General features: G+C 32.3%; 2 protein-coding genes across 3 annotated transcripts; one reads left to right on the top strand and one right to left on the bottom strand.

Moving 5' to 3' along the window:
- Window positions 1–21,912: 21,912 nt before the first annotated feature.
- Window positions 21,913–38,228, top strand: LOC132722041 (LHFPL tetraspan subfamily member 3 protein-like). Of its 2 annotated transcripts, none has more exons than XM_060706438.1 (3): window positions 21,913–22,451; window positions 34,523–34,762; window positions 36,664–38,228. In XM_060706438.1, the coding sequence occupies exons 1-3, from the start codon at window positions 22,040–22,042 to the stop codon at window positions 36,819–36,821; spliced, it is 810 nt and encodes a 269-aa protein (XP_060562421.1). In that variant the 5' UTR covers window positions 21,913–22,039; the 3' UTR covers window positions 36,822–38,228. The 2 variants fall into 2 exon arrangements, with proteins under 2 accessions (XP_060562421.1, XP_060562422.1); XM_060706439.1 differs by lacking the exon at window positions 21,913–22,451 and adding an exon at window positions 33,027–33,578.
- A 5,639-nt stretch (window positions 38,229–43,867) lies between these two features.
- Window positions 43,868–64,681, bottom strand: LOC132722040 (ERC protein 2-like). The gene is made up of 15 exons (XM_060706437.1): window positions 63,297–64,681; window positions 60,455–60,835; window positions 59,680–59,778; window positions 58,389–58,532; window positions 57,393–57,560; window positions 56,377–56,544; window positions 55,289–55,434; window positions 51,914–52,037; window positions 50,624–50,764; window positions 49,226–49,416; window positions 48,218–48,353; window positions 47,273–47,404; window positions 46,295–46,455; window positions 45,592–45,739; window positions 43,868–44,698 (listed from the first exon to the last, which is right to left on the bottom strand). The coding sequence occupies exons 1-15, from the start codon at window positions 64,284–64,286 to the stop codon at window positions 44,399–44,401; spliced, it is 3,429 nt and encodes a 1,142-aa protein (XP_060562420.1). The 5' UTR covers window positions 64,287–64,681; the 3' UTR covers window positions 43,868–44,398.
- Between the last annotated feature and the right edge of the window lie 7,408 nt (window positions 64,682–72,089).

Below are 72,089 nucleotides of genomic sequence, written 5' to 3'. Positions count from 1 at the left end.
ATTTTATTAAAAAGAAATGTTTATCTTTTAAGAAAATAATAATATGTACGAAATGATACGACGCAGTTGAAAATAAAATATGATACGACGCAGTTGTAATTTTTGGCAATCTTTTCAACATGGATAATTTCGGCAATATATGTCTTTATTACATGCTTTTCGGTGGTTCATAGAAATATATCAGTGATATAAAACTGGTAATTTCACTGTTTGAAACAGTGAAATTACCACTTTGATAATTTCACTGTTTTGAATTTAAGCCCCTTACGTTGTTTCAGTGAAATACCAGCGTGCACAGTACTGGGTACCAACTTAATGACGTGACGTCGTAAATGACGTCACGTTGTATTATTATTTGGCGCGCTTTTCATTCAGTATAAGGTTAAATGTCTTTTTAAAACGTTTCTTTGCATATAATAAAAAGAAAATTTGTTTAGTTTAGTGTAAGATTGAAATATATTTCACCTTGTGAACACCAAAAGTTCATATTTCACTCGTGGCTGCGCCACTCGTGAAATATACCTTTTGGTGCTCACTCGGTGAAATATATTCCGATCTTACACTGAACTAAACAAATATCCTCTATATCTTACTGGATAATCACTTGTGCTAGATAAAGAAACTAAGATCATTCGCAGTTTATAGCAATGTTCTGATGCTTTTGATTATTTAGAAAACATTGTGTCATGTCCAATTTACACTGCAGAAGCTACTTTTCAGTAACACATAAATATGAACATGTTAATTTATTTATCATAATACATGTATATGAAATAATTTCTTTTATTTTCTTGTATGTTCAATATTATATGTTTTGGCAAAATATAGAAGTCTATGAATTTGAATCACAAAATTCATTTTGTCTAGCTACGCTCTTAGTAAACTGTGGGTCTGCATGTTCTAGGTGATGACTGCTTGTTTTGGTTTTATTTCAAACTTTCACTGTACACTTTAGTTTTACTGGGGGTAAGGACCTCAGGTGCGCCTTTGTGCATTATTTCAGGCAAAATGTTACACCTGCAGAGAACCATTAGCTTACGAAAGAATCAGAAGTCCCTAGTGGTTTTCAAATTCACAGCAGTTAAGTGCAAGTGATTTAAAGTCAGTAAACATAAACAGCTCGGCCAGTCTGATTTTTTTCCAACAAATTTGTTAACCATGGTCTTAAATGTCAGCCGTACAAGAATAAACATCTGGCATGAAGTTTTAAGATTACAACTACATGTATTTAATTAATTATAAAGAGAATAACATTTAAATTTCTTGTTAAAATGACATATTTTCTTACTCTTTAAGATCACTTTTTATTTTGATATTTCGTTTTAAAAAAGGATGTGTCAGTGTTGAGAATACTAGTAGCAGAGAATTTTTCAATGTAAACATGGGGTAATCTTCTTTGAAGACATTTTCTGAAGAAAAAAAAAGTTTTATGTGTCAGGCAATTCATTATCAAATAAAAATCACACTTTACTATAAAGGTATGGTAAGAACATTCTCTTTACTCTGTGGAAAATTCAGTGAGATAATCTGACCTTAGTTTTCTCATCCCGGCTTTAATCTAATATAGGAACACGTCTTCAATACTATTGAAACATCATGTCGTACATATATCTGTATCAAATTTACCGGTGCAAAGCGTAAAATACCTTTGCAAAACGGACACCTAGCTACTTTACACACTATTTTTTGTTTTATCTTTGTAACCCGAATTTGAAAATTTAAAGTGTTTTAATGAAGAAGAATGACACTATAGTGCGTATCAAGGAAAAACATTCCATAGACCTGTTCTCGTCGTCGATAAAGAAATGCAATACGACAAAATCAGCGGTAAAGTTCCACGGCGCTGAACATAAAAAAGATTGAACGAAACTTATACACTACTTGTAAAAATATATCGTAGCTTAACCATTTATAATATAATTTTAAAAATTTATTGTTCAGAATAAATGACCATTTTTCCTGATCATGTATTAACCCATTACCTCATAAGCATTTTGTGAAAAATGGCTGTTTTCATTGAAAGGTCTCCCGTTACAAGTTCAAATTGCTATAAAAACTGCTTCAATACTAATCAACCTTGGCACAAATGTTGACTGGACCATTGCCTTTGTAACAACATGCTCAGACTTAAATTTCCTGTTACCATGGCAACGAGGGGACATCTCAAAATTGCCAAAGATCACTATACTATTTTGTGTTGATTTTTTCCATCAAAATTGATTTCAAAGTGCTGCAACTTCTCAATGGATTAAGATAGCGTCAAAAGCTTTATAGCGTTGGTTACACGTTACCTTATGATCGATCTGGGGTCATTTTTAGCCTCTCACAAGTCCAAAATTTTCCTGGCGATGAGGGGGACTGCCGCTAAAAGAGGGGGGTGGGATCGAAAGTGCGTTGTTTAGCGTATATAAGAGGTAAAGGGTTAAAAGAGGATCAAATACCGATTTAAGTTTCAAATTATAAAGCTCATCTGTTCTCATCGATTATTAAGAAAATTAATACAATAAAATCGGCACGTAAAAGACATAAGTAATGACGGAATTGTCGCAAATTGTTGTAAATTATACAAAAGAAGCCATGCAATTTGCGCATATGAAAAATTTAACCACCCACATTAGTTTCGAACTCATGGGAACAAGTTTATAGGCATGCTAAGGCAGCACTTAAACACGTATGTTGTCATATGGGTGTGCGATCACGTGTTTCAATGTATTTGATACACCTTTTTCGGAATTTGTAGATGCTTATGTCAGGTGCTAAAAATGCGACCGAAAAATGAAGCCTTAATAGAATTTTCCATTTTCGTGGGACCAATCTCGACTTAAGTTGTATAGGTCACTCGTGCGCATTCATAATGATCAAAAATTCGCAAACCTGACATGTTGTTGGACTTTAATTACTAGCATACTTGAACCAATATGCAGCCTGCAATGAAAATACAACTGCGTCGTATCATATTTTATTTTCAACTGCGTCGTATCATTTCGTATAAATTATTGTTTTCTTAAATAATAAACATTTCTTTTTAATGAAATCTTAGTACATGGTGCAAAATTATATTTTGAAGTTGATGGTGAATTTTGAAATGAATATATAATAAATTTTTAAGGAAAAAACGATAGATAAAGCAATATGAACTGCGTCGTATCCACAAAACTTCATAACAATTCTGCTCCGCTTCGAGTTGCAAGTTCGCTATAACTTCTGTTATACAAAATAGTTGTGCAAGCAACATATACCGAACGAAGCGGAAAATAGTGGAGCGTGTTAATACATATATTTGGTTTTCAGTCATTTCCAACAAAAAGAGTTATAAACAAAAATATACCTTTTTCGTTCCAAGATGGCGGCGTTTGTTTACATTTTGTAGGATACGACGCAGTTTTGATTCCCAGCCCTGTTGTCAGGAAAACGAAATTTTGCACCTGCATTAACATCACTATATCGACGGCGTTTCTGTCTGTTTTCAGACAGTATCAGTCACTGACTTGCACTTTTCATATGTGTACATTTTCCGTGTGCAAGAAAGGAAAAAAGAAATAATACAAAACAATACAGATAACTCAGCATTTACAGGAACGTTTTGTCTTCTATGCTTATTTCCCTTTGTCTCCTTCCTCTTCTATTTTTTTTATCATCAAATTCTCTGATGTTACTATGATTAAAGAGAGTTATTCGATACATGTAGTATTTTTTTTGGTCGACACTTAAATGAAAATCTATTAAGGTGTTAATATACGATTCTACATGCGTATTTGTACAACATAATAGATTTTATGCCCACATAAAATAATTTATGTCATTGTTCTGTCCCTATACTCATTACTGTACAGAATATTACGGGTCAGGTTTTTAGCCGTTACGGGTCAGGTTTTAGCCAAGTACGTCTTAGCCAATCGATATCAAGACTTAAATCATGTTATGTTAATTAACCAATGATTACATTAGATCTATCACAAAGAAATAATTTTGGCGAGGAATGATTCTCGCCTTTCTGTTTACTAAAATTTATCTATTTTTGAAGTCATAAGCTTTATTGTCCCCCGCCTTTTCGAAGAAAAAAGGGGGATATAGAAATAGGCTCCGTCCGTCCGTCCGTCCGTCCGTCTGTCCGTCCGTCACACTTTCGTGTCCGGTCCATAACTTTGTCATTTATGAAAGGAATTTGAAATAACTTGGCACAAATGTTTATTATAATAAGACAATGTGTCATGCGCAACAACCAGACCCCTACCTACAGGGTCAAGGTCACACTTGCTCATTCAAGGTCAAAATTGCCTATTTGAGGGTATATGTCGTGTCCGGTCCATAACTTTCTTATCTATGAAGGGATTTTGTAAATACTTGCCATAATTGTTCACAATAATCAGACGATGTGTCATGCGCAAAAACCAGTCACCTACCTTCAAGGTCAAGGTCACACTTGGAGGTCAAATATTAACATAGTCTGTTACAGGGTATATTTCGTGTCCGGTCCATAACTTTCTTATCTATGAAGGGATTTTGTAAATACTTGCCATAATTGTTCACAATTATCAGACGATGTGTCATGCGGAAAAAGCAGTCACCTACCTTCAAGGTCAAGGTCACACTTGGAGGTCAAATATTAACATATTCTGTTACAGGGTATATTTCGTGTCCGGTCCATAACTTTCTTATCTATGAAGGGTTTTTGTAAATACTTGCCATAATTGTTCATAATAATCAGACGATGTGTCATGCGCAAAAACCAGTTGCCTACCTTCAACGTCAAGGTCACACTTGGAGGTCAAATATTAACATAGTCTGTTACAGGGTATATTTCGTGTCCGGTCCATAACTTTGTCATTTATTATCAAAGGAATTTGAGATAACTTGGCACAAATGTTTGTTATAATAAGACGATGTGTCATGCGCAACAACCAGACCCGTACCTTCAGGGTCAAGGTCGTACTTGTTCATTCAAGGTCAACATTGTCTATTTGAGGGTATATGTCGTGTCCAGTCCATAACTTTCTTATCTATGAAGGACTTTTGTAAATACTTGCCATAATTGTTAACAATAATCAGATGATGTGTCATGCGCAAAAACCGGTCACCTACCTCCAAGGTCAAGGTCACACTTGGAGGTCAAATACTTACATAGTCTGTTACAGGGTATATTTTGTGTCAGGTCTATAATTTTTCATAGATCAAAGGATTGTGAAAATACTTCGCACAAATAGTCACTATAATAAGAGGATGTGTCATACGCAACACCTGCATCCCTACCTCCAAGGTCAAGGTCACACTTAGAGGTCAAAAATTAACATAGTCTGTTATAGGGTATATTTTGTGTTTAATCTAGAACTTCTTCATAGTTCAAGGGATTTTGAAATAACTTGGCACAAAAAGTCACAATAATAAGACGTTATGTCATGCACAACACCTGCTCCCCTACCTCCAAGGTCAAGTTCACACTTAGAGGTCAAAGCTTAACATGATAGATTTTTAAATTCCGTGTTTCATTTTATTTTTTTAACAAATTTATTGTTACATTTGCAGATCTAGCATTGATCATAATTTTGGACTGAATGTCCTGAGGTCCATACCTCAATCTTTTGAAATAGCACAATTTTATGCTTCATATAAAACTCCCGGGGCGGGGGACGTTGGTAACTCTGTTACAAATTCTTGTTTAAAGTGAACTAATTACGTATTACTATGAACAGTTATCTTATTAATCTGCTGGGAGCGAATTTTAGGGACGGTGTCCCCCGTTTCATATTCAATTTCGTGACGAAAATGGCAATTCATTTCACGGCAACACGGGCAGGATATCGTAACAGGATACAATTTATTATCAAATGAACATTTCTACATTCGTTATTAAATTTCACCTCATTTGAGACTCGGGAATTTAGACAGAACGATTGTAATCTACGATATGGATTTAATTTTCACAGACATATTTTTGTAGAAATGCAACTTTTTTGGGAGCTTTGAAAGTTTGAGACATCATCAGTCGGGAAACAGTTGTGCCGGCCTTTGGACACTGTTGGAACTAATGACATTTACAAATCAGAATTTATCCACAAAACGTTGCTCGTCATATTACAGATTTCGTAGATACCATACTATTTACGAGTCCTGAAAGTTACCATTGTTCAACAGTTCAAGTTTTGTACAGATGCCAAAACAAACATAAACGATCATACTTATGGCGAATAAATGGTTCATGGTTGACATGTCTAAACAACATTTACCTGTTTACACCAGATGGATGCCACCTGTTTACTCTGATCAGCTACGTCTCCTCAATGAGATAAGAACAGCAGCTTGGTCGCCGCCCCGAAGCATTTCATTTGTCAGACAATTTCAAAAGATAAGTATTTTGTTTACTATGTCTTTAAGTTATATTGTACTAAAGTCAGTATTTTACTGCATTGTCTGCCTGCCCTGTTATACAAACTATGAACAGATGAAGTCTAGGTTTGTTGCTTTGTCTTAACAAATTAATATAATAAGCTTTGATTATGACTCGAAGTAGATCTACTTAATGAATTTATCAGTGAGTAAATTTCTTTATATTTATAATATATAAGGTTATTCATTGCCGGGTTTGTTGTTGGTCATCAATTATTCTCCTAATGATAATGTACAAGAATGCAGTATTAATCAGACATAATTTTTCCTGGACACATAATTGAAATTCTATATTAGTCATGTTAGTTATCACTTATTTCCAATTCATTTACAGTTCACACAAACTTTTAATTAGAGTAGATAATAGTACATGTTGATTTTCTGCTAGTCTACTATACATTTGTACACACATCATCATAGCAGTATTATTTAGCAACATGTTAAGTAACAGTCCAGATTGGAGCGATTTAGCCTTATTTCTTTTTAATTTTACATTTTTTTTTGTTGACTCCAACTAAATACAGTAAGTGTGATTTAGTTTATAATTTCCATACATTCATGTTTCACTGTTTTGTTTTTTTTTTCAGTCATTGAATTTAAGATTCAAAATTACTGTTCTGAATTCTAATTTTGAATTTATTCTACTATACACTTAATCAAATTTTCTTTAAATTTACACTGACCTGAACTAATTTTCACTGGCCTAGGACCAGTGTTAAATTCTATGACTGGTTTTACAACAGTTTAAACACGATTACAACACAAGGTTAGTTTACAGTCCGTGTTAGTTGCATTTATACATATTCTAGTATACATGGCTTAATATATAGTTTTATGTCTGCGGGACTTAGTTAACATTTAGTACACATTTTCAACACAATATAGTTGACGATCCATGTGAGTGTGATTTTGTTTATAATTATACGCATCGTATGATAAATGACTTGGTTTATAATACATGTCTGCTTGATAAAGTTTACAGCCTGTACGAAATTTTGGCACGGATTCTGGGCGGAATTGGCACGGAACTGACACGGAATCAGTGATTTCTGGGCGGACCAGGAACGGAAACGCAAATTCCGTGTCATTCCGTCTCACGAGAAAAATATTTTGTTCACTTTTCTGGGCGGAAAACTAGAAAAATTCCGGCTGGAATTTTATTTGGAGCAGAATTTATACTTAAACATTTCATCTTGGACAGAATTTTCAACTTTGAAATTTTCTTGGGAAGGAATGGTCTTCACTATGGGCGGAATTCTATACTTAAACATTTTTCTTGAACAGAAATTTTCACATATAAGATGTCTAAATCATAATTGTTAACTCTTGTTTTTGCACTTGCAGACATTGAAATTTTACAAACTGTACTTATTATTTTTGTAGAAGCATGATACTTGACCAATAATTACAGGTGTATTTTTAGATTTAATAGGGTTATTTTTTAGACATTAAAATATGCCTAAACAATGTTTTTAAATATTGTGGCAAATGATATATTGTCAGACTAATTAAGCAAATCTTTTTTGTACTGAAAAACAACTGTAATAATCTTAGTGTAGAACTTAAAAACATTCACTTCCAAAATGCTTAAGTTTATAAAAAGCAACATTGAAATAAGAATGCTGTTTAAATTTGAATATCAGGACAGCCACAGGACAAGATAGTGTGCTTGCCATTTTAAACTCTAAGAAACCATGATTTTGTTATAAAAAAATAAACAAAAACAAATCAAAAACATTGCATGAAATAATCTCATATAGTATGCCCTTTTAATCTATATAGAAGTGATCAGCCAATATGCCCAATAATTGCTTTCATTTAGGTAAATAAATACTACAATATATATCCACTGAGATTTTACACTACACAGATCAGAGCTCTGATAAAACTCAACTGACCAGCAGTTTCCCACCATCTTAAATTCTTTGCATGACTAATTTACTCCACTGGTCATTCCAACAGATCAGGCTGTTCCATTGAATTATTTTGGGGAGAGATAACATTATAAATTTCATATGCAGAATTTGTCTAGGACATTGCAATTTTTTTTTGTTCAGAAATTTGTAATGATTTTTAAATTCTACATATATATCTATTTGTTACTTGAATTTTTGTTACATTCAATGAATGGAGGTTGAGATGATGAGTAAATTAACCCTGTTTTACATAATGATTGACCTGTCCATGCAGTTATACAGTTGTGAATTTTGAATTCTAAGATATCTGGGTCAGAAAAAGTCAGTGCAAATAACAAAGGATGTACTTGATATTTTAACAATTTTGGAGATATACTTTTGTTTAAGATCTCAAAGTGTTTTAGTATTGGTATGATAAATAAGTATGAAAACATGGGACAAGGAGATGAACAACATAATCAGGTAATTATAAACCTTTAGTTACATTAATGCTGAAACAAGTTTTATATCAAACTACTATCAATGGTAGCAAACTAAAATTTGTAACAAGAGGTCAATGTTGTTTTTATATTTTCAACTTCATACATTTGTTTTTTTTCTGATAACTGTTTTAAATCTTTATTACATGTTTAATGACTGTAAAATATAAGTTATTCAATGATTCTATATAATGATTGTGTGTATTGTATGAATTAATAGCATGTAGTAGATCTTTTTCATTTCCTGGAAATTAAACAAATTAAGTCAATTGATTTAATAGGAATATTCTTTTAATGGTACAAATTCAGAAGTTTTGTACAGCTGAACAGGGTCATCATAATCATTTCTTATTTTACATGTATGTGTTGTGTTTCCAAAGGAACAATCTAAAATTACATTTTACTCTCATATTTTCAGACTGGGAGTTAAGTGCTGACTGTGAGATGCAAGGTGTTTCAATAAAGATGTGCAGTATTAATCCCGAAAAGGTATATTTTTAAATCTCAATACTTTACTATTCAACATCTTTCCTTGAAAAAATACATAACCAGTAATAAATAGTGTCACAAATAAAGCAGTTAATTAATTCTTATACAGAGCAATTCTTAAACACTTGTGCACTGAAATAAGATACTGCGTAAGCTTTAGTATTTTTGAATATGCATAAGCACTGTTAATATTTAATACTGTTGAAACATAAAATTTGATATTATCAAAAAATATGAAATATAACTGCATATAATTATGCAATCAAACATAATTCATTACTGCATTTTTGTTTAATTAATTATTAATATTATTATTAAAGGTGAGCACAACCGCAAGAAGTTCTTGGAAACACAGGCAGTGGACTTAAAACAGACATCAATTAAAGAAATAGTAATTTAAATAATCAGAAACATTTGAAACAAATTTATGATTGAAACACTCTCAGCAAAAAAATTGCAAAAAAACAAAGTGTTGGATTCTAAGAAAACCAGTACCTACCAAAACCTCCAGGTAGAAAAAAAACTGTTTGTATAGTGAATTTTTGGTATTCTATTCTGTATTTGGACTAAAGGATATGTATAAAATTTTGTGAAAGAAAATTTAATGTGATACATTATTGATAATTTTATCCCAAAAAAATGTGATCATGTTAAACTCATAAAAATTCCGCCCCCATGAATTCTGTCCCAGAATTCCGCCCAGAATTTTGTTTGACAATTCCGTTCCAAAATTCCGTTCCATAATTCCGCCCTGAGATTCCGTTCCGAAATTCCGCCCTGAGATTCCGCTTCAAAATTCCGCCCCAAGATTCCGCCCCAACTCATTTGCATATTTCGTCCCAATTCCGCCCAGAATCCGTCCCGTTTCCGCCTGGAATCCGGCCGGAATCCGTGCCAAAAGCAAATGGTTTAACACTTGTATATTTGGGGGAGAATTTAAATTTCTGGGCGGAATCTGCCATTGAATTCCGCCTCATTTCCGTGCAGAAAATTTCGTACAGGTGTTCACAAATAGTTTTATAATACATGTACATGTAAGTGTGATTTTGTTTACAATTCGCACACATCCCATGATACATGGCTCCGGTTATAGACCATGTCTTAGTGATTTAGTTTACCGATGATACACATGGTTTAGTTTACACGCATATTTTCTACACATGGTTTAGTTTACACTCCTGGTGAGTGTGATTGAGTTTAGAGTTCTCGCATATCCAATTATACATTGCTTAAGTTTATAGACAATGTCTGCGTGATTTAGTTTACAGTTCACGCCTATTTTCTACACATGGTTAGTTTACAGTCCATGTGAGTGTGATTTAGTTTACAGTTCACACTTATCATATTATCCATGGCTTAGTTTAAAGTCCATGTCTGCGTGATTTAGTTTACAGTTCACGCCTATTTACACATGGTTTAGTTTACAGTCCTTGTGAGTGTGCTTTAGTTTACAGTTCACACATATCCTATTGTACATGGTTTAGTTTAAAGCCCATGTCTGCGTGATTTAATTTACAGTTCACACTTATTTATTCACACATGGTTTAGTTTACAGTCAGTGCGAGTGTGATTTAGTTTATAGTTCACTCATAATTATCCTATCAGAATTAATTTAATAATCAATTCCATTTCATACATTTAGTCTACCTTAATGACAAAATAATTCATATTTTTCAGATGAAACGGCCACAAATTCTCCTTACACCTGTTATTCAGGTCCACAACAAGGAAAAGCCAAATACCAAGAATGTCCAGTAAATCCTGCAAAAACCAAGACTAGTCGAGGGAGCAATCATTATCGTTGAATTAATAGTGCAAGCGGACCTGGGACCTAAGACAATGCTTTCATCAGTACATTAGCAGCCTTTCATTACATGTTTCATAGTTTTCAAGGTTGAGTCAGATAATGAATAAACTGATGTTGGCATACATGTTTTACACAGCTTCAAGGAAATTCATATTTATTGCCCAAGACAGTTGAAATAACATAAGAAGTAATGGTATTCAGATTGCTGAGCTAATAATTACACCTTTTATAAACCAGAAATAGATTCTGTACTTGTCTTGTCATCTTGGTTTAGTTACACGCCTTGCTATTCTTTCAACATACCATTATTGTACTATGCATTGCTTAGTTTACACGCTTTGCCATTTGTTTGTCTGTACTTGTCAGCTTGGCTTAGTTTACACGCCTTGCTATTATTTCAGCATATCATTGCTGTATTAGGCATTGCTTAGTTGACACGCTTTGCCATTTGTTTGTCTGTACTGGTCAGCTTGGCTTAGTTTACACGCCTTGCTATTATTTCAGCATACCATTGCTGTATTAGGCATTGCTTAGTTTACACGCTTTGCCATTTGTTTGTCTGTACTTGTCAGCTTGGCTTAGTTTACACGCCTTGCTATTATTTCAGCATATCATTGCTGTATTAGGCATTGCTTAGTTGACACGCTTTGCCATTTGTTTGTCTGTACTGGTCAGCTTGGCTTAGTTTACACGCCTTGCTATTATTTCAGCATACCATTGCTGTATTAGGCATTGCTTAGTTGACACGCTTTGCCATTTGTTTGTCTGTACTGGTCGGCTTGGCTTAGTTTACACGCCTTGCTATTATTTCAGCATACCCTTGCTGTATTAGGCATTGCTTAGTTGACACTCTTTGCCATTTGTTTGTCTGTACTGGTCAGCTTGGCTTAGTTTACACGCCTTGATATTATTTCAGCATACCATTGCTGTATTAGGCATTGCTTAGTTGACGCGATTTGCCTAAGTGTTGTGTTTTATCTCATACCAAACAAGTTCGTCTTGCCAGTTATATTTGCTTGACCTGGACAATACATAAATGCTATTGATGTTCAAGGCTCTGCTAGGATGAAAAATGAAACTTCTACTTTGCATGAGCTTAGAGCATATCAGAAACATTTAAAGGCCCATATTATTATGTTCCAGAAACGCCTTTATTTGAGCCGCATCACGACAAAACCAACATAATGGGTTTGCGACCAGCATCCGCGCAGTCTGATCAGGATCCATGCTGTTCGCTTTCAAACCCTATAACAATTAGTAGAGAAACTAATAGCGAACAGCATGGATCCTGATCAGACTGCGCGGATGCGCAGGCTGGTCTGGATCCATGCTGGTCGCAAACCCATTATGTTGGTTTTGTCGTGACACGGCTCATTTGTATTCCTTAAAAGCCTTTTGTTGGCGGTGTCCTGCTATAAAAAGTTACTCATTTATCAATTACCTGAATCATATTTTGCGTCAGAGGCTTCCTGGGAATAAGTTCATTAATAGTGATTTTGAATGGAAGATAAAATACTACTGTGCTTACATTTTGCTACTTTTATGAACATTCAGCGTTACATTCTTCAGGTAATAATTGGCCCTTTATAAATATAAGGATAAATTTATTCGTTTATAATTCATAATTTGCCTTTAACCAAATAAATCAGTATATAAAAATAAAATAAAATCTTATAAAATGAAAAGCATGTTCAAATAGTAAATAAAAGGTTTGTAAGATTTATGTATGAGTCATCTGCCGTCATTATAACCCGAAATAACAAAATGATAATAGGCATAATAATTATAATAATAAATTGTGAGGCAGATAACTCGAGAACGAGAAGTGATCATGCAAAGTTTTATCAGCTCCATTAAGTAATGTGTAGTGATATTTAATCTAGCCATTTTTGTTAAAGAAATAATGCTGAAATTTCACTAAGTCATCTTCCTTATTTACTTCATGTTTGTATTATTATTTGTTGTATTGTTTGTTTGTTCACTCTAATGACCTTAAGGGCCATGAGTTTTTCTTTATAAATAAACAAAAATATTAAAAAAAAGTTTTCATTTTGTTATATGTCTATACATTGTATGTGACACTAGCATTTAACTGTATACGTAGAAGTCTTCCTAACCTGTATTTAGAGACGATTTGTCTTGCTAAGGTTTAAAGGATATCAAAATCATTTTAACATAAGTAGTAAAAGTTTTTAATCAAACAATAAATGTTCACCATTTACGAGTGTCGACCACGCATTTACTCATCTATTCTTATTAGTGCTTGCTTTGTTAACTTATTTCAACTTTCATTCACTGAGTTTTTTATGTGAAGGGACCGAAAATATTTTTAAAGATTTTTGTATAACTAGATGCATGTCTAGACCAAAAACTTATGTACAAAATTTCAGATCATTCGCTCACTCCGTTTCCCAGAAATGATCAATTTTATTGTGAAATTGGCACAAAAAAATGAAAACCTATATCATCTATTGCTTGGTTTCAAATTTAAGTGTACCAGTTGATATAAGAAAGAATTTCAAAATTTATTATTTTAGGCTACAAGACCTCAGTGGAGTTCCTTTAAGATCAACAAAATTACATCCTTGAAAGAAAATCTTAATTTTTGAAATGGGTTCATAAGGGTACAACTGCTTCTGAAAATCATAATAATGTTATTTTAATTGAAAGTTAGACGTTTCAAAAGTTAAATGGATATTAACTTTCTTAATTGACTATATCTAAACTCGTTTTCATCGTAATCAGTGGTAATTGGTATAGTGTATTTATTCGAGTGCAACAAAATACTTATTGCATGCATTTCGATGACAGACACTAAAAAAGAAGAGTTTTTGATACATGTACATATTATTAGATTCCTTACAAAGAGCAAATACGTGTGTAAACTGCCTAACGTATATGCTTAAATAATAAAAATAATTTTAATCACTGTTCCTTAATAAGAATTTGAGATAAATGTGACTTGATTCATTGTACAGCGGCATATAAACCAAAAAACTTTTAATACTCTGTTTTTTGAAGTTCATTTAGAAAAATAAAAGGAAGCAGATTATTATGTCCGTTAAATGTCACTTGCAAAAACTGTTTCTTTCGAAATGAACATGGTATTTCTATAACTAAATTACCTTTTTGGATATAAGCCTATTGTATTCAGTAAAGACAATTTTTGGTTCGTGACAATATATTTCATTCTGTTTGAATCATCAATTTCAGTTTTTTCAGTACAATATTTCAAAGACAGATATGCTTTGGTAGGAATAAAAGAAGCTTTTTCTTGCTTTTTCATTGTACATATATATAGATATGTGGACTTTGTCAGTAATTTTATTCTGTGTGAATCACTTTTCATATGATATTTTCAAATGATCAAACTAATTTAGATCTTTTTAATCAATAATAAAAGTAAACCCTAAATCATACAAATGCATATTTCTATTAAGCTTAATAAAACATTTCTTTTTGTCAATTTTTCAGATCAGTCATGATATAAGGGACATTTAAAAACCATTTTGAGATATGAGAGCTTTGTCAGTAATTTTATTCTGTGTGAATCACTTTTCATATGATATTTTCAAATATATGATCAAACTAATTTAGATTCAGTAACTGATTCCGATTTCGAATATAGTAAAATGATAGGATTTATTTTAGAATTAAATCGCCATACCAAAGTTCACAAATTGTACACTTTAACCTGTTGGAACCAAAAGCATGACTGTGCAGTCAGAAAATGAGCTCAACCTGATTTAAAATCAACTTCTAATTAACACTGCATATTAGCAGCTGCTGCATCCAAGAAATAACTTAAGTAGATCTGTGAAAAAGGGCAATGTGATGGAAAGCTTAAGGGCGACACAAGATGAACGTAAATTTTTCCTGGTACAATCTATCAAACCTAAGCATGAAAAAAAAAAAATCACTGAGATATCAACTCTTTTAAAAGTAATACATGTGTTACATCTTTAATTTGTTAAGATACTACTAATTTTGAAAAGCTACTACTGTAAATAGAATGCACCCACACAAAAATTCCCATATATGAAATGCCTGTTTTGCTTTGACTACTGCCAATTACAGAACAATACAGTTTTTTTTGTGTGGGTAGTGAAATTTTGTGTGGGTAGTGAAATATAACTTATTTAGTAATGCAACATTTATATACTGATTAATATGATTTATTAAGGATCACAGTAAAACCTAGCTTACATTCTAAGTCTCGGTTTTAATTGGATTTTCATTAAACTTTGTAAGAATGTTAGGTTCAAAAGCCAAATGATCTCTATCAATTTGTATCTCAATTAAAATAATACATATAATACTATGAATATTTTCTTAGACTGCCGGAAAAATTAAACACAATCTGAATCCATGCAAATTTAACAGTATTTTATCATTTTCATAATAGACAGTAATTTTGATGTAGTTTATTTAGTTGAAAGCTCCTATATTAAGCAAGCAGTAGTTATTGTTTGGCAGCTTTGATGTGAAACATGATTATAACATGGTTAGGATTTTAAAGTAGGCGTAATGGTACATAAGAATTATTATGTATAACTTTAATTTTAGTATTTATACCATTTGCCTTATTAGCTTAAATGCCCATTATGCCCCAGATATGCATTTTTTTTCTAAAAAGCTTTTTTTTCTTTTTCTTTTTTTTCGGCATTATCACAAATATATAAACAACTTATATTCAGCTCCAAGGCATTATTTTATAGCTTTTTTAAAAAAAAAATACTCATTGACCAATTACCTATGCCATCTTTTTCTTCTGTTGCTTTCTTGCAATTTGTTAAATTATAGTATTTTGTATGGAAGTCAAAATACCACTTTGTTTACATTTTGTTACTTTTGTGATGAATTATTTCAAATTCAGTGCTACTTTTTTTATGTAACAAGCATCTAAGCATCCAACATGCTCTAAATTTTTATATAAATATTATAAAACTTATGTTTGCCAATTAAAAAAAAAGAAATATTTATTTGTTTATGAGGCATAAAGTGGCTTTAACAGAACTGAAATAATGTTTTGCTACATAAACATATTTATCAAAAATTTGATTATATGAAATCAAATTAAATGAACACTAGAAAAAAAAAAAAAAATATCCATCCATCTACTCAACTGGATAAAATTAAATTTGAAGAAAAAAAATGAAAATAATCTAAAAGACAGTTGAAGATTCAAACTTGTGACTTTTTGATAGCAATCCTGCTATACTTACCACTAGGGCATAATAAGAGAGACTGGAGTAACGACAAACGGAAATTGCGTATCACTAACATTTCAAACTTATGAAAATTGTCAAAAAAAGCTCCAGATGAAAAATTAATAAGTCTCATGTCAATATTGCCAAACAAATAATGTTTCCTTTTTCAGTTCTCATTTTTAACTGCATTCAATTCCTTTAGATTTATTCAGCAAGATGTGTTATAAATAATATGGTGTAAATGCTTTTGCATAAAAGGGTAATTAAAGCTGGTATTGAAGAATTACCCATTTGTCAAAAAAAATAAATAAAAAAAATTGTATCCTGTTTAGTCAGGTCAAAAGCAAAATATCATGCATGCAGCTCTTTATTGTAAATATTTAGAAAGTATTTGACCATTAAGTATATTGTTGAAGCAAACATTATTCGCCTCCATTATGTTTAATTTGTGTAATGGATTGATTTTGGGACTGTCCATTCAAAATTTATATGATTTCAAACATTACAATACTGAAAAAAAAGCCCGCTTTTTACATACAAGTTAAAACAGGTTACAGCAGGTGACAGTGAAACCCTCATAAATGGCAGTGGTCAAATATCACCCAACAAAAATAAGTAATATGGCAACCATAAAGGAGCATACATGTTAACTCTCCCACTTTTAGCGGGAGACTCCCACTTTCTGCAGCCATATTTTCAAAGATTTTTCTTAAAATAAGTGGTATTTTCATAAATTAAAGAAATCTCCCTCTTTTTGATGTCAGAACTTTCTTCTTTAATTGTTTATTGCAAATTCTAAAATCTCCCTCTTTTTGAAGAAAAATCTCCCTCTTGATCATAGAAAAAAGTTCACATGTATGAAGGAGGTATTAAGGACACAAATTATGCATGTCTCTTGTCCTAAAGATGTGTCTAGTCCTAATTAGTAACTATCTTTGATAGTTTAATTCATTTTCCATCAATAACCAAATTTATCAAAAATTCAAAGTTAAAAAGGGGCATAACTCCAGATATATTGCTTTCAGAATAGTGCCATATGTCCAACAACTGTGCCTTGTCATGATATACAAGTTTTCTGAATTTTGTTTTGATAAATTTGACAGTTTTCCAATTATTTCACCTAAAAAACAATTTTGACAAAAATTTGTAAATTAAAAGGGGCATGCAAGTTTAAAAAACTCTCAGAGTTATGCTACTTTGTCTTACAATTGCGCCTTATCATGCTAAGCAAGTATTCCAAGTAAAGTGTATGAGTAATATTGGGTTACATTAAAGTTTTCCCATGACAATGAGGACAACCAAGTGATTATCATAGGCTAAACTTTTTCTTCCAAACAGATAAGTTAATAAATTTGTAAAATATCAACCATTAAATGTGGAATGTTGTTTAAAAGCTGATGAATGAGTAATTGACATTATGTTATGTTATTGTATTGGTATTGTTGCTGTTGTTAATGATGATGATGATAATGATGATGATGATGATTATAATGTTGTTGTTGATGATGATGATGATAATTATGTTGATGATAATATTGATGATAATGATGATGATGATGATGATAAACCCACAGCGGTAAAGGGCAAGTGGTTTAAATTAAACGACCTCAACCACTCGGCAACCGACGCCCCAGATAACTCTTGATTTATCAGTGTTATGAACCTTGTGATATTTATGTGAGAGATGGTTGAGGAGCATATAGAGAGGTTGAAATTGTTCAGTCTGACCACAAAACAAAGAGTTACAAGTTTGATCCCTCACTACTCAGACTTTAATTACTCACAATTTTTCAGATGTGACTTGCACATTAAAGGAGTTTTTGTTTCTACAAGAATAAAGAATTGTTGGTAAATGTATAACTAGAATTACTACCAGTCTCCTGGAGAAAGCAGCCCATGTGGATTTCTGTAAATATATATCACACAAACCAGAAACAACTAATGCAAAGACTCCTTACCCTGCTTGAACTGTAAGTGATCAGCCTTTGCCACCATTATAGAGCCACCAGGCCAGCTGCGGAATGGTATTTCGAGGTTCCGGGTTTGAGTCCCAGTCAGGCGGCACATTTTTCTCACCTTGTGACACAGCTTCAAATTATCATCTTCATGTTCCTAAAATTTATAATGGATAGTTCCAAAAAACTGGATAAGGAACAAGTTGATTTAAGAAATTAAGTTCATAAATGTTGTTAACGCAAAATGTTTAACAGGTTTTGGCAATTAAGATCCGTAATAGACAAAATATATTAATTAACAAAAAGTACAGTAAAACTAAATAAATTAACAAAAAATATATATTTTGCAATTTTCCTTAAAAGGGCCGGAATATTAGATCGAGACAATCCCATTATATTTAAATTGAATATTTTTGCTTTGTATATCAAATATATTGTAGGGCTTAAAGTGGATTACATGTCCTACTTTGTCAATATGACCAGTTTACAGTTACTGTGTTCCCAGTCGTTTGACCGTGACTGATTCTATATAAACAATCTATAAACCAGCCCTGCAACTTTTATGTGTAGTTAGCAATCATTGTTGTCATTGCTGTGTAAAACCTGTTTGCATACAAATTGATTGAATTGTCAACAGAGCTATATATAAACTTTGTATTTCTCCTACTGTATGTGAGATAGAATGAGTGGCAAGCTTTTCTCGAGCTAGAGTTTTAAAGTGTATAAAAGCTACATATATCTTCTGCGAAAAGATTATTTTCATGATTTAAAAAAAAAGAAATATGAAAGAAAAATGTTTGAGTATTTCAGCGCATTTAATAAGAATACTTAAAAAATAAACGTATTAAAGAAATATGTTTGTGTAATTCCTTAAGAGCAAATGGCGTTGGCACTAAATTATTGCTAAGCATAACTTTTCTTAAAATAGAAGAATAACATTTTGTTCAAGAACATTTGAGCCACGTCATGGCAAAACCAACATAATGCGTTTGCGACCAGCATTGATTCAGAACAGTCCGCGCATCTACGCAGTCTGATAAGGATCCATGATGTTCGCTTACAAAACAGGTAGAGAAACTGATAGCGAACAGCATGGATCCTGATCAGACTGCGGGGATGCACAGGCTGGTCTGGATCCATGCTGGTGGCAAATGCACTATGTTGGTTTTGTTGTGATGCGGCTCAATTATTATAAAACTATTTCATTAGATATAGCTTTATATACATTAACATTGAAACCTGCTATTTTTCTTTTGAATTTTTGGGGTGTATCAAGATGAAATTTTAAACATTTTAGTCAGCCACTGCACTGGTTGACCTTTGCTCTAAAATGGTGGCAAAGGCTGATCAGCAGGTAAAAGGTTAACAAGATACTAATAACAAATCAAACTTACCAGATACCATAACAGCGCATCAATTAAGCTTCGTATTTGCCGGATATCAGTGATATGTAAATAGCTGTTGAAATATTGTCTTCTATGAAAATGGCCCAATTAGGATTTGAACTCACAAATCCAAGCTCTTTAGTCATAGTTCTCTCTTCTTGGCTAGAAATAACAAAATTTTACACCAGTTTATTCATAATGTTGAAAATGGTACAACAATTGAAAAGTTGGCTTCAAAAGAAGACAAAGTTTTTCGTCAGTTTAATACAATCTAGTCAGTTTATAGCTAGACATCTGGACAATCTATTGTGCTTAAACTTGCCAACTTTTGTCAAATTATAGTATTAAATCTAGCCTACATCATTATAGTGCTTATCCATTTTCTAGTCAATTTGAAGTGTTAAACCTAGTCAACCTGTACTGGCAAACGATTCACTTTAAAAGTGTTAAATCTAGTCAAACCTTGTCAACCTGAAGTGTTAAACCTAGTCAATCTGCAGTGTTACACAAAATTGTCAAACATTGTTGAATTATTTATAGTGTTAACCAATGTTTCAAACTTTGTTAAAATAAAGTGTTAAACTTAATAAACCTGAAGTGTTAATCCAAGTTTTGAAACCTAATCATATGAAAGTGTTAAACCTAGTCAACCTGAAGTGTTAATCCAAGACCAAGTTGTCAAACCTAAGTTAAAGGAAAGTGTCAAACCTAGTCAACATTTAGTGCTAGTCCAAGTTGTGAAACCTAGTCAAATTAAAGTGTTAAACCTAGCCAAACTATACTGTTTAACCTAGTCAACATGCAGTATTGTACATAATGTTAAACCAAACTTAGCTATTTTACACCTGTGTTAAACCAAGTCAAGTTAAATCTTAGTGTTAAGTAAAGTTTTTATATTTAAACTATAGCTAAAAATTTATAAATTGCATAGAATGGTAAACTATTAATAACAATGAAAGGAAACCAAAATAGTTTTACAAGTAATGTTACTATAAAATAAGTTTCTTTTATGTACAAATTGTGTACAAATTATGTACAAATTATGTAAAAATTTAGACTAATATGAAACAATAACTGTGTAATTTGACTAAGAAATATTCTTTTGTACGTAGTATGGTTTGTAAAAAAAATGCACCATTATTAACTTATTATTTATCATGTACCATTTGAAGTGAAAACTTACTGATTTTTCATTGCAAGATTTTAAGTATATAAAAAGTTGAAATCAGTTATTTTTCATAAGCAGTATTATTAAGTTATGTATATAGCTAAAACTTGACTAAAAAATACTTCATTAAAGCTAAATATCCAATATGAAGAACTTTAATACTTTAAACTTTTTTATTGCTAGTTTTATGTACATTTTCATAACAACTTATAATTTTGTTCAGTAGTTAAGCAATTCCAGGTGATGTTACTTATTCAAATCATTGTGGCACAACCTCTGAAGAGCAATTTCCTTTGGGAGACAAAACTTTTGGTTGTTGCCAAGAGATGTTACATTACAAAGGTTAATGTATTGTGAAGTCTTTATTTCTCAAGAGAGCGTTGCTATGCTGAAGTTGTACTGTATGTAAAAAACAAAACAATGCACTGGCTAATGGGAGCAGTAGCCCAGTGGTAAAGGTTTCTGCCTCTCAACCCAGGGATCATGGGTTGGAGCCCTAACTGGGTCAGGACCATGTTTCTTCATATGACACCCATACTCAGGTTGGTTCCAGGAAGCGACTTGAAAGTGAACTTAATATAAGTTGCAAGAACTTGTTTCGCAATCAAGCTTAAATAAATATGTTTAAACCAATAAATCAATCACTTTCGGTATCAGCAAAAAATAAGCAAAATTATAATAATATTTCTTCACTGCTTTAGAAATTAAGAATGGAAAAAATGTTAAAAATATTATCAATATGAAAATTTTTATAATAAAGCTGTTTTTCTCAATTTAAAATGTATGATAATGGATACTGTATTCTCATGTATTAAACATGTCTTAAGGCTATGTTAAATGTACTGGACCAAAAGGTTAGGAGGTTAAATGTTGTTCAAATTCAAACTCTTGTAATATACCATATAAACATATTTTACCATGTTTTTAAGCATGTATAAAAATATTAATATCCCCCAATCACTGGAGCAGAAAACTTAAACCTAGATATGTAAAATACCAGATTTTCAATGGAAAGAAATGAATGGTTCACAATCCAGCAAACAATCAATAGAATAGTGAAATTCATGGGTAGATAAACTGGTCTGTATTTCAGTGGGGTGTGACAATCATTTGGATCTCCTTTGATATAGCTCTACACTTGCTCTTTTCGACTGGGAGGACTAATTTGCTGAGGCTGTACACAATATTAAGCTTGGTGCTTTAAGTTCATTAAGTCAGATATTAGCAATACTTTTAAGTATTAAGAATGACTCTTCAACGCTATGATAGGGAAAGCCTGTTTTTCTTTGCTTATCATTTCAACAAGAATCACAGGGCTATAGCAGTAGCATGGGCTGTCATGTCTATTGTGTTCTGTGTACTAGTTTGCATTGCTTTCTCACAGCCACAGTGGATTGGTGATACCGAGGACAGTCCGGGGTATGGTCATTTTGGAGTATACCAATACTGTGTTCCAGATAACATTGATGCTACCTACACCTGCACCGGATCCTTCACGACTTTCGACACCATACTCAACGATGAATTCAAAGCAACAACAGTATTTATGGGCATATCAGCCTTATTCATGCTGATAGTAGTAGGGGCGCTCGTTATGTTCTTCTGTTTTAAAAAGGGATATGTGTTCGTCATCTGTGGAGCTTTAGAGATTATCACAGGTAAGCTTGATTCAGTTTTTATCACGATCATCCCCAGATTCATCACTGTTCATGCTAATTTTTATGAAAATTTGAAAATGTATTTAACAGTATAATATTGTAAAGTTACCAAAAGAATGCAATTTACACATTATCAATGGCACTTTAAACATTTTCATAAAATCAAACCTGAGAAAAAGGCACTAAGATTTTAGGAAAGGTATAAAGATTCAAAATTCTAGTAAAAATTTACATGTAACACTGTGTAATGTGCGATTAATGACCAAATTTTCAGTATGTATAACTACACTTTTACTGCGTCACTAATGCAGTAAGGGCTATTTTTGCATATTTTGACCTCTTTATAGTGATTTACATAATTTCAGAAATTTTTAATTATCTATAAATTTATACAGATAAGGTATACCTTAAGTATGAAAATAGTACCTGTTGTATTTAAATTCAATAACCCAGGTTAAAAAGAATAAGGTTATTGATTATATGATCAAATACATAATGTATACCAATATGTTAAGATTCAGAACTATCTGATGACTTTCAATTTTCATATTTAACAAAAATTTCAAAATCATGCAAAGATGAAACTAGTCGCATTACTTATGTTAATATAAATAATCAATAAAATACTCGTCTAACATGTCTAAAGCTGCAGATTTTTAGTATTAAACTAAATACTGCAAATTTCACATTGAATACCGTGTCTGTAAATTTATGGATTGAAAAACCATTAAATCTTTAAACGATCAATTTAATGGGCTGTCCTTAAATATCATGAAATCTTAGACTGGAATCCATAGAAGAAATATAGCAGGGTGAGCGTGTATACCATATTTTTATTATTTTCATTTTAATATTTAATATGCAGGCAGAGAATGTTTTGATCAGGTATAGGACATATAAAAAATTATTTACAAATGCATAGTATAAAACAAATAAGGTCCAATTGCTTAGTTATGTTCTACATTATTGCACAATCACACAACTGTGTATTTACATACATGAAGGTACAAAAATACTAATTGTAAGAGAATTGTCCATATATGTGTGCCAGAAAAACAAATATAGATTAAAGGTATTGGCGCACCTATATTAGCTGATTAGAGCCACCCATTTTTGTTTTAACCTTTAACACAAATCTGGAGGCGTGCTGCTTTAATTTTTAAACTTGAAAAAAGTAGATTTACAATATTATACTTGTAAGTGTCCTGTAACAGAATTCTTCACAAAAGGGCTGTCATTATAATTCTATATCAGTATCATGTTGCATACATTTTGCTTATAATTGCAATTTTTCAATGTCAAGTATAGAAAAAGTGGAGCCAATGGATTCTTCTGATAATTAAAGTCTGTGCAATAAAGGACAAAAGTTGAAACATTATTTAAAGAAACTACAAAAAAAAAAATCATTTCGTCAACATTTTGTGGTGTTAAATCCCTAACCAGAAGTTGTGATGCTCCTTGAAATGAGTGGTTCAACGGGAAATAATAATAATTAAATTGTGTACAATATACAAATAATTATTATTTTCAAATGTATGCTGCCAAATTGTACATTAAAGATGAAAGTTAACAATGAAACAAAGTATTGAATGTGAAAAGAATGAACCAGTTGGCAAAATTGTGTATCAAGGAAAGAATTTGTGTATAAGTAAAACATTTGCATGCCAAGGAAAATTTTTTTGTACAAAGTAAAGAATTTGTGCAAAAAAAGAATTTGTGTGTCAAGGAAAGAGTTTGTTTATCAAGTAAAGAATTTGAGTATCAAGAAAAGAATTCTTATCAGTTGGTTTTGTATATGATTAAAAAAGAACAAATCATTAGAAAAGATTGAATTGGTTGGTTTTGTGTATCATTAGAAAAGAACAAATTAGTTGGTTTTGTGTATCATAAGAAAAGAGTGAATTGGTTGGTTTCTTTAGGGATTCTGTATTTATCTATTTTGTGTATCATTAGAAAAGAGTGAATTGGTTGGTTTTGTGTATCATTAGAAAATATTGAATTGGTTTGTTTAGTGTATCATAAGAAAAGATTGAATTGGTGGGTTTTGTGTATATTAAGAAAAGATTGAATCGGTTGGTTTATGTATCATAAGAAAATATTGAATTGGTGGGTTTTGTGTATCATAAGAAAAGATTGAATTGGTTGGTTTTGTGTATCATAAGAAAATATTGAATTGGTTGGTTTTGTGTATCATTAGAAAAGAGTGAATTGGTTGGTTTTGTGTATCATAAGAAAAGAGTGAATTGGTTGGTTTTGTGTATCATAAGAAAAGAGTGAATTGGTTGGTTTTGTGTATCATAAGAAAAGAGTGAATTGGTTGGTTTTGTGTATCATAAGAAAAGAGTGAATTGGTTGGTTTTGTGTATCATTAGAAAAGAGTGAATTGGTTGGTTTTGTGTATCATAAGAAAAGAGTGAATATGTTGGTTTTGTGTATCATAAGAAAAGAGTGAATTGGTGGGTTTTGTGTATCATTAGAAAAGAGTAAATTGGTTGGGTTTGTGTATCATAAGAAAAGAGTGAATTGGTTGGTTTTGTATCATAAGAAAAGAGTGAATTGGTTGGTTTTGTGTATCATTAGAAAAGAGTGAATTGGTTGGTTTTGTGTATCACAAGAAAATATTGAATTGTTTTGTTTTGTGTATCATAAGAAAAGAGTGAATTGGTTGGTTTTGTGTATCATTAGAAAAGATTGAATTGGTTGGTTTTGTGTATCATTGAATTGGTAGGTTTTGTGTATCATTAGAAAAGATTGAAAAGAAAGAACAGTTTTAATTTAATTTGCATACATGTTCTATATTTTGTTTACAGAAAGACAATGTTTCTATACTGATCTGGAGACACTGTTCTCTATTTAAGATATCTGTAAACTTTAGACATCTTGCAATCTTGTAATGGGAGCTATTAAGATGCACTTTACCAAAATTTATTTTCAAGATACATATTGATAATCAAGATATATGCATATTGATATCAAGGTACATGCATATTGATATTAAAGTATGTATATATTGATATCATGGAATATGTATATTAATGTTAAGGTATGTGCATATTGATATTAAAGTATGTATATATTGATATCATGGAATATGTATATTGATGTTAAGGTATGTGCATATTGATATTAAAGTATATGCAAATTGATATTAAAGTATATGCATATTGCTATTAAAGTATATGTATATTGATCTTAGGGTATATTAATCTTTAACCTCTTGGATTTGCTCTGCTTTGAATTTTGATCAGTCTATTCTAAGCTAACTGTATTTCAGTATCAAAATACAAAAATTGAACCACTAACATCCATGCAGCCATAACTGGCTTTATACTGGCAGTATTGTCTAAATCAATGTTAGTTTCCGAAGGTCAAATGATAAAATCAATTACCAAATTGATTTTATGTCCAAAATAATTGTACTTATACTGTTTCATTAAAAATTGAAAATTCAAATAAATGGCTCCAGTCATCTACAAGGAGATGGTCTGTTTCAACACAATTTGTTTTAGAAAAAATATTGTGACAAAATGTTCTAAATGGCGAGAAAAGAGGCAAAGACATGTATTGTAGTTCTTTTCTTCTTTGTTCGTTTTTCCTGGGAAAACTAATGTATAACAACTACTTTCTGCCCACATTTTTATTTTAATGAGTTATCACGACCTTGAAGTAAAACTGACATTGTTCGGAGGATTAGCAACTGTGAAATATTTTACAATAGCTATAATGCAAACATTATAGTCGGCATTCGCCCCCATGCCGCACCCATAATCATTTATATAAATACCAGTAGTTAAAACCAGTTTGATGAAAAGGTGGTCTTGAACATTTATCTTATATCATGCTTCAAATGATTTATTAAATTCTTTTGCTGCATAGGTGCTATTTTCAAAGAATTGTAATACACACTATACAAAGGCATTTTAAAGAATAAATATCCATGCTTACTACATATATAATATAGTGATAAAATTTGAGAGGGAAAATGCAAGACTATGCAAGAATATACGGAATGCCGTTAGGGCCATCGCCTATGAATGTGTTGATCTAAAACGCGATAGTCGATAGTACGATGGTGAAAACGCGAAATCACGAAACTACGATGGTGAAAACGCGAAAGCACGATGATGAAAACGCGATAGTACGATGATGAAAACGCGACAGTACGATACTACGATGATGAAAACGCGATAAACTATCGTGTTTTCACCATCGTACTGTCGCGTTTTCACCATCGTAGTTTCGTGATTTCGCGTTTTCATCATCGTACTGTCGAGTATCGCATTTCAGATCAAACCATTTGAGAAGGATAATGCAAGACTATGCAAGAATATATCATATTCATCCTTTGAAATATAAAATGATTTACTATAAGTGTGAAAATGTAATAATACACTACTAAAATTATTAATTGTTTGGCATTCATTCATCTACGGTGCACTGATTATACCTACTTAGATATCTATCTAAAACTGGTTTTAAGAAGGATTTTATAGACTGTGAAGACAGTCTAAAACTTTTAATACAGTAAAAATATTAATGTTGCATGTAATTAGGTTTCGGCTAAACATTCTGATAATTTGTATGCTTTAATTGCTGTAAATACAAAGTCTTACTACTATGTCATTGGCTTAAATGGTAAAGAGCATTGTTTATTTGAGCCGTGTCACGACAAAACCAACATAGTGTGTTTGCGACCAGCATGGATCCAGACAAGCCTGCGCATCCGCGCAGTCTGATCAGGATCCATGCTGTTCACTATCAGTTTCTCTTCTTGTTATATAGTTGTAAGCGAACAGCATGGATCCTGATCAGACTGAGCGGATGCTCAGGCTGGTCTAGATCTATGCTGGTCGCAAACCCATTATGTTGGTTTTGTCATGACGCGGCTCATTTGTTTGAAAGCTAGTGGTTTCAAGTTTGACTCCCACATTGACACAGAGGCTAAGCTTTTCTTACTTTTCTGTTTATGATTTGATAAGTTCATCAGATTGAAGCTCTTTAAAAATCCCTGCTGTTACACATTTAAATGTTTTGTAAGAATGAATGTCTATCCTTAAAAATGCTTTGAAACAAAAATGATAATCCTTTGGCACCAGTATAAAGCCAGGCAAGTGTGCACTCCATGCAGTCTCTAAACTGTGGTAGCTATTTTTTGTATTTTGGTAATGAAATCCCTCATCTTTTAATGGATTATTCCTTATTCAAAGCAGGCCAGATTCTTTAAAAAAAAATTAACAGGTTTAGTGGTAATAACTTCTGCAGCATACTTCAGATTTAAAATGCTTACTCACTTTAAAATACAATTTGTAAAGGTTTAAAAATTCTGTCCCTTTCAAGAATTATCCCCCTTTAACTTTCATACTGGCACTATATTTAAAAAGTTACCAGAATTATCCCCCATTTTCTTTCATATTGGCATTTATATTTCAAGAATTATCAGAATTATCCCCCATTTATTTTCATATTGGCACTTATATTTCAAGAATAATCTCCCTTAGAATTTCAGTTTTAAAATTTGTCTAGTTTTCATGCATCTAACGTACAGTTCTAGGACTGATGAGCCAAGATATTTGTTCATCTAAGAATGGATGGATGGGTTCCTACTATTTCATTGTGTATGGCATGATATTTTCAGATCACATTGTGAATATCTGATGTTTAATTACTTATTGGGGAGATGCCTTTACCCAAACTTATACTCATTTAAACTGATATTTCAGTGTCTATGGTATAATATTTCCAGTGAAATTTGGACATCACATCGTCATTCCTAATACAAGATTTTTTTTTTACAAAATGGTGAATGCCTTTACTCAAACTTAAACTCATTTAAACTGGTATTTATTTGATATTAAAATATTTCACTTTTTTTAGGTAAGAATTTAAAGCTAACAATGTTTAAGAGGCCTACTTCAATATATGATTACATTGTATACTTCATCATCCATGGTATTGCCAGTCAATGTTTACCTACTAGTTTGGCATCAAATATTTTAAAATAATCTGCCTTTTTAAGTAGCTTTCCGCAATATTATTCAGATTTATAAAGTTTAAGAAAACCTTTATCCTGAGGTTTTTTCTCTCTCAAATATGGGATTTTTAACTTATAAACAGCAAATGAACAAAAAATTTTTTTTCAAACTTAAATGTGTCAGATTTTATGACTGATCCCAAAGCATAATTCCGGATTCCAGATGCAATAGTCACAAGATGTATGTATATTTTCCTGGGAATATTAATTTTCACTCTCCTTAAGTTCATATTCATGGGCTGCATTATATTTATTTAAAGGAGGATACATAGTTATCAATTTGCTGACCCCCTGAAAATTATTTTTCACAGATGTGTGGTTTGTGCATATTAAAGATACAAAAAAAACTAATTCTTAAGATTAGTTAGATCCGAAGATGTTGACAATGTAAAGACATATGACACAAAAAATATACATCGGACACCATGATAAAATCTTTATAGCTAATACTCTCATTCATCATATTATCTTATAAATAAAATATTGAGAAATATGAATGGAATATAAAGCGTATTTTCATTTTCAGTATTTTCATTGAAAAATTTTATTTTTCACTGCAGTGAAACATATTTTCTGTATTTTCACTGGTGTGTTGGCAGACTATTTTCTAAATTCAGCCAATACACAAAATTTTAGGGGAAATCTTTCAAACTGTAATGTCTAAAAGAGAAAATGTACATAATTAACAGAAAATTCAAGTTTTTACTATAAATACAAGACTTATTTTCATCTTGTGGTTTGAAAATTATGACATACTTATTTTCATTATTATCACTCAAAGAAAATAAATCCAGTATTTATAGAAAAAAGTCATGCCGGCCTATCCAAACTAAAATTTGCTGAAATTAGTACTGTATACTTGATAAATTACAAACATTTTCCAGAAACAAGCAAAATGATTTTTAACTTTATGATATCAAGTGATAAACATTTGCCTTACTTAATTAATTTTTTTGGAGTGACCAGCAAATTAAGGGTTCTGCATGTAGCGGTCCTCATTTACTCCTTTCTCAAACTATATACAGAATGTTAGGTTTGTTGAATGATATACTTCAAGTAGGTAAATGATTTTAGGCTCGGTGGCAGCATGATTTAACCAGGAGAGTTCATAAATAAAAAGACTAAATCTCACTGAATCTTCAGTTTTCAGAAATTACTAGTAGTATTTGTCAATCAAACAAACTCTGTAGATTTATTCAATTGTTGTAAAAGAAACTCAATCTCTAAAATCACTAAAACCTCTTTTGAAGGATTTGCCAGTGTTGGTTATGGGTAGGCGATATTCAGGTTATGGGTAGGTGGCATTATATACATCTTACTGCTAATTACTTTACTTTCACAAATACAGGAGCTTGAAATTCTATCAGTAAACAATGATCATATATCAGAATATATTCATATACTGTGTGTTAATATACATCATGAAATTAGGGCAAATTATATTGTTAAAATTTTGAGCCTCTGTGCCCACACTAACACATCAATCAAACTACTGGTGTAGATCTACTTGATAAACTAGATACAACATTTTAACTACTGAAGCATCAAATCATGAATGTCGGATATTTTCTCCCACTTCGACATTACTTTTTATATGTCTCAACCTGACCCTGAATGGATTACTTGAAAGTATCATAATTGACACTTAAAATTACAAGTAGAATGTTGTGCCCTTGATCCAAGTTGCTCCAAAAGTAATACCAGGCTATATATCCCTTTAAGAGTAATTACGTTAAATCTTATATTGTATTTTTATAAAAAGTTATTAACAGCAAACCTACATTTTTTTCCCATAATCTTGATTCTTTAAAATAGTTGTAACATAGGTAACATAAAATGTCTTTGCTACTTTAACACATATGAATATCGTACATTAACAGAATAAAACATTCCAGAAAAATGAATAATCTCGTTATTTTTAAATAAGTTTTAACAGTTTATACTTATGATTTTGTGCATGCCCAATTCTTTCTTAAGGGAAAATACAAACATAACAAAATTCAAACGATAATTAGGCTGCCCATCCAAAGGTATATATATATTGAGTGTACAGGTGAAAGTCAATTTCTATTTTATCATAATTCCTTCCCAATGAAATTTTTTGAAAGCTGCGGTTACCATCAGAATTTATCTGTAATGTCAATTTATAAAAAGAGTGGAGCAGTCTTTTTATATTTTAGACATATTTATATATCTTAATGTGATCATTTTCCAGTTTATCAACTTTTAGTCAATCACCATTATAACAGTCAATTTTTGAGAAAATATACTCAATTCATTGAGCTCAACTTGATCATGAAAAAAAAAATGAGAATCATGCCAATTTAACAGTGCTTTACATTTTAACCTGCAGGATTTGCCCTGCTTTTAATTTGAAATGGTTCATTTAAGATTTTAAGGGATTTCAATTTTAAAAAAAACAAAAATTTGGCCATTATCAGTACTATCAGCCAGGTCAACTCTTTACTGATGGCATAGGCTATAATGATGGTTCCAACAGGTCATGGACTGAGGTCACTTAGTACAGATTCTTTTTGACAGAACTCTTTTACATATTTGACATCACTTCCTATATTATGATTTATTCGCCCTAATTATATTCATCAATGACCAAATAAAGGCAAATTCTTCCTTTAATATTATTCTTTTATATTATAATCTTTTACTGTTTGTCTTACATGATGAAAACCTTTAAATAAGGTCTTTCAAAGACTTTTTCTAATTTAGAAATATGAGGTTTAAGAATGATAGAATGGTTATGTGTTCATTTGGTGAGATGACTTAAATGGTCAAAAAACTTCTCATATAATAACTAAACATCTGATGTGACATTTCATTAGCAATATATTGATATGATTAAAGATTTAATCATTTGACATTATAGCTAGTTCATGTATATTGCTCTACATTTTTAAATATATCATTTTTAATTGAATTGTATATCATTTGTATGTGAATAGCTTTATATTAATATTTTTGAGATCTCGAGTATATTTTAAGTTCACTACAGTATTCCGTGGAAATGGCTCTTTGGAGAGAAAACTATACTATAACAGTATAAGGTCATAAAACAGACTCATTTGTACTCTCATTTCCCTCCTATACTAATAAGCCGACTGTCAATTAGTCCTACTGAGTAGGACCCTTTAACAACTTAAAAAAATACAAAAAAACACTAAAGGTCAAGGTCACACTTGAAGGTCAAATCTCAGACAATTTTCTGTCTGCTCTATGATTTCTATAATACTCATTGAAGGATTTTCTTTGAACTTGGCTCAAATGTTCACCTCTATAGATGTAACCCGTGCTGCTCTAAAACATGGATTATAAATGCACAATTTATTGAATGTCATTCCCATGGCAGTAGATTTTAAATAATTGTCATGATCAAAAATAGAAAAAAACTGGATCCTGCAATAAATTTAATAATTATGCAAAATAGTTTCAATAGGAACTTTATATATTATTGCTGTGTACAAAAAAAAGAGTAGAAAATAATCAAAATATGCATTCTATTTTCCCATCAAATGCAGGTATAATGATGATATGCATTTTAAAAGGCATTGAATTTATCAGTAGGATCATGATGGCTTTTATTAACTCAAGTCGTGGGATTGTCATCCCTAATTTTGGCATAAAATCTAAAACATCTATACTGTACATTGTGTACAGCTCAATATAAAATTAATACTATAATTTTAATTTTTGTCTATCCAAAGAATAGGGATTATTGTACTCACCCATGTGCCAGCGTTGCACTTTGATTAAGATTTTGCTTCTAAGTCGGTATCTTCAAAACTATTTAAGGGAATGGGTTGAAACTTCACACAGTTGAGAAAATAATAGGAGGTCATTGTCAAAGGACCACAATTCTAACATGGATTTTGACATAATAATGGCGCTTTTTGAAATTAGAAAATTCTACTTGTTTTACTGTCAAACTCCAAGAACAGTCAAGCACGCTGTCCTGTCAGCTCTTGTATCTTGATGCATTGCATTTGGTTCACCGCTGTCATCGCAATAGTTTGAAAGAAAATATGAAGATTTTGTAATAACTTTTCATAAATTGATATACGACAGTATAATTTTTTAAATATAGGGTAATAACACCACGTTGAAATGGCTACCCAATTTACGATGATAACTAATTTAAATATTGCATAGCGCGTTGTATCCGAGATCGGAGTTCATCTATATAAGTGAATGTTCCAAAAATACTGGCGATAAAAAGAGTGGCAAGTTCTGTTAGTACCAGTAGTTGATTACTCTCTAATCTATATAAGAAACGTGGTTAAATTTTTTAAAAGTTCTCGTTTTGGCGGTTTTAACTTCGAACGTCGTTTTGGCGGTTAGTAGCGCAAAAGTTAATTCCCTTTACCTACAATTGTCACTTCGCTGCATGGAAAATCCGTAGTTATTTTTAAATCACCTTCGTCTATTTTTACCATATAGTTACCTGTTGATTGCATGAGTGAACACGATATCGTGAAACTTGTTCTACCAGTTTTTCGCCGCTATTGACTAAATCCTATGTTATTAATAGATTTGTACTTCAAGCATAACAGTGATCCATACATGAACTAGAAGTTGTGTGTTGGCCTCACCCTTGTGTAAATAAGGGACATTTTTACTCCCCTAACAAGTTTAAAGTTGGATCTAACTAAATAAAGGGGACACGGGAATAACAATGGAGCAACAGTATAATCCGGACACGGCAAGAATTTACCATTTTCGTTACATGCGGGAGTACAGAGCTGTCTGTGTTCTTTGGGCAGTGTTGACAATTATTTGGGCAACTTTTAATGTTGTTGTTTTCGTACAGCCTCAGTGGATTGGTGATACCCCAGAAAGTCCTGGATATGGACATCATGGAGTTTACAAAAGTTGTTACCCGAACAATATAGAATTACGTTACGATTGCGATGGAAGTTTCACAGATTTCGACTCTCTTATAAATGACGCTTACAGAGCAACGACATTTTTTGTTGGTGTCTCGGCGTTGCTGATGTTGATATCTGTTGCTGCTTTATTGTTGTTCTTTTGTTTTAAGAAAACTGCAGTTTTCATGCTAGTTGGAATTTTTGAGATAATATCTGGTGAGTGTACATGGGCTTGTCTTTTGATATTTCATTGAATGTGCACAGTCTGATACGATGTGTTATCATATGACTGAAAGTAATCCATTTATTATATTGTTCAAGTCAATAAGAATTTCAACAATATCATACAAAAGAAACTGATTGCTTTTCACAGTTTGATGTCATTGACAAAATTTAAGTAAGTGATGTGTGGAATGAGTAAGAAGGAAGGGTGTATCAATGATTTTTTTTCATGGTTGTATTTTTTTTTTGGGCATACCCATAATTACATATGTAAAACTGTGTTAAATTTAGGTAAAAGAAGTTATTGCATTGAAATGAAAGCTGCAAAACTCCAGGAGGTAGGTTCAAACCCGGTTGTTCTGTAAGCAAGAATCTTTACACTTGTTGCTTAGTACTGGTGGGTTAGTGTTTCAATAAGCTTATAGTTTTCAACATACCGGTAATCATGCAAACTAAAATAAGTTGGTAATAACTAAGTATTCGAAATAATTTGTCAAATGTAAAAACTTAATTTTAAATGGCACTCACTATATACACTTAAAATTACCTTATATATAATATACCTGAACATGTAAATGTTAATAACAGGGTAGAAATATTGTGATACAAACAGTAATTGTGAACATGTTCTTAGTTATCTAGAGGATGTCAATATGAATACCATATACCTTTAGTTCCAGCTCTATTTCTAATGTGCAACAGTGAAAAATATTTTTATATTTTAATCTTGCCCCATCTTCCTCCCATAACCCCCAACTAAGGAACTGGCTAAACTAGCTTTAGAATTGGTATGTGTCTGAGTGGAATGGTTTTAACAAATTACCTTAAAAATATAGGTACAAGTTTTTCAGTATCTGTGCCTTTTTCAATATAAACTACCAAAGGTTATTCTATTTCTATTGTACATGTTTTTGAATGTATCATCTATCTATTTTCAGCAATCTTTATGTTCCTTGCCTGTGTGATATACCCCAGTGGTTGGGAAAATAACCAACTTCAGACGATATGTGGTGAGAGCTCCGGAAAGTACCGTATGGGCGACTGTAACATTCGCTGGGCTTATATCTTGGCCATCCTTGGCATTTTCGATGCTGCAATCCTTGCAATATTAGCTTTCTTCCTGGCCTCAAAACGAGCAAAGATTGAGATGTACACTTCATCTGGTGCCGTGACAAAGTGTAAGTATTTACTATATATCAATAAGTTTAATTTTTCCATTATTATACCAAAGTTAGAGTTACTGAATGGCAAGGGGAGATACTCTAACATCTGTCGGCATTGTCTGTTGTAACATCATTATGCGTAAGAGTGGTCTTCTCTTGTACCTGTTAAATTCATTTCAAATTTGTTGTGAAGCATCCCTACAACATGCTTTCCATTTGGCCCCAAAACGGGTCAACTAAAAGGGACCTTTTTAACTGCTGCTACACTAAATATCTAAAATGGACTTCTCCGCCTATGGACAACGCAGTTCATTATTTCTAGGGAACATTTAAAAATAAGTACTGATTGAATAACGGCCAATGCAGACCATGATCGGACAGTACAGATGTGTCGGCTCATTGTGTTTGTGCTGGTCACATGGGTAAATTCAGTTGCCACCAGCTGGCTAAGAGTTAACACCTCTATCTCATTACTCAATGGTTAGATCATCATTTTCTTAGAAAGTCCCTTGTTTAAAAATATGGTTAACCATTCAAAGGTTATTTAATTTAAATTAAATCTTTAGACAATTTCTCATGAATGTGTTTAAGATAGATTATTATTTAACTTGGTCTGTTAGGCATCCTTAGGTATTAGGGTTAAGTTTGTGCAGATAAATTGCGAGTCTCCCAGAAAGGCCAGAATATCTAAAAGTAAAAAAGGATTATAGACCTTGATTTTAGTTTTCTCATCATACAGTCCTTGTGAAAAATTATAAATGAATTTGCCAAGAACTCAATTAGGGACCTTTGGAGCTTATTGACAAAAAATTTGAATACCTTTAATCTTGTCAACTAATTTATGATGAGCCTCATGTTTCTTCCAAGCTTTGATATGAAAACAGGTTCGGCAGAAGCTATGTTGCCAATTGAATTCATAGTTAGCAAAACAAACTGATGACAAACTCATTCATTGGCCAAGTTGGTATCTTTCCAAAATTTGGAAATCTTTGATTTTTAATTCCTTTTTAAAATTGACATTGGTCCCTATTATAGCAAGTAAGGATTGGGCAGGTTTTTCCCTTATCTATTGTCATGTAATTAGTTATGAAGATGATTGGCGTGTAATATGGTCCAGTAGAAACAGCTGACAACTTATATAACCATTGCCATGAGATGTGGATTATATATATTGGGTTATATATAAATCATAAATAACTATTTGTACATGGCTATATAACCTGTCAAAAATCTTTACATTGAATTTTTATGGCAGAAAATACTGCATAAATTGAAAGCAACTATGATTATATATACATGTATGTTATGAAAAAATTAAGATATTATCCAACAATCTGCTAAATTACAAACATTCACATTCTTGGATGTCCCTTTCGTAAATTTAGGGTCACATGGGCTTAAAAATTAATAAGTTAGTTAGTTTTAGAAATTGTCAGATTGTTTACTAATAAAAACTTCCTCAGGGCAAAAATAGCTTAAAAGAACAGCTAAATGTTCGGAACCTAGAGGTTCTTCAATTTAGCATGACTATTGGAAGATTATGGAGAGCAATTGTGCTCACCCTGGCATCAGCTTCATCGGCACACTTTGGTTAAGTTTTTTTGTGCAAGCTGGTATCTCCAAAACAACTGAAGAGAATGGGTTGAAATTTCACACACTTGTTCTGTGGTTATGTAACATGATGAGCACATGTTCCAAAACTCTGAGTTAACCTTTTTACAAAGGTATGCCCCTTTTCTTCCTGTCCAGCGCTGAGAATAGCCGAAAGCACTGTCTTGCAGACAGGACAGCTCTTGTTAATTATGTTAAGTCAGCATCAAAGAGCTGTATCTACTTGTGTCAACAATATTCTTGTTGTTTTTCTTGTAGATTATATTTATGTAGTTATATTGAATTTTATTTCACTTTAATTACAGCGGAGTTGAATGGATTTGGTGCTGAAACAATGTCGAAGAGGTCCTTGGCTATACAGCCAACTGTCGTTGCTGTTCCATCAGTCCAACATGAAGGTCGTGAAAGCTACTCAGAGTACTCCCAGGTTCAGAAAAGAGCTGGCAGCGGCTTCAACCTTTAAACACTTACAAGATCGCTCGTGAAAAGAATTGATATTTTTAAACTAAAAAAAAAGGACACTATAAAACCCTTTACATCGAGTAGATATTATTATTTTTTTAGTTAAATGTAGATACTAAATCTCTCTAAGTTGTATAGCTTTTTCAATATGTTCAAGTTGACTGTTACCATGTTAACATTCTGTTTTTGATACTTTGATCTTGCTCTATTAAAATTTTCTTCCATTTTAAAGTACAAAACGTTTGTTTTTAGAAACAGTATTTCTTCGCTATAAACTTTAGGTCACAAGAAATGTTGAATAATCAAAATACATTAATGAAATGGATGCATGTATGTAAAAGTTACTTTGACCTGAAATAAGATAATAATAGATTTAATTTCCAGTATATGCGAAAACTAATTGTTAAAATCGAAACTTTGTTTAGAATTTTGTATAATTTGTGCATTTTCTATAATCTTGTATCTATAAATCATATGTTAAAGGATGAAAGTGATATGGTCACAGTGTCAAACAGTAAAAATATAGATGAACAGTAATCTATGCAGAAAATTATCATAAATGTTAAAGAATGTTAAAGAACAATGTTTGTGCAGTATTTGAGTGATCATTGAGCTTTGAAAATTTCTTTATAACATATGCCCCAGGGTTGAAGGCCCATGGTCGTAGGCCACAGGGTCAGAGGCTATAAAGAAATGTTGTAATGATAGATTTATAAGAGAAAATCATTGCTATGTTAATAGTGCTATATTTTACGTACTCGTTCTTTTTTGCATTTTTTTTTTCTTCAATCAGCATACATCAAACATTTGTCGCAATGAAATTTATGCTCCATACAAAGAAAAACATAAAAATTGTAGAAGTAGGAAGATGGTAAAGTAAAAGCCGAGATAAAAATTCACATAAATACAGGTCATAGAATTGTTTTCTACGTTTGTAAATAATCATAAAACAAAGATTTATACAGGCATTATTATATATACATGCTTTTTGTATATAGTCAACCATTTTGTACAAAAAAAAAATCAGGCCATTCTTCTATAAAACAGTCTCAACTTTCTAAGGTTTTCTGGTATGTTTTATTTTTATGTAAATACCAATATTATATGATTTTGGAAGTAATCTAAAAAGTGTCTTATTATGCTAACTTTAACATAAATAAAGAAGTTTTTTTCCTACTGCATTTTATAATGATAATCTTTTATCAAGTAGGTTCTGTTCTATTAGCTACTTCTCTTTTAAGAAGAAAAAAAATCCATTTTAAGATACAGGATATAGTCACATACATGTATGTTTGACAGATAATTTATTAAGCATTTTATTTTTGGACATTCCTGCCATCTTGATGTAATAACTTACATGTAAGTTTAGTGAATTTGTTTCATTTAATAAAACTATTTAGGCCTTAAATGTGTTGTTGTTATAGTCATAGTGGTATAACTTTCTCCCAGTGAAATGCAGATGGTCATTGGCACTGTTATTCATTATTTGAGCTGTGTCACGACAAAACCAACATAATGCGTTTGCGACCAGCATGGATCCAGACCAGCCTGCGCATCCGCGCAGTCTGATCAGGATCCATGCTGTTCGCTTACAAACCCTATTTCAAGTAGAGAAACTGATAGCGATCCTGATCTGACTGCGCGGATGCGCAGGCTGGTCTGGATCCATGCTGGTCGCAAACGCATAACGTTGGTTTTGTCGTGACGCGGCTTATTTCATTAATCGGTTCCAAGTAAAATCTTGAAACCTGATGCAAGTACTTGAAATAATTGAAGATAAATATTAATCAACTTTATGTTTCATAGTTCAACACCATTTTTCCTAAGAATCCTATTTATATTGTTGCATATCGAGCACATTTATAGTTGTTTGCCGAACCTCTGCAACTGTATGTTCAAGTTTATTCCAGCTGACAAATATATTAAAACTTAGGTAAGGTGAAAAATCTGGGTCACTGGGGTCATGGTCACTGGGGTCATACACTTGTCCATGGCTTTATTTACAGATTTTGCTTTGAAAAAAAAACTTACCAAATGTGCAGGTTAGGGAGCATCTATTCTTATTTCTAAGAGAGCATTTAGTGGACCTTAAGGGATCTTCTTTGATTTTATCTTCATTTATTTGATGTGTCTGCATTTCTGAACCTCTAATTGCAGAATGTTGAAAGTTTTACTGAAACATTTATTGTAAAAACATACAAGCATTAATAGTAGAGCAGTCTGTATACAAACATTTAAGCGCCTAGCACCTGTGATGAGGACTGACACCATTTTTCAGTAAGATAGGTGATACATTAACATTCTTGAATACATTTTGTATACTACATGTATATCCTGTTGTATAGAAATATACAAAACATCATGCATTGTATATTTAAGGTAGAAGAGAATTCTTGCAACATCAAATTCAACACCTGAACACAATCATCAATATTGGTAACATTAATATTGTGTTATTTAAACAAGAGCGATCAGTGAACACGTGTCACCTTAAGATAGCCAACTGCATGTTGCAACTACTGTGCAGCAGGAGACACAAAAATCATTAACGAGCCAAAACACATTTGTTATTCAAGGGCCATGACTTGACCATAATGTACTTGAGCTACCAATCATTGCAATCAATACAGTAAAGTTTCATTGAAATTGCATTAGTGGTATAAAAGTAGTCCGGACAAACTTCTGAAATAAAAATCATTAGAGGGCCATAAACTCTTGACCAGAAAATGCTGGTGGTATGCACAACTAGACTTGGTACTGGTTATTCCTATAAATTTTGGATGAAATTGCACAAATAATTTTTGTGGAGAAGTCCGGACATGTTTTGTGATGCACAGACAGATGGACAGACAGACAATGGTGAAGTGATCCCTGTATGTCGCCACTACTCTATAAAGGAAATACAAAAAATCAAATTTTTTACATTTTTCAGACGTGCACACAATAATAACCTGGGCAACATCAAGTGCATCAAAGTAATATATAACATTTCAACATGCCTACATGGATCAAGGCTTACAATAATGAGATAATTGCATGTTACTTTAATAAGCACACAATAACATCTACTGTAAATTGTACTGAGATTATTTGAATAAATGTCTGAAACTTTTGATTGAAAACTGGTCATATACAAACTGAAGATATGATGCAAAATCTTCAGTTCTGAATATTCATCTACAGAAGGTAATATGCATCATACAGATATATGGATGTCATTATGAACTATCACACTCTAGTATTGTTTATATTTTCAAAACTATAGCACCCACTAAACTTTATCAAATTTTCAAAATTGCTATATTCCTTGAACACTGGTTGGTGCAAACTATGTTACTTTTAAGATATGTGTATAAATGTTCCCCATTGTATACTCTGTTCAAATAGGTAGGTACTACTTATACTCATCTTTGGTTACCCACTGCATATATCCCGTACATACTACCCACAGCATATATTCCTTACATATATGAGCCGCGTCACAACTAAACCAACATAGTGTGTTTGGCACTGTTTGCGACCGGTCTGCGCAGTCTGATCAGGATCCATGCTGTTCGCTTACCAACTCTATTACAATTAGAGAAACTGATAGCGAACAGCTGTATCTTGATCAGACTGCGCGGATGCGCAGGCTGGTCTGGATCCATGCTGGTCGCAAACGCACTATGTTGGTTTTGTCGTGACGCGGCTCATATATACTGTGGGTAACCGACTGATACAGTGGCTACACGTTTTGTTTGGATTTTTAAATCATACAAACACTGTATAGGTCATACAGAAATTTTTCAACTTTACTTGTTGAGAAAGACCAAAGTAGAACACCAAAGTTCAGAAAAACTGATTTAGCTTCAATCTTGTCCCATTGAATATAACACCACTGAACAGAAACACATTTTGTTGATAGAAAATGGTCTAATAATCATAAATGGTAACTTTCTAAATTTACAAAAAAGACAAAATTTTATCTACTTTTAGGAAAAGTTTTATTATCTATTCCATCAAGTGCATGCTTCAAAATGTATACATGTAGTTAAACTGTCAACTGAAAATGAGGTCATACCATGTGAATTCTTTAAAAAAAAGAACATCGAAGAATAGTTTACAATTTTGGTACATATTTTTTTTCAAAAAGTATTCCAGGTGAAAAAATATCTGGTGATATACAGCACTGCCTAATTCAGATAACGAAAAAACACGTAACCTGTTGAATTTCTTCAATGGACTTGTCCAGCTTCCATTTTTGGAACAGTCCATTTTCAAACTGGATGTGCAGGCTACCCAGGGCTATATTCTAGTGGAATCAGCCAATTACTGCTGGTTTTAGCAAGGTAAGAGTTAATAAATCATGTTAATAATTTCTTATTACATGTACAATGATCCAAACTGAATGAACACAGTGGGCGATAAAAATATAAGAATTTCCCAACAACTCTTCTTTGCTACAGTAGATCACAACCAAGTAGGAAATTTATAATTAAATAATATAATAATTACTGTGTGTTTTTTTTTGTATCATTTTATAAGTAGGATATAAATATATCTAAATGACATGCCCGTTAATAAACTTATAACTAAATGAAGATTCAAGGACTTCTATACAGGATGTATACAAGATTTATATGAAAAGTGCTGAGGATATTAACATACAAAATCCATAAAATATCAACAATTCTTTATATCTGTTCTAATTAATGTGTTTTGAATTTCATCAGTGTGAAAATTTTAATTTCGAATACAATTTTAACAGTAGCAAAATACAGTCGTTTAAAATGTACAGAAAAAATATCTTTAAATTTAAAATAATATGGCAAAAACTCTGAAATTTTTACATCCAATACACTAAAAATTTACAAAATTTAACTAAAAAAATATCAAATTTTGTTAAAGGATAAAAATATCCCAAAGGGTACTTTAAACTTTTTTTATAAATGATAAATACGGATTTAGACAAAACAATATTGTAATATTTTTACATTAAACAAAGGTTAATAAACACAGCTAAGCAGGAACATGTTCAGTGTATTATCTTAGGCAACTAATACTGATCATCTACTGAAACAAAAGGAAAAGTGCCTTGACTTAACTATGAATGGATAAACTTTCATTGAAGGAAAATGCAAACAATAGACAAACAGGAACAAAGGTTGGTCAGCCAAATGACCCTTTAAAAGTAAGTTAGGCTCCATAATTACTATCACAAATCTTTACCAAAAAATGTATGCAAAATCACTTCACAAATACATTTAACAACTACATGTTGCAATCATACAAAAGGTTTCATGACCCTTGTTTACAACCATAATAAAGTAAGTAAAAACGTTTACAAAAATGCCCAATTTTTTAAAATTGAAAATAAAGTGACCGTGACTGAGAATATCTGATTTTCGATCTTGACTTTGGATCATACAATCTCATGGTACATGTAAATAGGTTACAAAATTTTACATCCGACTAGTACCTTCACATACAATAACTTATTATAAGTTATTTTCATAAAAAAAATTTCAGCACAAATAGACATAGACCTAATATATCATTGATGGTCAACTTGTATCGTAAAAACTTTAATACTGTAGTAGTGGTAAAATAATTAACATGTAGAAATTTTGATACCCTACATATTCGGATAAAATATGTCATGTTATAGTGAAAATATGTTGTTTTAACATAAAGAGCATCTTATGTTCGAAAGTTTCTCCGTTTGCCACAATTAAAACATTGATTTGTACAGCCACACTACTTCATACAAACATATGCGACGCATCATGACAAAATCAACATTTGCGACCAGCAGGATCCATGCTGTTCCCTTACAAACCCTATAACAAGTAGAGAAACTGATAGCGAACAGCATGGATCTCGATCAGACTGCATGGATGCGCAGGCTGGTCTGGATCCATGCCGGTCGCAAAACCATTATGTTGGTTTTGTCGTAACACGGCTCAACTATGCAGTTGAAACAGGATAAAAAATTAAATGTAAAGGTACATGCATATATTTTGCAGAAAAAGTACAACATTAAAAACATCATAATTATAAACATGCAAACATCTAGGCATGATCTGTACCTCACATACTTTTCGAGATGAGGATGTGTGGCTACAACTCTTGCTTATTTTACATAGATTAATGTAAATAAAATAATCAAGTTCGAGACCTGGTTTACAAGAAAACACGTCAGTATGGCACTTTTATTGCTTGTGTGAAAATCATTGAATCCATGTCAATATGACTGTCACTAAGATGGTAAAAAATAAATCGAAAATTAAAAACGATAGAAATGAAATGATGTACGACTTTAATTATGGATAATTTCTATACATTAATGGTGCACTGTCCAAATGCTGGTGAAAATAAAGCTTTGTGTTTAATTATTATTATTTTAAAGGTTATGACTTCTTCCTAGTGCCAGTATATAAGTAAAAATAATCTAATTTGATTACACTGCTTTACAGGTATTCATGAAAAATTTATTCTTACACACACTTCTAAAATTTTCTTTTCAGCTGAATCAGCACTATAAAAAAAGGCAACAATTAGTTCTTAGTTGAAAGATTCTGCCGACTAAAACCTATTCCTGTGAAAGGAGTAGAAAATAAAGGTTGGTTTTGTTTTAAGTCACAATGACACTGTAAAGGTCACAAAAATATGACCACTTTCCAGCTTTCCTGTGGAAAGTCCCCCTCATTGAAAGAAAGTCCCTGGCAAGATACACACAGAGAACGAGGCCCAAGCAATTTGAAGTCAGAGATTCTAACCACTTTGCCGCAGATTCCCTTTAACCGATAATCTTATAAAATAACACAGAAGATTCCTTTTAAAAAAAACAATTAACATGCGAAGATTACATAACATTGATAATCATCCTTCTAAAAATAAATACAGCACCAGTTTCTTATCTCTTTGCAATCTCATTGCCATCTAACAATATTCTATATTAGAAAATAATATCTGTTTTATATCTGACATTGAAATTTCTCATCTACTCTAAATCTGACAACCTTTGACTTTTGACAAGCTCTCCTAATTAATGTACCCACCCAATTCTTCTTAACAAGCAACCTTTAGATTTCAAATGTCAACAAAATAAACAAAGTTTTTTTAAAAAATGAAATTTTATCTCTTAAGATGATGAGACATTGACTAAAATTTGAGAAAATGACACAAAACAGGTGAAAATGACCTTGACTTTTGATAAAAACATGAAATCAAAATGTATCTTTCAATGCTCAATTACAAATAACACCAATTTCCTACGATGAACTAGACTTTGGGCACATATTGTCAAAACAATCACTCTTTCCTGGTGTACAGAAGAAGTTTACAACAAGTAAAAGTTGTATAAAAGTTCTGCCAGCAGTTTGGACAAGATGAAAGCAAACATGGTAACAGGCATAACTTATGACAAACATTACTATATACTTACACATCATTTGTTATATCTTTTAAATGTTCCTTAATATTGCACAGAGGGTTATATACTTACAACATGAATTTTAATATAAATCTAAGAACACATACAGCTTACAGAACGTTAAAATAATTTCATCCAGGGGCTAAGCTTGACATTAAAACTCGTCATGTTAACTCTACATTCTTTGTCTGTTCTGATGTAGAGTTATCATTTTTAGTTGATTTATTATCCTCCGTTTTGACAGCATGAGCTGTCACTTTACTTTCATCTGTTTTGACAGCTTGCACATTTGTCTTGTTTTCGTCTGTTTTGACAGCATGTGCCGTTGCCTTGCTTTCATCTGTTTTGACAGCATGTGCCTTGCTTTCTTCAGTTTTGACAGTCTGTTGTGCTGGATCATTGGTTCTAGATTTTGATCTTTTTCCACGACTTCTTTCATGAAGATATCTATCTCTATCTTGAATCTACAAAACATTTCTTGATATAAGTTGGTTGTATAAAATTCATTGATATATCTTTTGATTCAAAAGAGGCTTAAAACTTTATGGGGCCTACTTATATACTATTGATATATCTACAGATATTTTCTAACTTTAATTCAAAAGAGGTTTAAAACTTTAAGGGGCCTACTTAAATACTGTCTCCCTGGAAATTTATGGTTAGCTGCAGTCTTTAATTTACTAAACCAAGCACTGACACTGACTGTCTCATTTTTTAACTCTTTAACTCTTTACAAACATTATAACTAACCAAACTCATACAAAAATACATGAAATATTAAGCTTAATACTTAATAACTTAAGTTTTGTACAAGAGAATTAAAACAATGGATAAGGATTTTCCTATGATTTATAATTTGAACTTATTGAGATTGTCAGATTTAGGAGTTATTGTGTAAGAAGCAGGAATGATATAAATAATTTCATAAAGATATAATTTTGATGATTTATAAGCATTTATACAAAAGTTAACTTGCTGAATTTTAAATTAAAACCACTGAAATTACATCTTAATCAATAAGTATGATTATCAAGCAAACCATGCAAAAGATGACAAAAAAAATATGGAAATAACTTTACTTGCACAAATTTATATAAATAATAAAATATGAAATAAATCAAATATGAAGTACTATAACAAGTTGCAAAACCAATTTCTATAAAGTCAGATGTCCAATTCCGCATCAATCAGACTTATTTATGTCAAATTTCATCTTTTTTTAAAATGTAAAATAGTATATCCGAGACTATTTATGTTTACATCCTATACAACAATATAGTCATCTGGTTCAACATAACCACAGTAACAGTATTTTTCAGTTCTCGGATTTAAAAAAAATAAACATGAAAATGAATACCAATATTTTCAGTTGTTGTTTAAGTTCATCCTTTTTACAGGAAAGTTCATCTATCTCCTGCATGTGATTTTGTTTTCTTGTACTGGTCATTTCCAGCATGCCAATGTTACTGTCAATCTGTGTAATAGTTGACTGTAATGCTTCCTGTCTGAAATAAAAAGTTATTTGGAACTTACACCAGCTGCCGGTACAAACTGGAATATCTAGCCCGAGGATAACTGTTTTAATTGGTAACGAGGCTCTGCCGAGTTTCTGCTTAACAATTACCTGAGAGCTAGATATATGGCTATCTGTACCGACAGCCTATGTTTGATTAATTTTTTTTTTTTTGCATATTACATATTAATCATAATTAGGAAGGATATCACGAAAAAACTAACATAATCATTTAGAACTTTTTCTTATAAATTTACATCTTCATTCATAATGGCAAAATGATGTCTTTCTTAGATGATATAATTTAAAGCATGTGACTTGTCATACATGGGGGTGTAAGCACCAGTAGATAATCTTGTCTGATAGGCAAGAAACAATAAATCTTTTAATACCTGTATCAAAACTTGATGACAACTTGCTACATTTCAACTAAATGCACTAAAGCACTAAACATGAAGCACAAGCTAGGATGACGGAAAATATTATTTAAACTCTATGACTAACCAAAGAAATGCGACTTTACAAATTGAAAGTATTATATGCTTACTTCATTTCGAAAACTTCTTCCATCTGTTTGTGACGTTCTGAATTCATTTTCTTAAGTTTAATATCTTTGTCCTCTAATTGTTTCACATATGAAGACAATTTACTTGTGTATTCTCTCGTGCAAGACTTGGCCTTTTCTAATTCAGCCTGTAGTTCCTCTATCTATAATGAAAAATAAATTAGAACAAATCAAGGTTTTTTCCCTTTCTATACTCTATAGTAGGGGCGGTATAAGAATGGCTTCCCCCCTAAAGGAAACTTCTTTAAAATCATGCAGTTTTCCTCCTAAATTTTAAATTCTTAAATTCAATTTGTATTTAGTTTTTTTTCTCCCCCTTTAGCAAAAAATACTGTTTTATTTTTCCCTTCCCTATATTCCCTATATAAATGTAGTTGAAGTTGAATAAACTTTCAACCAAAATATTCTAGAAAGTTTTATGATAAAAATGAATGGACAAAGAGGAATACAGTTGAAACCATTTAAATTCCAGGTATACAGTTTGAGAAACTATCTTTTTCTTACTGAGACATTTTTTATTATCATCAATGCTAAAAGCTCAACCAATTTCATGTTCTAGAAACCATATGTAATCAGAATTCTTTAAAGGCACATTATGCCCCAGAAACAAATATATTTTTCTTCTTTAAACAGGGAAAACATGAACTTTAAGATATTCAAATAATTGTTTTAGAGCATGTTAGATACTTACAGCACTAAATGTGAAAAACTTTTTTATAAAAGTAGTAAAATGAAGTAGCAAAATGAAAACAGAGTAGTATTTGACTTCCATACAAAATACTTCATCACTATAATTGTACTTATTGCCAAAAATAAACAGAAGAAAAAGATGGTTCAGGTAATTGGCCAATGAATAGCTCTTTGGAAACAATAAAAGTTCATGCAAAATAAAAAGATTTTGAAAAATAAGAATAGAAGCATTTCTAAAGCATAATGGGCCTTTAATGATAGTAATCTTACACTATTTTGACTGGCATCAATTTGCATCTTCTGTTCCATGAGTAACATTTCTCTCTCTGCAGTAATTTTAACACTTTCCCGTAATGCTTCTTCAAGTTCTTCAATACGATCTTCCTTTTCCTTCATAGAACCCTATAAATTAACAAAATATTTAGAATGAAACATAAAAAAAATCCATCTGTTTCATCTATTATGAATTTCTATTTTTGTTTGTTTGTTTGTCTTGTATGTGAAAAAGACTTCAAATATTTGTCCTGAATGTATGAAAGCCTTCAAGTATCTTTCTTGGTTGATTAGATTTTAAGTCACACTAACACCGTCAAGGTCTTATGGCAACTTTCCAGCTTTACTGGTGGAGGAAGAAATATTTCAGGCACAAGTCTGCACCTTGGTAGCTTCCTCACATAAAAGAATTCAAAGTCCCTAGCAAGATTTAAGCTCATAGCAGAAAGGGGCAAGTGATTTGAAATTAACAACCTTAACCACTTTGCAAAAGATGTACTAAATTTCCTTCTTGTAAGTAACATAGATTTCAAGCTTCTTTGTCATATGTAAGATGAACATCAAGTTTCTATCTTCTATAACTGGTAAAAAGCACTAGAAATGAGCCGCGTCATGACAAAACCAACATTGTGGGTTTGCGACAAGCATGGATCCAGACCAGCCTGCACATCCGTGCAGTCTGATCAGGATCCATGCTGTTCACTTACAAACGGTATAAGAAGTAGAGAAACTGATAGCGAACAGCATGGATCCTGATCAGACTGCGCGGATGCGCAGGCTGGTCTGGATCCATGCTGGTCGCAAACCCACAATGTTGGTTTTGTCAGGGCGTGGCTCAAATGTGCTATTCTCACATGTCATTATTTATACTTATACAATACAACTAGCATAATTTAAGGCAATCCGCATAGTTTAACAGGTCATGTTTTTTCTATGACTTACCTTAAGATGTTGAGCGTCAGTGCCAATATCTTCTTCTCGTCTCCTAGCCTCCTCTAACAGATGGGCATTTTTCTGTTTGTCTTTCTGATGCTGTCTCTTCAATGTACCAAATTTCTGTTTGTACTGGCCCACGGTGCTAAAGTTTATAATGTCAATATAACTAAACAATAAATGGTGCAAAATATTGAATTCCTTTCATTGATTTAGCATGAATCAAAAAAAAAAAACTGCATCTGTTATATTGTTGCTATAACAATTCAATGTACACTTGCATAACATATGGCAATTAAAGATAAATGGAGATTTTTGTTGCTGTTTGTTTTCTTTTTTGGGGGGTGTTGGGAGGCGGGGAAAGGGGATTTATGTCACAAAAACACTGTAAGGACATGTGGCAACTTTCCAGGTGGAAGATGACCTCAGACGCCTTTCAGGCACAAATTGGCACCTAAATAGAACCACTGACCTCCTGTGTTAACTGGCTGGAAAGTATCTTCACATGAAAGAATCAGGAATTCCTTATAAAATTACAACCCATGATGATGAGGGGCAAGCGATTTGAATGTGGTAACCTTTACTACTTTGGAGAAAGTGTGTAGATAATTTTCAAACAAAACTGAGAGGTGAAATGCTAAAATAATTCTACAAGCGAAATTTAATAAACAAATATTCATGACAGCACACAATGTGAGTTATAAAAGTAAGAATGTTGCCACTAGAGGTAAGTGAAAGCTTATTCTAGATAAAGGCTGTAAACTGTCCATGACTCCATCTAAGTTGAGTCTCTGGTATTTATTGAGAGATTTTTTTTTAATGCAAGGGCCACTATGATCTTTTACGCTTCTTTCTCAAAATGCATAACATGAACACATCAACCCAAAAATCATCAGAAAAACAACTTATGCTCTGTGAAGAAAATAATAATTTTTTCATACTCTATTTTTGTTAATGAAAATTAAGTACTATCATCACCATTTCCCAATATTTTTGAATTACAAGGCACTGACTTACTCTTGTAGCTCCTTGATTTGATTTTCTTTCTCATTCTTTTCATTTTCTGCATCTTTGAGAATATTCAGTAACCTATCGACCTCTGACTGCGCAGACTGCATCTCAATCTTACACTGTTCCATCGACGTACTGAGCTGAACTAGCTGTTCTTCTGTTGCTTCACCTTTAGAAGCTGCTTTTGATACCTTCATCTTTACATTAAAATCAAGAACTCACAAGATCAATATAATCTAGAATTACCAAAATGAAACATCTTCTAATTAGGGAAAAATCAAGAAACAAATGATAACAGTAATCTAGAATTTTCTGAATGAAATTTCTCCTAATTTTGGAAAGTAAATATCAATATTTCTTTTTAAGATACACATGTGTCATATGATTTGTTATTTTTTGTTAAAACCAAATTTGGTAAAGAACCATCAATGTTAAGTTTGGTAAAGATCCATCAATTATGTGATTAACCAGTTTGTTTTGTTTGATTTTTAATAACACTAATATTGTAAACGTCAGGTTTACTGGTGGAGAAGATTTCAGGTGCCCTTTCGTGCATTATTCAAGCACAAGTTGGCACTTGAGTAGAACCACCGACCTTCTGTAAGCTAGCCGAATAGCCTCCTTACATAAAGAATTCAAAGTTCCAGATAGGATTTCAACCAACAGTGGTGAGAGGTAAGTGATTTGAGATTTAAAACCAGTCAGCCACGAAGGCCCCATGTAATTAAACAGGCATGAACAACTAATGCTGGCTTGTTCATATTAAGACGTTGGTTGAATTTTTGGATTATATATAATGCCAACAGATATGTCATGAAATACCTGCATACAAAACTTTGTTGATATAACCTGTGCCTTAACCGTTAACCTGCTGAATTTGTGTAATGGATTTTTCCTGTTTTGAATTTAGAACATTCATTTTAAAATTTAAGTTATTTCAGCATTAAGATATAACAAAAGTACTGCATGCCATGTAAACACTCATCTGTTAAAAATTCTAAGCTAAAAAGGGGGCATAACTGCAAAAATATTGTTTTCAGAATTATGCCCCCTTGTTTAACAATTGCACCTTGTCATCATAAGCAAGTATTCTAAGTTTCATGTTGAAAATTAGGTCTATTAAAATTTTTGAATAATGGGCTCAATACGTTTTTGCACGATAACAATGACACTGCCAAACAGTAGTGCAAACAGTATACATAACAGCTGAACTTTTTCTTTGAAATAGACAAGCTAGAAATTGACCAACCAACAGTACAGAACCTGGTCTGTTTGCAAGAATATACATACTGCCCTGGCTCTATAATGATGGCAAAGGCAAATTACTTTCAGTTCCTGCAGATAAGGGTCAATGTTGAGAGTACCAGTTGTATGAAAACAATGCCAGTCCAGTTATATACATACCTCATCTAGTGCTTGTTTACACTTGGATATTTCTGAATCTTTATCACAAATACTAAGTTCTAGTTGTCTTATTCTAGCATCAGCCTTGTATCTCGATGATTTCAATTCTGAAACTTCCTCCCGTAGATCACACAATTCAGTCTGGTAATAAACATTTTAATTATGTATCAAACAGGAATATACCACAAGCATTGAACATCTTTGCACTCTTAAAAATACATTACATACTTATTTCTTTTGGTAAAGTTTTAATCACATCAGCAAGATATATATTACCAGATAATTTTAACGGTCAAAATTCTATAAAAAAATTGGTTTGAAGAGACATCGATCCTGTAAAAGTCATATCCAGCTTTACTGGTGGAGGCAGACCACTGATGCCCCTCAGTGCATTATTTCAAGCACAAGCATTTGAGTAGATCCACTGACCTTCCATAAGAAATAATGAAACCAGAGTTATTTTTAAAGTTTTTACTTAAAAAAACTCCACCCAAAACCCTATCAAATTGGATTTTCTCCATTATGTTCACCCGAAAAAAAGGAAAATGCTTAATATAACGGACAAAGTTTAAGGACTTACATAGACACATCACATAAAAAATAACACTAAAAATGTAAGCAAATGATAAAAATGGCTCTTTTACACACTGAACATAAATACATTTATTTTGTATTTTTATTCATCATGTTTTTTGGTTAGGTTACATCGCAACAACTCATAAGGCAACTTTCCAGCTTTATTGGTGGAGGAAGACCTCACGCGCCCTTCATCACATTATTTCAGGCTCAAACGGGCTCCTGACTAGAACCTGTAACTAGTCCCTGTCAGGATTCGGATCCCAAGCAGTGAGAGGCAAGTGGTTTGAAGTCAATGACTATAACCACTCAGCCAAGGATGACCTACATGAATATCTAAACTTACATTAAAAGTAATTTGGAAAATAATCAACATCTATGTAGACTATCAACTCAAAATGTTGCCATTTTCACAACCCTTCAAGCACTGAATTTCCTAAAATGCACTTATTTTGACTCTGTTTTGTCAACAAAGTACAAAAGTTCACAAACTATTAAGATATTGTCAACAAAAGACCAGACTAAATACACTTGCTTGCCTGTAAGTTCAAGTTTTTAGTATCTTAATCTTGCACACCTGTTCAAGTTTTTCAATATCTAGACATAATCTGCTTATCTGTGATCATCAACATCTACAACTAACTTGCTTGTATGTAAGTAAATTCAGGTCACTTGTCTATAACTTAAATTTGTATAAGAAAATTTCTATCTCACCTGCTTGTCTGTCACTTCTAGCTGGAGGGTATCTAAATCTGACTTTAACTTCTGGTTGACTGTTTCCAGTCTCTCACATTCTTGTTGGTGTTCCAATTCTAAAACATCTCTTTGCTCTTTTAATCTATTAAAAACATGATGACAATATAATTGTGTTGCTAACTTTGAAGAGCATTAATACACTTTAAAGGCGCATTAAGCCAAAAAAATTGCTATTTTTCATTTCTCAGAAAATTTTTATTTTTGATTTTCTGTTACAGTTCTAAGACAAGTTTTCAGTGCTACAACAGCTGAGACATCTATTATTTTTTAGAAATTAGTACAGTTATAGTGATGTATTATGTTGTATGGAAGTAAAAATATTATCTCGTTTACATTTTGCTAACTTTATGACAAACTATTTCCTATTCAACACTCCTTGTTCAGGTGACCATGGTCAAAACATTATAAAGCCAACAAAATGTACTTATTTCTGTGACTAAATATGGCTTTAGTAACATGTTAATTGTTATAACTGAATTAAATCATTTTGGTACGATAAATATTTGAGCCGCGTCATGACAAAACCAACAGTGTGTTTGCGACCAGCATGGATCCAGACCAGCCTGCGCGGATGCGCAGTCTGATCAGGATCCATGCTGTTTGCTTACCAACTCTTTTACAAGTAGAGAAACTGATAGCGAACAGCATTGATCCTGATCTGACTGCACGGATGAGCAGGCTGGTCTGGATCCATGCTGGTCGCAAACCCACTATGTTGGTTTTGTTGTGACGCGGCTCATTTTAACACTTAATCTGCTGAATTTGTGTAATGCATTTACACTGACATGAACTTGGAACAGTCCATTTCAAGTTTAAGATTTCAATATTACAAGAGCCATGTCAACATGGCCATCCCCCGCCGAATGTGTTTGCTCATTGGAAGAATGTATATGTAGTAGAGCGGAATAATTCCATTTTAAGAGGTCTTTTGGTAATGAAAACTGATGGCTATAGTGATTACAGATTTGAAACCTACCGTATAAGTACTTTTTTCTGCGGGAACTTTATTTCTGCTATTTCTGCGGTTTGTAATGACACCGCAGATTTAAAAACCGCAGAAAATTAAGCCTTTCGCTATGTCTATATGTATGTCGGAATATGTAAACTACCTGTATTGTATAATTACATTACCATGTACCGTTATCAGCTTTTGTAGATGGGAATAATTTTTCTTTATGTACCCGTCATGAATGAAATATTAGAAAAAAAGTTACTTTACTTGAATGTTCTTTTGTTTAAAAAAATGTCATATTTGTATGATTTTCACTCACCCTAAGCTTGATTTATTTTACAAATAAAACTATTATAGTTTGACGGGTGCAATAAACATACCCTTTTGTATTTGTACAATATATTGTGTCTACGTGCGATATTACCATTGTTTATTTTTCACACTTTTGACACATTTGTACACATGCAGTATTACAATTAATTTTTGTTTTGTTTAACGCCGCCTTTCCTTGTTGATCTTGTTTATCATATTTTATATACCGATACATGTTGATCACGATGAATACACATTATAAGTCGTCTGCATGTTTACCGGAAGTAATGTACATGTTACATCAACATATCTTGCAATGTTGTCTGTTTGTATTGGTTAATTTTGTAAAAATATCTAAATTAAAACGCAGAAATAAAAAACATCAATGCGAGAATGATGACACCGCAGAAATAAGATACGCAGAAATTTAAAACCCCTTATTTTAACCAAAATCGCAGAATTTTAAGCCCGCAGAAATAAGTACTTATACGGTATGTGAAAACTGATGGCTGAAAATAACAAAGGGCAATTACTGAAAAATAATGCAGGGTAGGTTATCATTCTTGTGTGCTGCATCCCTCCTCAGTAAAATCTATCCACCTATGAAGTTTCATGTTGATACCTCAAATACTTTTTGAGAAAAAAATTGAATTGAAAAATTAAGTATGAAAAAGAACAAAGGGCAATAACTCAAAAATTATAAAAGGTAGAGTTATCATTCTTGTGCAGTGCACACCTCCTGAGTGAGATCTATGCACCTATGAAGTTTCATTTTGATATCTCAAAGGCTTTTTGAGTTATGCTCTGGACAAAAATTAATTTTGAAAAATAACAAAGGGCAATAACTCAAAAATAATGCAGGGTAGAGTTATCATTCTTAAGCACTGCACTCCTCCTCAATGAGATCCATCCAACTTTGAAGTTTGAAGTTGATACCTCAAATACTTTTTGAGATAAGCTCTGGACAAAATAGCATAAAAAAAAACAAAGGGCAATAACTCAAAAATTGTATAGGGAAGAGTTATCATTCTTGCGCACAACATTCCTCCTCAATAAGATCTATCCACCTATGACATTTCATGTTGATATCTCGAACACTTTTGAGTTATGCTCCACTCAGGTGAAAAATAAGGTATGAAAAATAACAAAGGGCAATAACTCAAAAATTATGAAAGGTAGAGTTATCATTCTTGTGCACTGCACACCTCCTGAGTGAGATCTATGCACCTATGAAGTTTCATGTTAATATCTCATAGGCTTTTGGAGTTATGCTCTGGACAAAAATCTATTTTGAAAAATAACAAAGGGCAATAACTCAAAAATCATGCAAGGTAGAGTTATCATTCTTGTGCACTGCACTCCTCCTCAATGAGGTCTATACACCTATGAAGTTTCAAGTTGATAACTCAAATACTTTTAGAGATATGCTCCGGACAAAAATGTCGGACGGACGGACGGACGGACGGACGGAAGAGTGGACGGAGACTATTTCTATATCCTCCGCCGAAATTTTTCGGCGGGGGATAAAAATACAAAAGCCAACAATATACACTCTGGTCAGACTATACTGATTGCAATAGCTAAATTTTGGTTTTTATTCTAGCATGGTAAGGTTATAAGCATGATTTAGAAAAACACATCTGTTTTATTTGTCACCCAAAAATATAACTTTTAGTATGACATTTAAGAGATAATCTTTCTGATAAAGTAACACTTTCATGATCAAGCACTGATGATGTTAGTAATAATGATAATCATGGCATCATTACTGCAGATGCAAGTAAAATTTAAATTATCTGTAATTGATTTTAAGTTGGATCACATACAAGGATCTTTCATGAAACCGTTTAATTCACACAAAGAAAAAATAATTCTACTTGATTTGTCTATATATTTCGGTCAGAAAATCCAGTTATTTTAATTCCTTGCAGAAAATCAGATTCCAACTACAGCAATCACAGACTATTTTTAGTTTTGAGAACATTTTGTAACCTAAACAACATACAGAAGGAGTTTTGCACGAAAGCTTCAGTTTATGGAAGTGGTTAAAATGTTGAACTATAAAATACCTTTCAATTTGCCTTTCTTTCTCAGTAATAGATTCCTCCATGGCAGATATAGCACTATCAGTTGATTCTATAGAATTTGTTGACTGGGTTCTTATCTGACTTAATTGATCCTCTTTCTCAGCTAATAAATCTTCCAAGTTACTGACCTATATAACACAAAATACATCATAATAAGAACATTAGAAGAACAGCATGTAAACATTTAAGTCCCATATATATGTAGGTATTATTCTAATCATTTTTTTATTAATAAGGTAAATTCTAAACCCTTTCTGGGACCTGATTTAGGTTTCCTTATAACTGAAGGGTTAATAATTCTTTAACCTATGTGTGGTTTAATTGAACTTCAATTAACAAATTGTACATGATTAAGTTTTAAAAGTTTTACAGAAATATTTTACTTAAAAGATATTGCTCAAAGTCACACTGTCATCAATAACGCATTAGACTGGTAATCTAATCATTGCTGGCTGCCTGGATTCAAACCTACTAGGGGCAAGCTGTTTTTTGCTTGAGCGAGAAACTTCATATGAGCCGTGCCACGACAAAACCAACATAATGAGTTTGCGACCAGCATGGATCCAGACCAGCCTGCGCATCCGCGCAGTCTGATCAGGATCCATGCTGTTCGCTTACCAACCCTATTACAAGTAGAGAAACTGATAGCGAACAGCATGGATCCTGATCAGACTGGGCGGCTCATATGTATTGCTCAATCGGCTTCAACTCAGATATTTTTTTGGTCAGAACCAGGAACAGAATATACACTGACCAATGAAAATTCTGATATTCAAGATAAAGCTTGAAAATCTTGTTTATACTTCTGGCTTCGAGGCCTGGTTGGTTCCAGGAACATATTTGAGGCTGTGTTTATAAACTTATAGCTTCTTACCCAATCAAACTAAAAACTTGATACATGCACATGTAATTTATTTCTGCCTTGCTAGGTTTTCAGGTTGATGAACATCAAATTCCTATCTTCCAGTACATTTCACAAACTTTTCAAACAATAATTAACACAATTATCATTCTCCTCATAAAATATTCTATCAAATCAAGTATATATACCTGCAAACCATTGTACTTACTTTGCGCTGAAGAACGTTCACCTTTCGTTCTTTAATATCAAGATTGTCTTTAAGTTCTGCACATTCCAGTTCAAGTTTTCTTTTATCCACTGATAGTGCCTGTGCCTGCTGAGCCTTCCTATCAATAGCATTGTCTTTCTCTTTAAGACGTTCGCGTAAATCATCGATCTACAAAATTCATCATTTGTTAGTATGATAATTATAACCTTGCTTACCTAAACTTCAACGTTGATAAAAAAATACACCCAAATTTTCTTGTTCTAATAAACAAAACAATATAACGTTACCTTAGTGCAGTAACAGATTGACTCCTATTAAATTTACATAAGGAGTAAATTCGTTACTGCTCTTAAGGCTACAATAAATTTGTCAGTTTTTCATTAACCATTGACTTGTTGGAATCAAAAGAGATTAGCCTTTGGCACCAGTATACAGCCAGGCCAGCCTGCAAAACAATGCAGTCTGACAAAGTTCTATACTGTTGGCTAACCAACTTTTCTTCTTCATATCCCCAAAACTGAAAATGTACAATTCTCAAGTTCTAAATTCAGCAGGTAAACAGTAATTGTATGTCATGGGGAGCATATGAAAAAAATCATACTTCATTTTCATAATAATGGTAAAGTTTCATTAAGTTACTGTTATCATATAAACTATTTCTGAGTAACGGCTCAAGTCACATGGATAAGGCCACAACAACATGTAGAGATAATACCAAAGATCTTAGACAATAATCAGATGGCACCTAGGTCTGCATTGGCTGTATGGGCAGAATCAGTTGCTGCAAGCAGGCTAAATGTTCAATAAAACTAAGTTCTCTAGTGCATTTTAAAGAGATGAGGAAACTTTTTATCACATCCATCTCATGCAGCAGTTAGCAGCAGCACTTCCAAGTCTGACATGGCTCTATTCTGCTGGCTGTCTTAATTTATATTCCCATAACTGAAAATTGACAGTTCTAAATATAGAAGCTGAACAAGTCTGTATAAGAAATTCAGCACAAGAACGGTACTTACATCTGCATTAAACATGGACAATTGCTGCTCCTTAGATTTTACATTGTCCTTGAGAACATTTATATAGTGTTGATGCTCGGAACCTTGGTTGGTTAATGTGTCGACTTTCATCTTAAGGCCGATAATCTCATTATCTCTAGTAGATAAGTCACTTTTTAAATTCTGAATCTGTATCAAAGAAAAGAGCTTCAGTGTCACAAAATTATTATAACCAAACATACAAAAATAGCACTTTATTTTCTCAAGCAGTTTAACATGCTATTTATGGATCTATTGAAAATGGAACAGGCCTGAGTGCAAAAAGGTTATGACAAAATTGTCATTTAAATTATTCATTCAATACTGTAACAGTTATTTAAATATGAAATTTATAAAGTTTGATTTTCCACTTCAAAACAAACTTTTTCTTTCTGTCGGTTTCAACAGTAAACCAAAATAACATTATAATGGTCTTGGTAAATATTTTGTATGGTGTGTGGCAGAGTGGTGAACAGGCCCGACTAAAAATCTAAAGATTTTGACCACATGGGTATGAATCCCCTCAAGACCAAGCCATTGTTTCTCTGAACAAGAAACTTTACACTTACTGTTTCAAACTGGTTGGTATCCAGAGACAGATTTGAGAGTGTGTTTATAAGTTTATTGCTTCCTTCACAATCAAACTATAAACTAATGTCAATATTTCCTGTTTTTACTGCATCTCTATGTAATATTTCAGGCACACAGAACGACCAACCAAACAGTTCTTTCTTCTTGCAAAAGACTTCGAAAATTAAGTTTTTCTAAACATCCTGACTAAGTTTGATCAAATTGAGCAAAGAGCAGATGTCATTTGAAACATTTCTTGTTCATGAGTAAAAATAGTCACATGAAAGACAGATATCAAATTATCAATCCTAAAAAGGTGAGCTAAAAATCATGAAAACCACAAGTTACTTCTTAATAAGTACTCAAAAGTACTGATATTTGGTATGATAAATAAAATTGAATACTGACCTCAGATTTCAGTGCCTTTTCTCGACTTGGTATCATCTCTTTCTTTAAACTTGCTTCCTTATCTTGACCACCCTCTCCACCAAGGCACTGTAAATTGTCTTCCAAATTCTCCACTTCTTTCTCTAATGCTGATATTCGTGAATCCTACATGTACATGTATAATTTATGACATGGACTCTGAAGTGTGTCACAAAGCAAGGCGTACAATATGCACAAGTTCTGATTTGTCACACATATCATACTGGTTATGATACAGAACATTTCTATTAGAAAAAAAATTCTTGGTTTTATGAAAAAAAAAATAATTTTGTAGGTTATATTATTGTAATAATCTAACTATAAGACACAAAGATTGTAATAATCTAACTATAAGACCCAAAGAAGTTTTTATCTTATTTCATAATACTGCATGCTTGTTATGTCGCTATTCATTGGATAATTGTGATGTTTCTATAGTTTTATATATATAATTTCTTAAAACCATTAATTTTACAGAGCAACAGATAAGCTTTGAAAGTGAATTGGGTATTTCTCCACCATTTCATGTGGAATTCGGTATTGGCTCTATTTAATTGGGTATTCTAAAACCTGTTACCGTATGATTTTAAGATCGATTTTAAGACCTTTCGTTCCCTATAATGTATGTACGTCATCATATTGCCTTCACAGCATCTATTGATACAGTATATTAGCATGGGACCTAGTTATAGACGGTCTCCGCAAAAACAACGGTATCTGCCAGTCTGTTAAGACTGTCAACCTGAGTAGAATATTATATAAATTAAGGTCTTGTGCTTAATTCATTTCGGCAGATTTTTGATACCAGTGACCATCGAAGACCGGAGACCATCCATTGGTAAGCCCTAAATTACATTTGGGAATATTCGGATAGCATGCATATAACTATTGCGGACGACAGTTAAATTTTACATGACGAAAATGAAAATACACATGGATCTTTAAGGCAATTGCATATCTGATTTTTTTAAATGTGTTTTCATATGCATATCAAAAAAACACAATTGCGTATTTTATAAAACTAATTGCCTAAATTGCAGCTTATCTGTTGCTCTGCATTTATGTTATTTTATTTCACCTACAGTGATTCACCTTCGGCACCAGTTTAGAGCCAGGTGTTCTGACAAGTGATCAACCTCTATAATGTTGCTTGTTTATTATTTTTTTTGTATTTTGATAATGAAATCCTTTAAACTTCATATGGTCAGCGGGGCAATTCCATTACATGAATTCAGTAAGTTATGGGTTACTGTGTACACAGTACAATACATACCTTTGCCTCCATTATTGCCTGCATTGTATGAGTGCTAGCTGGTTGTTGTTTTAATTCAACCTCAGCTTGTCCAAGTTGCTCTTTAAGCTTTTTGTTCTCCTGAAAATATATAAATATATCAGTTATATCAAGGTTTTTTTTTTGTTAAAGCTGCATGCCTCCAGATGAGCCAAAATATTTCAAGAAAATTAAACTTGAGAAAAATGTACTTAGAAAAGTAAAATGATTTAAAATTCAAGCAATAATTTACATAATATGTCATTATGTGCAATAAAGGCCTGATTTTGCAGTATATATTTCTACTGCGTTACTAACGCAGTAAGGGCTATTTTTGCTTATTTTGACCCTCATTTAGATAATTTACGTGGATTGCAAATGCTGTTATTTCCTTTGATCACTTCACAATATTTAACTTCTAAATACACTTTTAAAATTTCCATGAAAATTAGCATGAATCTTCAGGCATGCTGCTTTAAACACATACCCTTATTCAAAATAGCTGTTAATTTTGATAAATAAGACAGATCATGGCTTATTTTTTCTTAATAACTGCTTTTGAAATGCAATAAATTATATTTGCTTGGGTCTGTTTAAAGATAAAAAGGTCAATTTCTTTATTTTAAGTAACAGCAAATTTCTAACATGAAAGTAATATCAAGAAAGTCTGACAGAATCTGAACTCATTCTTTAAATTGGGGCTGAAAACACTTTAATCATAATCGAGGGTTATGTATTATCTATACACCAAATGCTGACAAAGTCAACTTTCACCTACCTCCTTTAACTGATCCAAGTCTTTTTCCATTCTTCCGATGTTGCGCTTTAATTCTTCCAACTTTAACGAATCTTCAACTTTCTCCACTCTACATTTTTCCAGCTCTCTCTGGGATTCTTCTATCCTATCTACAACTACACCTTTATTTTGCATCATTTCTAGAAGCTTTTTTATACTTTCATCTCTTGCTGTTAATGTCTGTTTCTGGGTCTCCAAACGTAACACCATTTCATCCACAGATTTTCTTAAAATTTTCACTTCCTTAGTTTGTCCTTCATACGTTAGTTTAAGACTTTCGTAATCTTCTTTGGTTATTCCATCATGATTGTCATTTTGAGATTGAATTTGTGACTCTAACTTTCTAATGTTGCTAGCGTAATTCTGAAAATATGAACATACTAAGGTTTCAGGCACAGGATGGTAGTGATTGAATTATTACAATTTGACAAGAATGACTCATTGGAGTATAACATTCAACTTCTCATTCTAGGGTTCTGCCTCAGAGATATTATAATGAGATGTTAATGGTTTACTTTTTTTTTCAAAATATCTCAATGTAAGCCATTCCAGAAGAAGCTTTCAAACACTAAACTGACAAAAATAAAGCAAACTTAGCACTTTTGCCATAATGTAAATAATTTATTATTAATTGTAAAATAACAGCACACAAAATATTGCTTTCCAAACAATAATATTCATGTAGGTACTGTAGATAGAAATGCTGACATTGTTCTTGAACAGAATTGTGACGTTCATAAATTAAGTGGGAGATTGAAGATCAAACCACCAAACATTTTACTTTTCCCTCTTAATTTCACGCTTCCATTTCTTCCGTAAAGATATATTGTTTCCTAAAAAACAGCATTGTCCATGACCGAGTATTAGTTTTTGTTTGTTTTTTAGTTGGGTTTAACGTCGCACCAACACAGTATATATCATATGGCGAATTTCCAGCTTTACTGGTGGAGGTGCCCCAGGTGCCTCAGGTGCCCCTCTGTACATTATTTCAGGATCAAACGGGCACCTGAGTTGAACCACCGGCATTCCGCAATCTAGCTGGATAGCAGGAGTAACAGTAAATATTTCAATCAATTTCTATTTTCTTTAACCTCGGGGATTTTTTCTTTCTTATTTATTTTTATAGCCGATATTCAGTCATATCCCAAACTGAAAATAGTGTCTTATTTTCCTAATCCACAGGAAAAGATTCCCAATTGAAAGTTACAAAATAAAAATATTGAATAAAGACTTCTAAAATCTTTAAAAATAAGGAAGTCTTCACTGTTATATTGCTCAAAAGTTTGAAGATGCCATCCTAGAAAGTGCATATTTGCACTAATTTTAAATCAGACCCCATCCTAGACACTGAATGTTCGCATTAATCTAATCATGTTAAAATTTCAGTCATGCATTTTTTCCCGATTTTTAACAACAAATAAAATTGCTGAAATTCCCAATTTCATGGTATGGGACATGTTCCCAAAATCCTGGAAAATAATCCTGAACCTTCATGTATTGGACTAATGGTAGATGTCTGACAGTCCATACAACATACCTACATTCCATTACGTTTATTGGAAATAGTAGAGAACAAGTTTGTGAAACCAGTAGAGGACTAAAGATTGTGCCCTATTAAAGACACTTGCACCTTTAAGACTCCATCAACCTTACATTACGTCGTACCTAAAAAGTATGATTCAAAGAACCTACATAACAAATATCAAAGACATCATTTCAGAAATAAAGAACCTCATTAGGAAAGTAGAAAAATCAATATTCTTGCATAAAAACTGCACACACAGCTGAATATAAACTGAGCAGAAAACATGCATTAACAGATAATATCAATGTTGACTTATTGCACATTTTTTAATATGCAAGGCTCTGGGCACCATATAAAATAGCTTGCTGCAATGAAAGATTTAGTAGTTTCATTATAAAAAGAGACACCAGCATGTGAAAAGCATGACAAAAAAAGTTACTTAATATCAAATAACTAAATAAAAAATAATCAATAACCGAATCAGATCATGTATTCTTTCGTGCACAAATAGTGCTAATGTGCACGTTTTTTTCATGCATTAACATCTACAGAAGCCCTCAGACTCATTAAATCCCTTGCCCTATGGACTTGGGTTTTAAATGCTATCTCATGCTCATGCATATATGTTAATGCATTAAAAAAGGTGCATTTACCCTATATTAAACATTTGACCAAAGTTTTATGAATGTATCTCAAATGGTTCAAGAGCTGACCAGTAAATGCTGGCTTTAAAGTTTTACTTGTGACCTATATACCTTTAAACAGGGAGCCTGAAAAATGAGTTTTGCAGGTTAACTCAATAAGATTTATAACCACTTGACCAAAGTTTCTTGAGTTAGAATAGCAGGCACAAATTTGCTGATGCAAACCTTACTCATTAGCTCTGGTAAAGCTGCAGAACATTTTTCTGAGAGTCCAGGGTTCAAGCCCTGGTCAGGATCAACTTAAGCCACCTTTTGACACCAATTTTTATTAATGTAAAATTCAATGATGAATATATGTTCTTTCATCTACATCCCACACCCATTTCTAACAAAATTAAATACTAAATCAAATTGAGAGTTTCCTGAACATGTAAGCCCTTAAGTTACATTATGTACCCACATGTAAGCCCTTAAGTTACATTATGTACCCAAGTCAATGGTTTGTACCTAATATAGAATAGTGGCGGAAAAAAAACAGCTTCATGGCTCTGAGTTAATATCAGGTTTTCAAAATATTTACATGGATAGCCAAACATTTAATGATTTACATATATATAAACTGAACAGAAATGTGTCAAAATAATTAGATGTATACCTTTAATTCAGCATGAGATGCCTTGTATTGTTCATTCAAAAGACTGTACTTAGCACTCTCCTCTTTCCTTAATGATCTTTCCTTCTTCAATTCTGGACTCCAAAATGTTTTAATACTATTCATAGTTGAACTTAATTTATCTTTGGTTGAGTCTAAATCTTGCTGCATTTTTGCACAGTCTTTATTTAATTCAGTAATTTGTGACTGCAGCTCTAATATCAAGGAATCACGACTAACATTTCGAAATTGCTCCTGAGTCTGCTGTAATTGTGAGGTGAAATCAGGTCTTTCAGTTGATCTAGATCTATTATTAACATGGTATACATGATCTCTTTCCAAAGATCTGGCTCCCATGTGAGGATATTGTTCTCTTTCCTGCGATCGTTCTCTGGTGTAATTCAAAGATGCATTCCTACGCTCTCCTTTGGACACTGGCATTGTATTAAAAGTGTTTACTTCAGAATGGCGCTGGTCAGATGACGGCAATAACATCTGTAATCTTTCAAATTGCCGCTCCAAAGAAGAGTCTGCAGAAAATAATCCTGAAAACTCACTTTTCTCTAAAGACCGGTGTCGTGTGGTAGGCTTATTACTTGCTGGACTAGAAGAATAGGAAGAATGCACTGGGCTTTGGTATGGGCTCCTGCCCTGCAACTTATCACTTGTACTTTTATCATTATTTAAACCTTGGCCAAAGTTATATGCTGCACTTATAGATTGCAACGTCTCCATAGGCAAATCTAGAGGACTTTGTGGACTGCCTAATTTCATATCTTGGGAACTTGATGAACTTGTAGAATAGGTCAAATTAAATGATTCAGAACCAGATCTTGATGGTGTACTGCCAGTAACAGGTCGCTTATCACTACCTGAGTACATACTTTTTGGCAATGATGAATAACTCTGCGAAGAAACACTTGTTTTCTCAGACTTTTTTGTCATTGCACTGATATCTTTAGCACTTGGGGATTTTTTCTTCCTTTTAAACATATTGCTGGTTTACTTTGAGAAACTGAAAAATTAAAGACAACTGACTGAAGATCTTATAAGATATAAATAGTTTCCGTTGTAAATCATCTTTAGTAATTCGACAATCTCAGCATCCAATCCACGAAACAACCTGAATCTGTAAACAGTGTTGATTTCACATGAAATAACAACAAAACTTTGCGATGTTCATGTTTAAGCAGTAAATAAACTATCAAACGAGTAAAGTCCTTTAAATGACTGAGTCTAAGCTAACTATTAGTGAAAACGAACGACTGTCTGTCCATAATTGTTTTTGCCAAAATAGCAGACATCCCATCCAGGTCATTCATAAATTAATTTAGTAAATTCCAGCCGGTGAGCACGTTAGTTTAATCTACCGAAATCCACCGAAAGAATCATCTTTACGTTTAAGTAACGGAAATAATTAATTTTCGTTTATGAATACATTTCATTGAATACGAAAAACTTGTAACCAATAAAAATGACATTAATGTAGCTCCTAGGCTCATATACATTTTATTTAATGACAATTAGAAAAGATATTTCTGTAATCAGTTTTCAAGAGAATTCTAGTGTAATGTAATTCTATGGAACGCCTGGACTGTCTTATGTTAAGAATGAATGATATACCTGGTTAAATGTCTTTCTGTTGAGTCCGAGATACAAAATGCTGGGTGGAAATCCTAATGTGCTCAGTTATTGAAGTGTGATGTTATGTGCTGACTGTATTTTATTCAGTCAAGTCAATGTATTATCGGGTGCATAAGTCGTTATGTTCAGTTCTTAAAACATACAGGCATGTAGTAACACAATTATGTTGAGTTAAAAAGATATGTTGTAGGGTGTTGCAGTTATTATGTTCGGTTATAATAATATGCTGTTTGGTGCTCTTCTCATCATGTTCAACCATGAAAATAAACAGTTGAGTGGTACTATCATTTTGTTTGGCTTAGGCAGTGTATTATTGGGTGATACTTTTATTATTTTCAGTTGCAATGACATGCTGTTGGGTGCTTTATTCCTTCTGTTCAGTCGTGAAATAGAACTGTTAAATAATACAATCATTATCTTAAATGGTACTATTATTATCTTGTGTGCTGATATCATCTTCTTCAGTCAAGTCAATGTATTGTTCGGTTCAAAGGTCGTTATGTTCAGTTGTTTTTTGGTACTATCATTATGTTCAGTTCAGATGATAAACTGTTCGGTGCAGAGGTCATTATGTTCAATAGTGAACACGAACTGTTGTGTGATACCACAATTATGTTTGGTTCATTCGGATATTTTCGGGCAACAAGATCGGAGCGACTAATTTCCATAGGTCACGTCGAGGCTAATGACCACTAAATTGCCAAAACAATTTTTTTCCCTGTAAATATCATCGGGGGCTTAAGAACGTTATTTTCATAAATTGGTCTTTTAAATACCCAATGGGTATTTTATTTAGTTAATTCATGACTATGCTTTACTGTTACAGTCATAATGGGTGTTACTGACACCATGTTACGTCATGGGTTTATGAACGACATAAATATATATGTGCTCTAACTACGTTTATTATCTAAACTATATTATATGATACATGTGTTTACATATCAGTGTCCGTGATGGTAGTATATCTAAGATCTAGGGAACTCTCTATTATAAAGGAGCTGTACGCACCTAGAGTATCATGTTACAGTTTACTCATCATGCTACAATGGGTACAGTATAAAACTTAAATATGGATAAGGGTAGCCTGTTAAAGTCACACATGACCACCGTAAATAAAACTTAAAATGTATCTGTTTGGTAACCTATAAGAGTCACAAATGGACACAGCAAACGAAATTTAAAATATAAAACATCATATACAAGTAAGGGAACCCTATTTGAGTCACACATGGCCACAGTATATGGAGCATATAAGTAAGGGTAGCCTATTAAAGTCACATATGGCCACAGCATATGCAACTTAAAATATATGTGTTGGTAACCCATTTGAGTCACACATAACCACAATAAATGGAACATAATATTTAAGTAAGGGAAACGTACCTATTTGAGTCACACATGGCCACAGTATATGGAACATTAAATATAAGTAAGGGTAGCGCAATAAAGTCACACATACCCCCATTATGAAGAACATTCTATATAAGTAAGGGAAACCTAATTGAGTCACACTAGGCCAAAATATATGGAACATTATGTTTAAGTAAGGGAAATCTATTTGAGTCACACATGACTAAAATATATGGAACATTATATATAAGTAAGATAAGTAAGGGTAGCCTAATAAAATTAGACTCAAATACATTTCCCTGAGTTAAACAGTATGTCTAATATATTGTGGCCATGTGTGACTCAATTAGGTTTCACTTACTTATAAAGAATTTTCTTTATACTTTGGCCATGTTTGACTTTATTAGGCTACCCTTACTTATATATAATGTTCCATTTACTGTGGTCATGTGTGTCTCAAATGGGGTTTCCATACTTATATTTAACGTTCCATAAACTGTGGCCATGTGTGACTCAAATAGGTTTGCCTTACTTGTATATTATGTTTCATATTTTAAATTTCGTTTGATGTGTCCACTTGTGAGTCTAAAGAGTTACCAACACATATATTTTAAGTTTTATTTACGGTGGTCATGTGTGACTTGAACAGGCTACCCTTACCCATATTTTAAGTTTTTTATACTGTGCCCATTATGACTGTAACAGTATAGTAAAGTCATAAATTAACTTGATAAAATACCCAATGGGTATTAAATATGCCATACGATCTGTCCAATTTATTGAAATAACGTTCTTAAGCTCCCGATGGTATTTACGGGGAAGAAAATTGTTTTGGCAATTTAGTGGTCATTAGCCTCGACGTGACCTATGGAAATTAGTTGCTCCCGCCCGCCATCTTGTTTGACGCGAAGATATCCGAATGAACCCAACATAATTGTATGACCACTCAGCGCATTGTCAAATGGCTTGTGCACCGAACAGTATATCATCTGAACTGAACATAATGACGGTATCACACCACAGTTTGTGTTCACTACTGAACATAATGACCTCTGCACCGAACAGGATATCATCTGAACTAAACATAATGATAGTATCACACAACAGTTTGTGTTCACTACTGAACATAATGACATCTGCACCGAACAGTATATCATCTGAACTAAACATAATGACGGTATCACACAACAGTTTGTGTTCACTACTGAACATAATGACATCTGCACCGAACAGTATATCATCTGAACTAAACATAATGACGGTATCACACAACAGTTTGTGTTCACTACTGAACATAATGACATCTGCACCGAACAGTATATCATCTGAACTAAACATAATGACGGTATCACACAACAGTTTGTGTTCACTACTGAACATAATGACATCTGCACCGAACAGTATATCATCTGAACTGAACATAATGACGGTATCACACAACAGTTTGTGTTCACTACTGAACATAATGACATCTGCACCGAACAGTATATCATCTGAACTAAACATAATGACGGTATCACACAACAGTTTGTGTTCACTACTGAACATAATGACATCTGCACCGAACAGTATATCATCTGAACTGAACATAATGACGGTATCACACAACAGTTTGTGTTCACAACTGAACATAATGACCTTTGCACCAAACAGGATATCATCTGAACTGAACATAATGACGGTATCACACAACATTTTGTGTTCACTACTGAACATAATGACTTCAGCACCAAACAGTATATCATCTGAACTGAGCATAATAACGGTATCACACAACATTTTGTGTTCTCTACTGAACATAATGACCTCTGCACCGAACAGTACATCATCTGAACTGAACAGAATGACCTCTGCACCGAACAGTATATCATCTGAACTGAACATAATGATAGTACTATTCAACAGTTCTATTTCACGACTGAACAGAAGGAATTAAGCACCCAACAGCATGTCATTGCAACTGAAAATAATAAAAGTATCACCCAATAATACACTGCCGCAGCCAAACGAAATGATAGTACCACTCAACTGTTTATTTTCATGGTTGAACATGATGAGAAGAGCTATTTTAACCGAACATAATAACTGTCACACCCTACAACATATCTTTTTAACTTAACATAATTGTGTTACCACATGCCTGTTTGTTTTAAGAACTGAACAGAACGACTAGTGCACCCGACAATACATTGACTTGACTGAATAAAATGTAATCAGCACACAACATTACACTTTAATAACTGAGCGCATTTGGATTTCCATCCAGTATATTGGGATTTTGACCCAGCATATTGTATCTCGGAGACAATAGAATGACATTTAACCATGTATATCAGTCATTCTACACATAAGACAGTCCAGGCGTTCCATATAATTCTAATGTAATATAAATCCGTGGTGTAATGTAACTAACTTAGGGTACCACTAAATTACGCAACGGAGATTTTTTGGCTCAACGGACGCAACGGAGATAATTTTTTTAGAAAAACCGGCACAACGCCTTTTTTTAAAGTCAATGTGCTTTATTTAAGCATCTAAATTGATTGTTTATAACTATTTAGTAAGTAAGTTATAAAATATTTCATAAATTGTGTATGTTTAATTGCACTGAAGGGTCATATGCCTGGCGAAAAGGAAATTTAATGGCGCAACGGAGATATTTTTCTCCGAAAAACCGACACAACGCCTTTTTTTTAAAAAGTCAATATGCTGTATTTGAGCATCTAAAATGATTGTTTAGCACTATAAAGTAAGTATGATTTCAAAGGTTTCATAAATTGTATATGTATACACTGAAGGATTATAATATGCCTGGCGAAATGGAAATTTCATGGCGCAACGGAGATAATTTGGGAAAATCGGCACAACGTTTGTACTATTGTACTATTATATGAAATTAATTAACACCAATGTTATTTGAATAAATAAATTTAAAAAAAAAGATTTAAAAACCTTATTCGTATATCAAATAATCAAAGAGCTGCAATGTTGATGTTGTAAAGGATTGTGTGCCGGCGAAATGGACATTTTGTCTGCGCAACGGAGATTTTTTTTTTTTTTTTTTTTTTTTTGGCTCAACGGAATCAATGTTTGTCCGAATTAAGTAGTAATATGAAGAAGTAAATCATTAAAGATATTAACTGAATTACTGAAGTGTTGTAAGGATTGTCTGTTTTATTAATTTAGAAATGGAATTAAATACGGTTAAATTATCGTTATGGCTGACACTGAAAGACATGTATAAAAGTACTGTAATAGCTTTTCTATACATAATTTTCAGAATTTTACTTGAAGAATACGAAAAGTCCGTAAAGCATACGCTGTTGACTTTCTAATGTAACCTTAACAATAAATTACCAAATTTCAACAAAACGTTAATTAATGGCTTTACTGCTGCACAAAGAAATACGATTATTTCCGCCATGGCTGATATTCGAATGATTGTAATATTTTATGCATTTTTAAAATTAAAAATAGTAACTATACAAAATATTTATTGTTTGATGTAGTTATTAAAATAGTCAAACGACATGCATGTAGAATTTGCTTAGACTTTCCATTTTAAAACATAAAATAATTAAATTGTACGTTACTTATAACAATTCCTTCCCAATCAGAAAACCCCTTTAAACAAATGCAGCTACTGTTTATTTAGCGAAACAACAGCAATTTGGTGATTGGCAGAATGTTTATCACGGGTGTTAAGTACCGATAATTAAATTACCAATGACACGTGGTTGATGTTTATTGTACAAGCGTTTTCACACCATTTAGATAATGTGATTAACAGGAACATGTATTGACTTTAAGGTATTAAATATTTTTTATAACTTATTATTGTCGAAGGTACACAATGATTAATGAAAGATAATAAAATAATAAAATAAAATAATTATAATATGATAAAACTGTTATGATAATCCCCGTTGTGCCGAAATGTGTCCATTTCGCCGTAATTTAAAATATCTTTTTACAATATCCTATTTTCAAAACATTTTCTAAAATAAAGGAAAGTAAATCATTTAAAAAAAAGACTGTTACTTTATTATTCTCAAATTCTTTTAGTTATGTTTCAAACATAAGAACTACTCGTTATGCAAATCTTCATTTTCCATTGCGCCGAAATTATGTCCATTTCGCCGTCCATTTAGAATCTGATATATTCAGTATTCTACCTAATAAAATCAAAACTTATACAGTATATGTAAAAAAAATATTTTATAAAATATCAAACAATACCAACTTATATGATTATTTTTTTGTTTTAGACATAAAAACAGTACACAGTTTTTGAAAAATAAAATCTCCGTTTCGCAATAATCCATCGGCGCAACGGAGTTTATGAAAGGTATAAAACAAAAAAACAATGAATGTTTATAATAAAAAAAAATACTGAACATTGTTTCTGTAATATCAACATATTACTTTATTTAGTATATACTAATGCAAATTCAATTAAAAATTATGTATAGAAAAGCTATTACAGTACTTTTCGTAAAAATAACGAATTGAACGGGGAAAAAATGAAACAGATAGTAAAATCTATACTTGTCTTCCAGTGTCAGTGATAACGATAAAACGTATTTAATTCTATTTTTAAATGAATAAAACAGACATTTATTACACCACTTCAGTAATTCAGTTAATATCTTTAATGATTTACTTCTTCATATTACTACTTAATGCGGACAAACAGTTTTCTTTTTAAATTCCGTTGCGCCAAAAAAAAAATCTCCGTTGCGCAGACAAAATGTCCATTTCGCCGGCACACAATCCTTTACAACATCAATATTGCAGCTCTTTGATTATTTGATATACCATTAAGGTTTTTAAATGTTTTTTTTTAATTTATTTATTCAAATAACATTGGTGTTAATTAATTTCATATAATGGTGAAAGTCCCAGTACAGAATTGAAGGTATACAGTGTCAGTAAAGTTACCTTTTTCCAATTATATAGAGAGTATAAAATTACAAAAAATATCAAAATAAATATTTTAAATGAATATGCAACACATCCCTTATTTGTCAGTAAAGTTACCTTTTTCCAATTATATAGAGAGTATAAAATTACAAAAAATACCAAAATAAATATTTTAAATGAATATGCAACACATCCCTTATTTTATTTGTCCAGATATTGAACAGGTCCTATTTCAATGTTCCCTACTACCTTAATATTGTAAGAAAGAGACATTAGCCAGCAATGGGCAAAGCATATATGGTAAGACCAATTTGCCCTAACTCAAGAAGTTGTTCCCCTGACATATCCACCACGATTGTTCTCCCCTATTTGGAGAGAGAACCGTCCCATTGTACTTGCATCAATAATGGAACTTTCAGATGTTTGAAAAATTGGGTAAGTTAATTAATGATCAATTTATTAGAAATATATAACTACGTTCGTAATTCATTTATCCGAGCCCTAGCTGTGTCTAAAGTTGTCAAGTTGTAAAGGACTTTTTTAGATTAACACAGATTTAATTTTATCTTAACCAGCTCTGAGCTGTCATTCTCTATTTGAAGGCTGAATATTTTTTTCATGTAAATATGATATTAAATGTTCCTTATTAAATTTAAAATTAAACAGGAAATGTGATTGTCTAGCAGTTGTGTTTGTTTGTTTGTTTATTTATTCATTATGTATTAAAGACAGTATATGGACATATCTAACCACTTTACTCACTTTTAAAACAAATGAATGGAGTCGACTGACTTATCACTCGAGATCTTTATTATAATTACACGTGTTTATCCAATAATCACTACTCCACATTCTTAATATCTAACAAGGAAGGTG

Source organism: Ruditapes philippinarum, unplaced genomic scaffold, assembly GCF_026571515.1.
Source record: "Ruditapes philippinarum isolate M1 unplaced genomic scaffold, ASM2657151v2 ctg853_1_1_1_1, whole genome shotgun sequence".
Classification (NCBI taxonomy): Eukaryota; Metazoa; Mollusca; class Bivalvia; order Venerida; family Veneridae; genus Ruditapes; species Ruditapes philippinarum.
Note: the sequence above shows the minus strand (reverse complement) of the source record. Positions and strands in the feature narration are given on the sequence as shown.

Bases quoted from the DNA above. Each gene is read 5' to 3' on its own strand.
- LOC132722041 (XM_060706438.1), top strand. From the start codon at position 22,040: ATGACTCTTCAACGCTATGATAGGGAAAGCCTGTTTTTCTTTGCTTAT. The intron at 22,452-34,522 runs GTAAGCTTGATT...ATCTATTTTCAG, and splicing joins AGCTTTAGAGATTATCACAG to CAATCTTTATGTTCCTTGCC. The intron at 34,763-36,663 runs GTAAGTATTTAC...CTTTAATTACAG, and splicing joins ATCTGGTGCCGTGACAAAGT to CGGAGTTGAATGGATTTGGT.
- LOC132722040 (XM_060706437.1), bottom strand. From the start codon at position 64,286: ATGTTTAAAAGGAAGAAAAAATCCCCAAGTGCTAAAGATATCAGTGCA. The intron at 50,765-51,913 runs GTGAGATAGAAA...GTTTATTACCAG, and splicing joins TAGAAGTGACAGACAAGCAG to ACTGAATTGTGTGATCTACG. The intron at 47,405-48,217 runs GTAAGTCATAGA...GTTAATTTATAG, and splicing joins CTGACGCTCAACATCTTAAG to GGTTCTATGAAGGAAAAGGA.